At 39.8% G+C, this 67,998-nt stretch overlaps 4 protein-coding genes across 5 annotated transcripts; 2 read left to right on the top strand and 2 right to left on the bottom strand.

Annotated features, from left to right (window-relative positions):
- The first annotated feature begins 14,435 nt into the window (after window positions 1-14,435).
- sh2d4bb (SH2 domain containing 4Bb) lies at window positions 14,436-19,627 on the top strand. The gene is made up of 8 exons (XM_059531543.1): window positions 14,436-14,595; window positions 15,732-15,891; window positions 16,060-16,213; window positions 16,882-17,020; window positions 17,118-17,348; window positions 17,644-17,766; window positions 19,070-19,290; window positions 19,504-19,627. The coding sequence occupies exons 1-8, from the start codon at window positions 14,436-14,438 to the stop codon at window positions 19,594-19,596; spliced, it is 1,281 nt and encodes a 426-aa protein (XP_059387526.1). The 3' UTR covers window positions 19,597-19,627.
- Window positions 19,628-23,822: 4,195 nt separating this feature from the next.
- Window positions 23,823-39,374, bottom strand: LOC132122321 (ribosome biogenesis protein BMS1 homolog). Of its 2 annotated transcripts, XM_059532428.1 has the most exons (22): window positions 39,198-39,374; window positions 38,851-39,041; window positions 38,607-38,686; window positions 38,294-38,482; window positions 38,073-38,215; window positions 37,857-37,978; window positions 37,058-37,251; window positions 36,697-36,836; window positions 35,899-36,419; window positions 35,359-35,460; window positions 34,761-34,912; window positions 34,566-34,647; window positions 34,359-34,438; window positions 34,066-34,269; window positions 33,111-33,299; window positions 32,731-32,911; window positions 32,239-32,297; window positions 31,979-32,101; window positions 31,683-31,830; window positions 25,662-25,837; window positions 25,392-25,553; window positions 23,823-24,624 (listed from the first exon to the last, which is right to left on the bottom strand). In XM_059532428.1, the coding sequence occupies exons 1-22, from the start codon at window positions 39,365-39,367 to the stop codon at window positions 24,397-24,399; spliced, it is 3,636 nt and encodes a 1,211-aa protein (XP_059388411.1). In that variant the 5' UTR covers window positions 39,368-39,374; the 3' UTR covers window positions 23,823-24,396. The 2 variants fall into 2 exon arrangements, with proteins under 2 accessions (XP_059388411.1, XP_059388410.1); XM_059532427.1 differs by lacking the exon at window positions 34,066-34,269.
- A 1,309-nt stretch (window positions 39,375-40,683) lies between these two features.
- On the bottom strand, window positions 40,684-42,792 carry LOC132121790 (double homeobox protein 4-like protein 4). Its single transcript, XM_059531542.1, has 3 exons — window positions 42,210-42,792; window positions 41,852-42,024; window positions 40,684-41,747 (listed from the first exon to the last, which is right to left on the bottom strand). Exons 1-3 carry the CDS (start codon window positions 42,226-42,228, stop codon window positions 41,046-41,048), a joined length of 894 nt encoding a protein of 297 aa, XP_059387525.1. The 5' UTR covers window positions 42,229-42,792; the 3' UTR covers window positions 40,684-41,045.
- Window positions 42,793-44,975: 2,183 nt separating this feature from the next.
- si:ch211-214e3.5 (zinc finger protein 518A) lies at window positions 44,976-52,492 on the top strand. The gene is made up of 2 exons (XM_059532426.1): window positions 44,976-45,313; window positions 47,489-52,492. The coding sequence occupies exon 2, from the start codon at window positions 47,507-47,509 to the stop codon at window positions 51,935-51,937; it is 4,431 nt and encodes a 1,476-aa protein (XP_059388409.1). The 5' UTR covers window positions 44,976-45,313; window positions 47,489-47,506; the 3' UTR covers window positions 51,938-52,492.
- The last annotated feature ends 15,506 nt before the right edge of the window (window positions 52,493-67,998 follow it).

Genomic DNA, 67,998 nt, shown 5'->3' with positions numbered 1-67,998 from the left:
GTCTCATGTACAGCAGGCCAAAAGGTATCACGTTGGACGCAGCTGCCATCAGCCCTAACAATCTCTGGAATTGTTTGACAGTGAGTGACTGGCCTTCTTTGACTCTCTCGACTGATGTGAGGATCGACTCGATCCGAGCAGGAGACAAGCGTGCCTGCATCGTGGTCGAATTCCACACTACGCCTAGATAGGTGGTTCTCTGAACTGGAGAAAGTACACTCTTCTTGGCGTTTAGTCTCAAACCCAGCTCCCCCATGTGTGCGAGAACGACATCTCCATGTCGAGCCGCCATCTGCTCTGATTGAGCTAGGATCAACCAATCATCGATATAGTTTAAAATGCGGATGCCCTGCATACGGAGGGATACCAGAGCCGCATCCATACATTTCGTGAATGTGCGGGGTGAGAGTGCGAGGCCAAAGGGAAGTACTCGATATTGATAAGCTTTGCCCCGAAAGCGAACCTCAGAAACTTCCTGTGTTGTGGAAGGATGGATATGTGGAAGTATGCGTCTTTGAGATCTATTGTGACAAACCAGTCCTCGGATCTGATTTGAGCTACAACCTGGTTGACAGTGAGCATCTTGAACTTCAGTGACATAACTGAGCGGTTCAGGAGACGTAAGTCTAAGATCGGACGCAACCCCCCATCCTTCTTTGGAACTATGAAATACCGGCTGTAAAATCCGGATTCCCTGTCTAGAGGAGGGACCACCTCGATGGCCTCCTTCCTTAATAGGGTATTCACTTCTTGTTCCATAACCAGAGCCTGCTGGGGGCCGACCACAGTCGGTGTAACCCCGTTGAACTTCGGTGGTGGATGACCGAACTGAATGCAATAGCCTCTTTCTATTGTACGCAGGACCCATTGAGATACATTTGGCAGTAGCTTCCACGCTGCTAAATAATCTACTAAGGGAATCAGTCTCTCGAGACTGACCTCTGGTGTAAGAGGCCCCCAAAGGGGCGGCGAGCATCCCAGCTCCGCTACACTCACGGGCGGAAGTAACTGGGGGTGGCGCTCGCTGGAGGCCGCTGCGCCCTGAAGCTCTGGCAGGGTTGGCAGACCGACCTCCTGAGGGTACTGAGGTGAGACGGGCACCATATAATGAGGTCAACCGCGCTCTACCCCAGCAGGGGCTACCCTCTGGATCCTGGCGTCAAGATCTTTTCGTCGAGGACTTCCGGGCTTCGATGACAGATCTTAAATCGGTTTTTGCCCTAGAAGCCCCCGACTCAGAGCGTCGTTGCCCTCGGTTCCGACATTGGGGGAGCACGAGTGGCGACGCTCTGCTTTTGCGCTTCCCGGTGTGAGGAGCCGGTATGTGGCGTGGTCATCTCCCGTCCAGATGCACCACGAGAGCGACGAGGGAGGAGCCTGATAAGCTTGCAGGACTGCCATAGTATGAAGGCACGCCCCAGCCTGACCTGCTGCCACATAACCTTTGCCCACTAGCGATGATGTAACTCGAAGCGGCTTAGTGGGCAATGTCGGAGCCTTTAGAGACGAGGCCGAACCGGGTGACAGATAGCCCGCGAGCGTCTGCTCGACCCGTGGCATCGCTCTATAACCACGCTCTCCCAGCCCCATCACGTTGCCATAATATAGTGAATCAGGGCCAAAGAGGCGGGTCGAATACGGGTGATTCCACGATCTCGATAACTCATCGGAAGGCTCCGACGTGGAGGTGGTTGCTTCGGCCGCAGAAAGCGTTCGTCTAATTTGCTTCTCTGCGGCTCAGTCTGTTTCTCAGCAGGCCAGTCGATTTTTAATTTATCTACTGCACGCGTGACCACCTCCAAAAGCTCCTCATACTGGGGCGACAGGGGTGGCGAATCCCCAGCAACAGTCTCCACATCGACCTCCTCGGAGGACGAGAGGTGAAGAGCTGATCCCTCACCCTGGGGGGAAGAAACCGACGAGCGTGCTTCCGAACCCAGGGTTTGGGCACCGGATCTGGCAGATGAGGAAGGAGATAAGGACTGGCCCGTCTCCATTCCTTCTGACAGATCCACCTGCGAACCCCACGAGTGCAGCAGACGCTCTGCCTTGGCAGAAGCGGGGCCAGCACCGCGAGGAACGCTGGTGAAAGCTCCCTCCTCGAAGAGAGCCCTCCGGGATCGAAGCGTCCGCATTGGCAAACGTTCGCAATGCGGGCAGTCGGCCCCCTCGAGAGTCGACTCAGCGTGCTTCGATCCCAGGCAAGCCACGCACAGCCTGTGTGTATCCCCGCTCGTAATGTAGCGAGGGCAGGGAGGAACACACAATCTGTAACGTGGCTAGGAATCGCCCTTCAAATGTTTGGTCTTTTGCTTTTGCTTAGGCATATTGACCTGTTTTAGCGATCTTTTTAAGCTAAGGGACAGACAACAATAAATAGGACCAACAGGACAGACTTTTGACATGCACACACAGAGCGCTTGCTGACAGATTCGAAGCTGAAGCCAGCTGCACGGCACGTGCTTTTATAGCTTCTTGGTCGCTACGTCACCCCGCCCGTGATGTCACGCCTTTCCGATGGACTGATTGCACACGATATTCAGAGTCTGTCTCGTCAGGGACGTTCCCCAAAAGCGTTTCGACGCAGCTCGAGTTCCTGAAAAGGAACTGTTTTTTTCTTTGTTTAAGTGCTACATCTGGGTCCCCAGTGCATCTACCACCAGTCCAGAAAAAGTGAAAATGAACAACCCAGTAATTTTTTATTTTCTAAGCTTGTGAAAATATGAGTCGCTCAGACTTCACTCTCCCGTGATGTAAAAGGAGATCTTATAATATTACCGCCAAGACAAAAGTTTGAGCAAAGCATGCTAACTGTTATGTCTTTGGCTGCGCTGATAAACACAGAACCCTATTTAAAGTCCCAGTCTCAGAGGAGACACGATAGCAGTGCTTTATTGATTTATTTACTGTATATTACACTGCTGCCACACATATCTGACATAAACATGCAATTTCTTTCCCAGCTGTTTAAAAACAGACACAACCGACTGTTTTTAAACCCATGTGTTTTTAACATAAACTTGTATGTATTTGACAGTTTAAGAGCAATAAGACATAAAAGAGAACTTAATTTAGTACTCACATGCTGTGTGACAGCTGCTTTCTGTGTGCGTGCTCCAGATGTGAACGCCCAGAAAACAGTGTGTTTCTGCTTCCACTCCAAATAGGCATTTTCAAAATGATATTTGTGGGTTATTTTGAGCTGAAACTTCACAAACACATTCTGGGGACACCAGAGACTTATATTAAATATTGTAAAGAGGGGCATAATAGGACTTCTTTAATACATTTTAAAGTGTAATTTATTCCTGTGTTGGCAAAGCTACACACCAGTCTTCAGTAACAAATGATCACTCAGAAATTATTCTAATATGCTCATTTTGCCCTCAAGAAATGTTTTTTATCGATCAACGTTGAAACTGTGTGCTACTTAATATTTTTGTGTAAACTATTTTACTTTTTAAGCATTCTTTTATTCATAGAAAGTTCAAAGCTGCATTTATTTGAAATCGTTTTTTTTTTTTGTTAACAATGTAAACATCTTTACTGTCACTGAATAATTTAATGTGTCCTCACTGAATAAAAGCATTAGTTTGTACCATTCCATTCTGTTCTGTTCCACTTTAAGCCCTTTCACACATACAGACTTTTCCGGAAAATTACCGGTAAATTGCCGTAAAGAGATCATGTGTGAACAGGATCTTTTCAAAAATACCGGTAAATTCGTTCCGGCAATTTACCGGTATGAGAAATTGTAACATTACCAGTAAATTGCCGGAATTCTGCTGTGTGTGAACGCAGAAGGAAAATTACCGGTATGGGCACATACGAGTTTAGAACGCAGTGACGTAAGACGTCTACTCCGGGCCAATCATAACAATGTGACGCATTCACGCACTGTTTAAGAAAATAAAATAAATGTCATCCAACTGAAGCGACAGTGAAATTAAAGCGCTTCTCCTTATCCGGGTGGATGAAGAAATTTGTTGTCATCTGAGAGAAACTGTTAGTGATGCAGTAACGTATGATAAAATAACTGTTAACTGTCTCCGAGAGCAATGCATTCACAAGACAAAGTCAGATCATCAATAAACTGAAAACATTGCGACTTAATATCAAAAAAAATAAATAAATAAATAAACGACCATCACAAACGAAGCAGTAGTGGTATAATTTCTTGTTCCTATTATGACTTTTGTCAATCTATTTGGGGGTCCTGCTACTCCACAAATCCTGCAGCTCTAAACCAGTGGATCTCAACCCGCGGCACGTCATGAAATCACATGCGGCCCACCATGCCGAACACAGTAAAAAAAAATTATAATTGTTGAGTTATGTTCTCATGCTTTATGTTATATTATGTTGCTTACTATTATTTTTTTATTTTATGTTAGATTATGATACTGACTGTTGTATACACAAAAATGTGCAAGAGTTCATTGTGCGCATGTGTGAAAAGGCGGGACTTTTATTTTGACTTGAGTCCACCTTTTCATTGAATCTGTTGCTGCTCCCTCGAGCACTGATGCTATGCCAGTGCATTGAGATGAAAACAGTAAATAAAACAATACCAAGAAGTTATATTTGTAGTAATCTTTAATGGATGGATGACAACAACATATTGCACATAAGCATGATGGAGAGAAACGAAAACTTAACAGGTTATGGGCCCAGGCGCGCCAATGCTAACGTGACAGGAGGAAGATGGCAGAGGCTAGTCTTGGATGGAGACGAAAATAACTTCGAACTATGGGAAGTAAAATTTCTTGGTCATCTGAGATTACTGGGTTTAAAAGAAACAATACTTTCTACCGGGGATATAGACGAGGAAAAGAATGAGGAGTGCTACGCTGAACTAATCCAGTTTCTCGACGATAAAAGCTTGTCACTGGTGATGCGAGAGGCGACTGATGATGGCAGGAAAGCTCTGGAAATACTTCGAAATCACTACGCCAGTCAGGGTAAGCCGAGAATTATCGCCCTATACACTGAACTAACTTCCTTAAAGAAGGAATCTGACGAGACGATAACAGACTACATTATCTGAGCTGAGAAAGCGGTGACTTCCCTAAGGAACGCAAAAGAAGTAATAAGTGACGGACTGATAATAGCTATGATCCTAAAGGGCCTGCCAGATTCCTACAAACCTTTCGCTATCCATACTACACAGAGTAGTGAAGAATTGACTTTCACCCAGTTCAAAAGCAAACTAAGAAGCTATGAAGAGACAGAAAAATTTGATGATAAACCCAAAACTGGCAATGTGATGAAAGTAAACCTAGCATCCGTGACCTGCTATGTATGTGGAAACCGTGGTCATGTTGCACGTGATTGCCGCCAAAAAGGTGTACCTAAGTGGTGCAGCTACCATAGAATTCAACACACAGTGATGAGACATGTCGCCGGAGAAAAGACGGGCACAAAGAGGAAGTGAGAAACATTTCTGAGAGTGAGAAACAAGTCAGTCAAACATTTCTTCCAGATAATATTACAAAAAATGGACTAATGGTAGACTGTGGAGCAACATCCCACATCTTAACAGAGAAGAATGATTTCACAAAATTTGATGAGAGTTTCGAACCCAAAGTCCACACTACATGAAGCTGGAGGATGGAGCCAGGATGAACAACGTTGCATTAAAGCGGGGCGACGCAGAGGTGTTACTGCTGGATGTGGAAGGGAAATGCATCAGGATCACTCTAAGAAGGCCTTGTTCATACCATCAACATTTGAACCACATGAAATCAGCTGGAGTACAGTTTACATACAGATCAGTGGGCATAATTTATTCATTTTGTTAAAATTAACTGCACTTAATTAACGTTAAATTGATGGCCATAACAAACAGCAGAGCAAAGGTGCAGCCCAGATTCAGACAAATAGACAACAATATTAATCTAGTCAAGAGACATACATGTCTGATTATTTTTCTATGGGAAATTTTTATTTTTACTCGGGGGAAGAGTAAAAATCAGCCCTATTTCAGCATGGATGCATGCAGATGAAGAGGTGTGGAAAGCAGCCTAAACATCATCAGCGTTGCATTAAAATACATTTAATCCACAGAACAAATATAACACAAGATCAAAGCTTTCTTAGCTCAAATAAGCACACACTCTCTCATTCTTTCTATGACCGTAAATCAAAGGTTTGGAAATTGAAAGCTGGATTGTGAGGGATGGAGAAAAGGAATGGTGTTTGAGTGACAGCAGTAAAAGGCTGCTGCTGTGCGATGATCCCTTGGCCTGTCCACACTCATGAGACCTGTTTGGCATTTCAGCTGTCTGGGGTGAAGCGTGTATCTGCTGAGAGCATCCCAGGAGAGGTCATTGCAAGGGTTGTGTTTGCATTGTCACACATTAACAGACATACACAGTCACAAACACAAAAATATTTGTCACTCTGTGTCAATGTCAGTGCAGTTAAAAAGTGGCTGGCAGAAGGACACTGGGTCACCCACAGGAGCCAGACAGCAGAAGCCCATCACAAGGTAACACCACAAATCAAAAAGCGGTTTGAGAAAACACTCTGTGTGAATGACAGAAGAAGAGCAAGAGCTTGTCACATCTTAGTGCCTTTGTTCAAGAACTGTGTTTCATCTCCACTGATTCTTTTCAGCTTTTGCTTTTTCGATCTGGGAGTTTCTGTAGTATCCCAGTGAACGCTGTCAGTGCTTGGTCTGTGACAAACGAGTAAAAGCAGTGTTGCAGACTCAACTGAGTAAGCCTGGAAATTGAGAACTCAACTGCTCCATTTAAAAACAACACAATCTCGGTTGTTGTTAGGAAGTCATTGGTCAAATATAGTTAAAACTACAATAGCAACATCGAGGATGCATAAGCCTGTGACTGTGAATGTATATTCTCAACTCACCTGCATATCTAAAGAACGCGTTCCATCAACCATCTGGAAGTCTGTTATTAAATTAAATTCATACTTGGAAAGAATGGGAATTCTGACGCAGCTAAAGACTGCTTTACTCGCGTAACACACTATGGTGCTAGCAGTGTCGTCCGATTCGCAGATGAATTACTCTTTAGATGTGGTTCTTTTCAGTGAATCGAGTCACAGACAAACATTCTGAAACGGCTCACTCACTCAGTCAGTCGCAGAATTTGTCAAGGTCACTGAAAAACTGCCTTTCTAACTCGCCGAACTGCACATCTTTACCTGTACTCATATCCAACTCAAAATGAACCATAAACATTTTATGCTAAATATAAGTTTAGGTCAGCCTAATGAAACTTAAATTGCTGTAAATAAATGTGGTTAAAATACACATTGGTAAAAATTTTATTATAATGTCTCGAAAAAAAAACATTAAAAAACAAACAAAACATAAATACCACATAAAAACCACATAAAAGAAATATACTGTACAACACAATAGGCTACTAATAGGCCTATATATGGCAGGTAGTTAAATGTCGTTGAAAATACACATTTTCTATTTTTATTTATTAATAATAATAATATATCCACACACACACACACACATATATATATAGGATGGCACTTTGAGGCTTTTGCATCTGAACACATCATATATATATGTATATATATATATGAAGAGTTCAGATGCAAAAGCCTCAAAGTGCCATCCAAAATGTTCTTCTAAATTTGGTTATTTTCTCAGACTCCAGTTAATTTACTTTAATGGTAAATAAAAGAAACTATTCATAGCAATTAAAGTGAAATTACTGAACCTACACATGAGCCTGATAAAAATGTAGAAAATTTAAAATGGCACTTAGAGGCTTTTGCATTTGAACTCTTCATATATATATATATATATATATATACAGGGCCATCCTGTCCTGTCCAGGGAGTGGAGCTGGTATATACAAATTCACAAATATAATATATTTTTAAATATTATATTTTCAGATATAAAATATAATCTATTTGAAATATATAAAACATAAATATGAAATATTTTTTAAACAAAATGTCATTTGTTATCTGTTTTTATGTAAACACAAGCAAAATTCATAGACAAATAAAATATGAGTATGTGTACAACCTCGACTGCTGAGACAAAGGGATGTTGAAAAGCTGTCTTCTCTACAACCCATCTCATGGGTCGCAATCAAAATCAGGCAAATCAATAAATAATAAAATACAACTCACAATCATAAATGTGAAGGGAACTATCACAACCTTCCCAGCAGTCACATAAAAATATTTATCAGCGTCAGAGTTTCTCCCTTTGACTATTTGTCTGGTTCTTTGTCTGTTTGCTCTGGTCAGGAGGTGACAGGATCTCATGTTAAATTTATGTTGACAGCACAAGGGACTTTTTTGGTGGAGCTGTCAATCGATTGAAAATTTGATTTGAATTAATGACACATGGTTTTTAGTTAATCAAATTAATTTCATAAATCAGTGATTGCAGAGAAAATCGTCCAAATGAAGGAAATTCAAATACATTAGGCTATACGTGTGACAAATCACTTATAAATAAACATTAGAATAAGTAAACATTTGTATTGTTTCATTATTAAATATCACTGAACATCCACAGAAATACATTTTACAATGAAATTTTTCAATCTATCCAATGTATACTTTCACACAGATAAACTGCACTATTTTTGTATCACATTTGTAAAAAATAACCAAAATGTATGTTAAATTGCTACTTTTTTGGCCTTTGCCCAAATATAGCTTGACAAGCCACAAATAAAACTGCCCATCTATATTCTGGTTTCACCAAGGCACAGCTGGCGCTGATGACAGACTCTGACAGAGGTTTCCTCAAGAGAATGACCTGCAGGAGGCGAAAGGGGACGCGTCCTCTGAGGTGCCGAGGAGAAAAGCAGCAGGGTGTTTCTGCGATGCCAAAAAACTGATTCACACACTGTGAAATGAAGGTTTGGTTTCAGACACTTACTGCCTCCATCATATTATGTAGAAATGAGGTATGTGTGACCTTTTCAGTGTAAATGAGACCCGAATACGGAATTAGAGGCATCAAGCCAAGCACAGTATGACTGCTGCGTATGTGTATATGATTACCTCCTGTGTCTTCTCTCTTTCTGTTTCATCCCCAGGTCAAATTGACATGCCATGTCAGTCTGTCTGTGTCACTATTGTCTCTCATTTTCCTCCACTTTCATTTCCTGAGCCATCTAAGCTGTTCTCATTACTACTCACAGGTAGAGTCTACCGGATGGGGCTCAGGTCGGTTGGACCAAATCTGACTGCTGTAATTATGTTTTGAGAAGAAGGCAAGGACATGGACATTCTACCGACAATGTGTTACGACGCCCCTCTGTGGTTCCACTGAAAAACAGTGGCCTCTAGTGGAAATTGCTGGATACAGCAACCCACAATCCCACAGTTCCTAGCAGTGGCAGACAGCTGTCAATGCAGATCTCAATCTCCTCCTCTCCATCCATCACTTTAAGTGACTATTTTTTTATACTCAGGCCTGCATTAAAAATACTCCATGACAGTAAAGATCAGACAAGTTCAGTGTATGTTGCCGTGCCGCATTAAATAAACACCAAGTATCAATCTGGACGCATGATGCACAGCAGTCAGATGGGAGTATATAATCATTATTTAATGGGCTCGCATGGAAACCAGCTCCTCCCAGTCCTCTACGGTCTATAAGGGCCAATTTGGCTTGACAGGTCATCAGATGAAGATGAAAAGAGCTGCTGTTTTATTAAGCAGCACTGACATAAACATCCAACACACATCTTTGATAATGTTGTATACTGCAGTAGTGATATTAAAAGTCACTGCTTTCCACATAATGGAAGAAAGGCCCTCTCAGGTCACAAGTCCTCACAAGTGGTGAGTTTGAAAGGAAAGTAAACACGCTGAGTGCTGGCTGTGTGGTGCGAAAGGCTAAATGACATAATTAGTCTCAATCTTTGCCCAAATCCGCCCACCATGATTTAGCTGCATTAGTGTAAACACCGAGCTTTGGACAGGCATGACAGGGTTTTGTTTTTGATTAATTTGTATTTGATAACGAGTCTCACTGTTAGACATGATTATTACATCAATGGCATAATTAGCATTTGTGTTGGAGTTCTCCCATGAAACCTGACAGCTTTCAGCAGTTGTGAAAAAATATTACCGCTGTATAGTGTTCTTGAATGTAAAATTTCCCTAAAACGTTTCAGTTTGACTATTACCAAATACATTCATTTGTTCATTTGCTTGCTTTCTCTCTTCCACTCATTCTTTATTCTGTTTCCCTCGCTCTTGTTCCCTGTTGCCTTTGGCTAATAGTGACCAGGATGAATAAGTGACACTAGAATAATAGTCAGGAGAGAGATGAGTAATTACGAGGTCGGGGGGGTTTATGCAGAACATGTAAAGCCCCTTGTAGAAATCAGGTCCAAAGGGCGGCAAGGGACAAGAGGTGAAGAGAGACATGAAGATGAAAATACTGACGTCAGAAAGTCAATTACAATACACAGAGCTAGTGATGGGGAAGCTGCTTTGACAATGTAGCGTGTTGAGCTACAAACTTCTTATTTGTTCAAGCAAATAAACTGCAGGATGTGGCACATAAAGGCCAGGGCCCATCCAGTCAAAGCTTTCAGAATATAGTTGCATTAATTGTGTGAAAATTAAACAAAACTGCAAAATAAAAACATCTGTTATGTATATAGACATATATGATAATCATTTTATTTTGGGCCTGTAACAAATCAGGTTGGCTTTCAAGAGTCACAGTAGCTGTTTCTATAAATGCAGCTTGCAGAACGATTAGCAGTGTTTATTAATGTCATATTTGTATTCATTCTAATGAATCGCATTGTCTTCCTTCTCTCAACTGTTGCTTTCAAAAGTTTGATTCAGTCTAGTTAAATAATTTTATCCTAATAGCCCTCTGTCATCTGAACCTGATTCATTAATAGTCAGTGTTGGGGAGTAACTAGTTACATGTAACGGCGTTACGTAATTTAATTACAAAATAAATGTAACAGTAATCAGTTACAGTTACTAAGAAAAAATGAGTAATTAAATTACAGTTACTTATGAAAATTGTAACGATTACAAAGAGGATTACATTTGAATATTTACACACATCCACATACAGCTTATACTTTCCCAAATTGCACTAAGACATATGGCCCATAATCTCCGAGACGCGGAAAACACATTCGTAGAATCGAGTAATAAAAAATGGAATTCAGCCTATAACGCGGACGCAGTATGCCACATTTTGGACGAATAAATCAAAAGCAGGTCAGTACACTTGAATCAAAACCCGATATGGACTGATGTCTGTGAATATTAAGCCGCAAAAAGACTGAATATGAATCCTGCACATTCTGCGTGTCTGTGGAAATCAGGCGCTGACTGGACATCGGGAGAACCGGGACTATTCCCGGTGGCCTGGCAGACGATTTGGCCTTCTACTTTAATATTGTTATTGTGTAATTGCAGGGCGAATATACTAAAGCGATTATTTCCGAATCCGCCATTCGATAATTAAATTTCTAATAAATCATGAATCGGTTAGTCGTGACTGGCAATGGTTGGGCTCGCGCGCTCTCGCGCCTCCGCCGAACGATTTGGATCAGACTCCGAGTAATCAATGCGAGAGAGAGAGACCGGAGTGAACTGTGTAAGCGCACAGCTGGAGCAGAGAAGCGACTCTTCTGTTCAGGGTTTCAGGTGCAGGTCAGTTTCATCTGTAAATATGCTAATGTAGTTTTGTCTTTGTTTACTTAGTCAAGCAGCAGCAGCACATTGCTCGCAATCACTCAAAATACTGTATAAACGACGTCATTATTATCTTTTGTAATGTTACAGTAGTAAGTTAGCAGACAAATCATCATATTTTATCATAGGTTTAGGGGGAGCTAGTGGATACAAATACACAACCCTTAGGAAAATTAATATAGCCTATGGTATGGCACTAACCATGGTTTAATTATGGAATTTGTAGTAAAAATAAATACAAGTGGTAATTAATTAGCCAAAAAAACAAAATTGCACTTACAAAACATGGTAAAAGTCAAATAAAAATCTTCAGTATTAAAGTCATATGAGAGAGATGGATGGATAATGGAAGTGAAGGTGCAGTTCAGGAAAGAACTCTTGATTACGTTGCAAGTCCCCAACCTAAGGATTCAAATCTTTTTCATGTCAGGTCCAAAAAAAAAAATAGGGTTGTCCATGTTTCAGAATGGGTTGTGGGTGTATGAGTGTGAGATTTCCCAGCCTATTTTTTTCCCAGTCCGCCCCTCATGGAAATTAATCTCTAGAACAGTCACTTCATTTTTACTTATTTTGAGAAACTATCATCATATCATATACAAAGAGACAGCAGTGTTTCAAAAAGACACCAATGTTTCAGGAGTTTAGTACACAAAATAGGACACATGCTTATTAGATAACCGTATTTGAGTTGATGTATATGCTTTTATTTTTTTATTAACTATTTTTCCCCAAACCATTGTTAGATGCAGTTAGATGCCTGTAGTTATGCAAAGATTTGGTTTCAAAAACAGTATCTATAAACTATTTCTTTTGATTTTAAATCTGCTTTGAACTGCAGATCAATCTCTAAGTAAAAGGCAGTACTAAAGTTTGATTGTGTGGTGGAGGTGTTCAAATTTGATCATCTTAATTCAGGTGATGAAGGATGGTGAAAGTCTGACAGCATTGAGCACTACTGTTAAGGTTAAACCTGCATGGTGTAAAATGGTTGAAGATGATTAACAGTTGCAAATTAACATTCATTAGAAATTTATAAAAGTAATCAAAATGTACTCAAAAGTAATTAGTTACATTACTTTATTAAAGTAATTAAAAAAGTTACACTACTATTACATTTTAAATAGGGTAACTTGTAATCTGTAACCTATTACATTTCCAAAGTAACCTTCCCAACACTGTTAATAGTTCATCCTAAACCAAACTCATGTAGCTCTGTAAATCTTGAATCATTCTAGTGAACTTGAATCAAAAAGTTCTGCAGCAAAGACACTTAATAAAATGAGATTAAACAAAAAGAATTTTTGTGATTTAATCAGCGTAATTATTGCAGGTTTGCTTTTCACTTTTAATCATTTTGAGTAATATTGGGTCTGTTTTTGTGCAGGTGAGATTAGAATTACCAATAATGTGGTATTTTACTTGAAAAAGTAATCTGATTATGTAACTTGTTACCCCCTTTGATTTCAGGGATATATGTTTTTGTTTGTTTTAGTTTAAATGTATCTTTCAAAGTTTACTATTTCAGACTTTACACTCCCAAATTTTAAGTTTTATTCAATGTTTGACTTGCTGATTTGTAATTATTTGTGAAATATACTAGCAATTTCTGGGGGGGGGGTCTGCATCAATGTTATTCAGTATATTTCACACTGAGAGGGGCAATATCTTTTTAAATATACAACAATCAAACAACAAAACGATCAGATGCAATCAGAGCAGTATTTATCTGGCACAAAAATAATAACGTTTTCAATTATGCTGACATCATTAAACAGCATGTGAACAAATAAATATATATTAAATGTAACCAATAAAACTAGACAATGGGACCTCATAAATTAAGCTTCAAACAAATAATTATACAGCGAACCAAAGTCCCTGGCCATTATTGTCTTTTCAAGGACTACCTGGTGTCCAGGGTTAAAAGAGGGGGGTGTGGGTGGGTTAACACCATCTGCTAATGCAGAGCTATGGCAATATGAGTCGCAGATGTAAGATTACACCATGAAAAGGTAGGGAGAAAGGGACAGGTCAGATAACATGCCCACATACGCTCACACACACATCTTATCCCAAATGTTCAAGTTGCATCCGTAATAACATATAAATTCTTCTTTCGTAATAATATGTCTGTTTCATTATTTGACCTCACTGAGTAATTGCTTGCATATTGTTGATATCAATCTGCCATTTAAATTTTGTGGCATAAAGGTATAGCCTAGAGAAAACTCAATTCATTTCAAAATCATATCTGTAGATGTATTTTGACCTGCAAAGGAGCTGAACAAAATCATTTCGAGCTGTCACACACAGGTAGCAGTGTCAGACACACCTGGTCTGTAGGGTCACTGCAGGAGACAGATAGAGGGGGGAGAGGGTGAAATTAAACTCCATAAAGGATCTAAACGCAAGAACAAAACACCATTGCAGCATACGAGAAGAGGAGAGATAGAGACCATACTTGGGTCAAGATTAAAGGAAGGGATGCAGTTCTGATCAACACTTGTTGAACAGAGAGGTATGAAATAGGGGGTGATAGGAAGTAGAGGGCTCTCAGTTGTTATGACACCCTGAAAAAGAGCTTCAATCAGTTGTGCATTACATTGAATAGACCTTGGTCCTTCCTCAGGCAGAGAAGATTGATCCTGAGAGACAGGCAGACACCTTGGCTTGCAGTCTGTGGTGACTACAGACAAAGGTCAAAGGAGTCGAAAGAGACATATACCTGGCAGCCTGTCAGGATGATGCAGCGGATTCTTCAGGATATGTATATAGAGCCTGACCTGTTGGCTGAACTCAACGAAGAGCAGAAACAGATCCTCTTCTACAAGATTCGGGAGGAGCAGGTGCGACGCTGGAATGAGAGAGAGAGGAGAGATCCAAGTCATGATGTGAAAAAAAGTGAGTCCTTGGACCTTTTTTTGATAAAGTCTACAAATAAAAAATGAGTGTTTTAATAAACCGTTGTTACAAGGAATATTTTGACATTTAAGGCACTCTCAAAAATGTATGTCTCGTGTTAGATAACAAATTACCAAACCAAGTGGCATTTAAAATAAAAAGTGGCAAGAAAAATAACACTTTTCAAAAGCAATATTAGTCCTTAGAAAAGCTTTAGTACTGTACAGTTTTTAAATATCATTTATTTGGTCATTTGTTTATCACTTGTAATGCAAAAGTATATATAAATTTTGTATATAATAATGCTCTTTGGTCTTCATATATACACTAACATTCAAAAGTTTGCGGTCAGTAATGTCCACCAAGCATGCATTTAATGCGCCCTTGCTACATAAAAGTATTAATTTATTTTGATCATCGTGAGAAATATTCTGAGTTAGTATTTTAAAGGTTCAAATTATTTTGCCCTTATAAAGTCATTATAATTTTTTTCTAAATGACATAGAAAACCATTTCTTCATAGATTGTGTTGTGAGTTTAAGTGTGTAATTTTGTTCCATTAGCCTCATGCACCAAATGAAAAATGCAGAAATATATGTATTTTTAAAACTTACGAACTCCCTCAGACTCCACAGAACCAATATTGCTTCTAGGTCTGGTTCGAATGCTGAAAGACGGCATTGTCCTGAAAGCACCACAGAGCCACAATACTTTCTGGGTAAATCTGTCTAAGAATGGTGCATGGTGTCTCTGCATACTAACGAGGTATAGGAGAAATTATTTCAGTAAAGTACATCTATAAAACTACACACTTCAACTTTTAGGCAGTGGTGCAAATAAGCAAATTGGGTTTACATCATATTGCAAGTGCAATCTCCCTGCATCAAAGGACGTCACTGATTGTGTCTGTGAGCTGACAGGTAATGTCCCCTTGTTTTCAAAAGTGCTTACATTATCTTGTTCGGTTGTCATGTTCCCGCAGTGTACAAAGGATCCCAGTAGGATAATCTCCTCTAGCTTTGTCGCAGCGTCTGTGTTATTTTGTCTTTTTCTTATCTGAATACGGTCTGATGGGTCTGGAAAGTGGAGGAAATCTTATATTTTTTTCATATTTGTCGTTTGCTATCTCATCCCAGGCGACCGCAGAGGCATTCAGTGGCTTCTGGGCTCAGATGGAGATGTGTGGGTATGGGTAATGGGGGAGGCCCCGGGGGACAAGCCCTTTGAAGACATTGTGGAAAAACTGATGGAGGAGAGAGCCAGGAAGCAGGCCCAGCGAGAAGCACAGGAACTCCGGTGAGAGAACCTTGGGACAGGGTCAAGGGAAGGGAGCAGTGGGATATTTGTGGTGGGTGAAGATTGACAGATGTGATTCAACTTAAAAATGAGAGGGGGGCGGGTAATAATAACAGAAGTACAGAGGGATGGAAAGTGCATTACTCAACTCCTGCTGAATTTCCTGAGGCGTGTGAAGGAGGCAGAGATTGAAAAGAAGTTTCGAGATGCCATGGCGAAGGAAAAGGCTCGCTTCGTGGCAGAAAAATGGAAGGAGGAGACAGATGACAGAAAGGCAGCCAAGCAGGAAGAAGAGGAAGATCGCATTAGAGAGGAACTGAAGGTGGGTTTGGCTGGAATATGTTCCTTTGAGTAAAAACAAAAACACAGAATATGTTATGCGTCTTTTGAAAGCATGACAGTTCTAAACAAAACATTAAATACAGTGTCATGCCTCGTGTTCCCTCAGATATTTAAGCCAGGTGGATTTTAAAAAGTACACTAGTCCTCATTAAAAAAATGTATACTGTTTGGTCATATTAACACATCTTACACAAACATATATTTATATTTACAAAATAATTTTTTTGCGCGACTGCTACTCGCTGTTACTACTACTAAAGCATAATAAATAATAATCGTGATCTCAATTGTGACAAGAGATCCAATAGTTAAGGGTCCTTGCATTTATTCTTCAACCAGGCCTTTAATCATTGTCTCATAATAGAGTTTGAGGTTAATTAGGCTTAATTACTATGTGTTCCATGTTCAGAGAATGAATTATTAAAAAGTTGGCAACCTCTCAGAATGTAGATGGTGATCTCTGAGACACGAGGCCAACATTTGTACGCCTGATATATAAGAGTTGAAAGCACTGATGTTTGGGTTAATGACATCGTCGACCAAATTAATCATTTATATTCACCAAGAATTAGACAACATAAGAAAGTCGAGGTGAAACTTCTATGCCTTTGTGTTAGCTATGGCTGATTCTTTCTCCTTTTTTCACAGAAATGTGAGGAGGTAGAGAGACAGAGAGGCGAGGAAGAAATCCGCCAAACGGAAGAGAGGAGAGCAAAGGAGCTGTACATCTCTCTGAAGCAGGAGGAAAAGAGGAGCGAGAGAGATGACAAAGAATGGCAGGAACAATGTGAGAGAACAAACGGAATGGGAAAGAAAATGGGTAGTGTGGCTGCTCTAATACAAAGTAGCTTATTTCTATTCAAATTCCTCTCCGCCTCCCACAGTGCGACGCTCCAAGGCAGCAGATGAGGAGATGAAGTGCAAGGCACGGCGGGCTAGAGATGAATACAAGCGGCAGTCTCTGCGAGCTATCGAGAAGGGCCTGGTGGCTGGACTTAGCGGTCTGTTCCATAAGACACACCTGAACGGATCGGGTCACAACCGACGGCACGGCACGGCCACTGAACATCCATCCCCTCCAGCTGAGGCCAGCCATTCATCTGGAGCTAGTTCTGGTCAACTTACCTCAGGCCATTACCGGCGCAGACAACACCGACGTTACTGCAGTCCAGTCACACCGTCGCTCACGGAATGGTAAATCAATAATTAAATCAATAACAAATGATCTGGACCATATCCCATTTATTTTTTGCTAGTGTGATATTGTTTTTAGGGATCAAGAAGTTAATATAGAGGAAATTACATTTTTGACAAAACATACCGCTCACATACAGAAAGTGAAACAAATAATGAAAGATTAGCATGCTAACTGCACATCACAATACTGTCTTCCATTGCATTTCAGCCCAGTCTGGATTCGTCCTCCCAGGCCGAACTCTCGTGAATCCATCATCCGCTGGTTTAAAGAGGAGCAGAGACCGAGACGAGCGGGATATGAGCGAAGTAGCAACACCATCGCACCCTGGTTCCACGGTAAACATGGCTAGAACGTTCCCTTCCCTGAGGTCCTAATACAAGCATATTGTTTTAACCCTTTGACATCCACACATGACATAGATTGCATCATGGTAGGGTGATTTCATGAGATTGCAAACTAACATTAAAATTAACACACTAAACTATGAAAGCAAAGGACACCACATGGAGGTTGACATTTTGCTGAGTAAAATGATGCAACACATAAACATTGATAGTTTCAGAAAAATAACTGGCAAATAAATGTTGGATAACAGCAAAAAGTATGACAAATTCTTAAAAAATATTACAATATCTAAGTTTGGGGTCAGTAAGAAATGAGTACTTCTATTCCATAAGCACACATTAAATTGATCAAAAATGACAGAAAGACATTTCTTAACATTCAGTTCATCAAAGAATCCTGAAAAGGGTCATGATTTCCATAAACATATTAAGCAGCACAACTGTTGTCAACACTTTTGATAAGAAATGTTTCTTGAACACCAAATCGGCATATTAGAATGATTTCTAAAGGATCACATGACACTGAAGACTGGAGTAACGACTGCTGAAAATAAAGCTGTGCCATCAAAGGAATGAATAACTTATTAAAATATACTAATATATATATATATCCATTGAAAGCAAGAAAAAGACTGAAAAAGATTGCAAAAGATTGCAAAGACACATCATGAAAACTGTCCGTTAACCATTGACTGCACTTCAAAAGGTCAGTGGCAAATGGGGTCAGTTGAAGTTGGAGTTGAAATTGTTTGAACCTCAAGTAACACATTACAGCGCTTGACCGGTGCTAGGGTTCCGCTGAAGCTATCCAAAGTGTTCAATGCACAGGGGCAACGTTGACAGGAGTCACGTAAAAAGGTCTCTGATGTATTTTTTAGAAATGGACTCAAAAGTCACAGTTTAGTGGGAACGGGCAGTAGTTTAGTGGTTGCAGTGAAGGAAAAACATCGATTTAATCGATAAAATAATAATGAAAGAGACAGAGAGAGGAAAAGAGATGCAGACAGAAAAACTCAATAATTCACTGCTTGTGCCAGGATGATTGGAGCCACAGTGTGTGGCCTCTGATTGGACAATGATAAGATTAACGACCATCTGAGTGATGCCATTCAACCAGGAAACAAGAGAGTTCTGCCAGCGTCACTTTAAGATCAGAGCACAACACCTGCACTTCCAACCGCACTCTCACTCAATCTCTCTCCATATCTGCCTTTTCCTGTCTGTTACTTTGCCTCGTCCCATCTCCGGCTCTCCATCTGTCTTTCTCACTGTCACTCGTCTCCTGCCTCTGCAGGAATAATATCACGGCAGGATTCAGAGGCTTTGCTAGTGAATGCAGCAGAGGGCTGTTTCTTGGTCAGAGTGAGCGAGCGGATCTGGGGCTACACGTTGTCCTGCCGCACCACCTCGGGCTTCAAGCACTTCCTCATCGACGCATCGGGTGACTATTACAGCTTTCTAGGTGTAGACCAGAACCGTCACGCCACCTTAGCTGACCTCATAGACTTCCATAAGGTAAGCTGGAACTACAGAATAGTACTATTGTTGTAGTGTGACTGACAAACATGCTCATGAGGCGATTGCAGACCCCATGGGGCATGAGAAACATAGATGTGGCGAGCACACCTGTCCTTCCATCTGTGCGTTTGATGCAGAGGATTGATAGCGATGCTCGGTTGCCCCAGAACTGATGTTGGTTTTGTTGGCTGATGGTCTGTTTTCCTGCAGGAGGAAGTGATCACGACGTCTGGAGGAGAACTACTCCAGGATCCCTGCAGGCCGAGAAGCTCCCCAGCTGACTATGGAGGGCTTTTTCAGTGATGGTTTCTATGGTTGTGAATCTCAATTTGGCTGCTGTATCTCTTGCCTTCACATCCTTTCAACAGCATGGCACAGCTTTTATTTATAGTTTGCCAAGTGTCTTCTGTCAAATGTTAATAAATACTCTTTAATTTAATTTGCTTATTCGGTTCACATGGAAGCGATAGAAAAGGTGAGGTCACATTACACTTTAAGCATACAGAACTAAATAGACCAATTTGGAGTAGATGTCACAGTTACGTCACTTACAGCTGTGCACGCATTGTGGTGGCAGAAAAACACTGGTAACAAGTTGAGCGAAATGAGTAAAATCCATAGAATAAGAGAAAAATATATTTTTGTGCCTTTGGATGCCAGAATCGGAAAGCAAATAATTTTTATAGAGTACCGTCTTCAAAGATGCCATTTGAAGCTAAACACACACGTTTAAATGGACTGATTATGGGTGAAAAGTGTAATGATTACTCTGCTTTTATAGGATAAATTTGATTTAAACAGTAGGTCTACATAATATTTACATATGCAGTTCATTGGGGACTGTTCATATTGTATTAGCCTTACAGTTACAGCGTGAAATATTATTTAAACCTATTACCATTAACATTTTACATAACATTTACCTTTTAACTCACAATACTTACTTTTTTTCAAGTTTATATCTCCTAGTTCAGACAGAAGTCAGGGATATCATTCATGAAAAGAGGAAAAGAGAGAAAGAGGAGTTGATTTTCCTTAACAGAATTGAGAAATTGTGCAAATAAAGTTAGAATTTTGAAATATAAACTCAAATTTACCTTTTTTTTATTATTTTATTCATTCTTCTTCCATAGACTGCTACTTGACAATTCCCATTTTCTGCCACCAGATAGGCTCCGCCCACAAACATTTCTTGAATTGGTCTATTAGACTCCAGTGGGAGAATACAGGCAACAGGATATGATGTCACAACCCAGGTCTCCTATTTTGAATCAATAATAACTTAAGAGAAATCTTAACATTTTAAAATATACCAACACTACAAATCTTGCACCTTTCCACTTTGATCCTGCTGGAAAATCAAGCTGGTAGTGTTTTGGAACATGCGATCAGGTCTCAAGTAGTTAATCTCAGACCAGCCGCATCAGAATGTCAGAATCAGAGTACAAACATCTGCTAAAACATCACAATAATCCACAAGTAATCCACATGACTCCAGTCTATCAATTAACACTTTTTAAAGTGAAAAGCTGTCCTTAATACATTAAGGGCAAAGGCTACTGGCCAAAACATTATCAATAATAATGCTTTCTCCAATGAAAGCATCCATCTCCTGTTTTCCACTCACATCAAAATCCATCGGGTCAATCTGTGCATATTTCACTCCTGATTCAGATGAGATTACTTTTTCACTGGAGAAAGCAATATTATGGATAGAGGACTTGTATTTTAGCTAAAAAAATCTTAACAATGAAGTGTATTCACTTGACTTTGTGGATTACTGTGATGTTTTTATAAGCTGTTTGGACTCTCATTTGATGGCACCCATTCACTGCAAAGTCATTTTTGCATGAACTACTCTTTTAATAAGTTTTTTTCCAGGGTCAAAGGTCAGAATTCTAAGTTCACCAAATGCAAACATTGGTATGCAACTAAAAATGAAACATCTGTGCATATTCAAGCATAGTGTGACCATCCCAACCCCGTAATGTGTCAGACCCTAGTCTTTCTGCCAATTTTCCAGTGTCCCTCTATGATTCCATGTCCCAAGTCCCTGAGTACAAACAGCAACTTCTCTGACTTCCCGCACACACACACACAGAGGCATAAAAGGGATCAGGTTACTGTGAAGCGCATGGCTGACCTTGCTAATCTGCACATTGTTCAAGAGGAAGGAGCTTGTTTCAGCTATAGAAGGATCAACAAAGACCTGACAAACACAGCGTTCATTGGAGTAGAGGTGCAGGGTGACACAGAGAAACTCTGATGAAAGACTATGGGAAAGGGGGGAAAAAAAACTTAGGAAAGGCAGTTTCAGTTTACCAATATATTTCTAGTCAAGCAGGTGTTTTTCTAATCGCCATCAGTGATTGATAAGACTTTTGGAGAATGGAAAATTAGATACTTATTCATAAACAGTACCAGGCAGCTGATGACAGTCAGAAAAAAGTAACAAAGCCAATATCCCAGACACAAAGGGTTCCTGTCAAACGCCAGCCAATGTAACATGATGCCAACATGCATTAAACTGACCCAATGATCTTCACAGCACCTGCTTTACTCAAACATGTCCAAGAATATTAAAAATTATATACCCATTCAAATGCATCATGATAATATAAAAACAATACAATAAAAACTTATGAAGTTACAACATTTTCAGCGCATGTTGCTAAAAATATATGAATGTGCATTACAAAGCTATACATGAGGGTTAGAATCAACCACCTTCTGCCATAACTTGACTTGCTGTGCTACTACATCCACATTGTTTTGGGCAAAAACCTTGTTTTCTTCTGCCATGATTTGAAGATCTGTTGAGTCCACTCTTTTGTAGGAGTGGCAAATTGCTCAGGTACCCTTACAATATGAAGCTTGACTTTGATTAGTAACTGACTCAGCAGTTTGCAATCAAATTCAAAATGATGGTGAGAGAAAATGGGCGTCCTTGGAAAAAATGGGTACATCCAGAATCAACAAAAGAGACTTAATTTAAGCTATTTAAGTTAATTTAATTGGCCTGGAGAGTTTTCAGACCCAGTACTATCAGCTCGTCTTACAACAGTATTGGTTACCATACAATCCCAGCCAGAAGCAATGGAACGACAACAACTAATAGCCCCTAAAAACATATAAATGAAATGGACCAGGGTGAATACAAAGTGATGTTTACAAGTTTTGTACAATCAATTGAACCAATGATTACTATGGAATTACATTTGTTTCAATAATAATGAACAAAACTTTATAAAACTGAAGGTAACTTTTTCAGAAACTATCAAAAATATGCCATTACAAAAGAAGAAAAACACAATTAAAATGAAAAAAATGCACTCAGTCGTACAAATTTAAGAGGCTCTTCAAATATGCTTCATTCTTTGTTAATGTTTTTCAAAGATTTGTTTTCGCTAATCATGGATTCTGAATTCATTGCCACAGATTTCGCTTACGTTTCGCAGTTTTTCGTTTGGTGTTTTGACACAAAGTTCTCGTGGGGGCGGGCTTAGCAGTGATCTACTCTGATTGGATAGTGAGCTTTTGATGGACAGGTGCTCTCTGACCGGGAAGTACAGACGCCACTCAGTGGCGTGCATATTGGAAAGCTCTCCCCAAGCAAAACCATGCTTTATTTTCTGTCTGTGAAACATTCTGTGCTTATTATTACATTCTGATATAGACATGTTTTCCACTATTTTTCCCAGTGTATTCTGTGCAGCTGTTCACAGAGACTGCCATTATTTCAATTAGGCCTAATTCTTCAATGACAGTCTATTATTACGAAATAGCCTATTTAAGATATAACCGTCCTAAAGTCGATATGCCAAAGGTCTGGCAGGTTTGTGTGACTACCTGCCAGCTGGTTCAAGCAGAAGACATTTAAAGAACAAAACACTGCTGTTAATTGCTAAGGTTTGGAGACTGGTGCACGACAGACATATATTAGTCCTCAGAGACTGTTGGCTGTGTAGAACATTCTCAGTGATGTTTACTTCCTCTAAAGACACCAAAACACCTCACATGCTTAATCACCCCCATCAATAAATCGCTATCACACATATGGAGACCGTCCCCGCACTATTGAACATCTGTCCATACAACCCCTGATGCTGACATATTGCGGTGCAATTGCTATTCATAGATTTTTCATCAACCTGCCATTCTGCTTTGTGAGAAAAACAACAATGTATATTCTGGAAAGTGCTCAGCAGCAGGCAACGGATTATATCTGACTCAATAGCCCACAACAGCATAGAAATTCACTCCAACTCGGTAATAAGCCCTAAAAAACAGGGTTGTCGCTTAAAATAACAGGGCCCAGGACAAAACGTACATGCCAATAACTAGGCTATTCCAGAGAACGCTAGTGGACACCTACAGCCCCTGCTCAAGAATTCATTACAAACTCATGCCACTGAAATGTTGACAAGCATCCCACCCTTTTATCTGACAACAAATGTCATTTCCTTTGCATTTTTCCAGTCACACAATCATTTTTATATAAAAAAGCAGAATAAAACAAGTATAAGCAGTTTCAGTAAGAAATAGCTGTATATATTTTCTGATGCATTATGGATCTGTTTGGTTGGATTTTACAAAAAGGTACAATTTATTTACACTAGTGAATGCAACGGTAAATAAATTAACAATGAACAATAATTTTAAAGCATTCATTAACATAGGTTAATTTAATAGATTTTATTAATGAACATGAATTAACAATGAAAAATGTTTTTTAATGTATTAATCCAGCTTTTAAAATGTTCAGTTAGTTCATTATACCGAATACATTTATATGAACAAATTGAACCTTATTGTAAAGCATTGCCATATTTTTTTTATAGAAAATCCTTTCAGATTCACTAAAAGTTAACCAGGCGCTTTTATTGTTCTTGTTTCTAAGGAGATTGTATCTTTTAAAGACTTCAGCAAAACCCATCGGGTCTTCTGCAGTGTCATCATCTCGACTCTTGAGCCTGCTCAGTAACAGCAGCCGGTGTGGGAATCGAATTATGGTGCATTTCAAACAGTCTAACCAAGAGCGTAAAAGACCCTGATCCGATGGGCCTGGAGTCACAGTCTAACAGAATCAGGTGTGAGGTAGACTCAATTGTCCTTGGATGCTCCCTTCAGGCTGGATTTGAGTTTCTTCTTCTCTTTCTGTCCCATTGCACGGTAAGTCTTCTTTCGCTCTTCTTTCAGCCTCTTCTGCCTTTCTGCCTCCTGTTTCTCTCTCTGCTTTAGGAATTCTTTGTGCTTGGCGTGCTGTTCTGCTTTCGCCTTCTTGTTCTTGTATGCATAGACTGAGCTCAGAGCATCAAGCAACGCTGCCACCTGGTGGAAAAAGTGGAGAGGTCATATTTATAAGCTGAGACATGAGCCCTAGAGGTTGAAACCAGACAACAAAAGTACACTTGGACCTTGACACGATTAGAAAACAAAATATAAAAGTTTTTTGAAAAAACGTCTTCAAGAAACCTACCTGCAAAGCTACTTTGCGCAAGTGCACCTAGAGCACCTATTTCTTTTTGGGTGAACTATTTCTTTGCTGGTTAACAGGACAGGATCCTCACAAAAAGACCCAGATCCAATAGAGTGAGAACGACCAAATAATTGAATTTAACCTCTGAGCAACTTGTCCATGTAATTACTGTTTTGTAACTGAATAAAGCCTTTTAGTTGTAAGAATTAATGCACAAACCTCTAAAGGAATTATTTAAAAAAGTCTTGCTGATTAAATGACGATTCTGATTAAAAACTCTTTATTACTTTCTCGTGTCAATGCCTAGCACATCTTGGAACAAGGAGTAGGAGAAATTGATTAAAAATGTAACCCCCTGTGTCATCTTTCAGACAGGAGGATTTCAAAAGGGGATTGGTAAAGAAATTGGCCAGCAAGCAGTCTTGGTTTTTGCCAGGGACATGGATTAAATAAATATGATATTTCACAGCTAACACTCTGGAGGCTTCCTTGGTGGATTAACTCTAGGCTAATAGTGGATATTAAAACCGTCTTTGTGTAATGATAGTAAAAAAGCTCACTGGAGTTACAAAGCCATGACATATGTAAAACCGAGATGGACAAGTCCAACAGCGCGCACCTTTTTCTCGTGGGGCTCTCGTACGACAGCCGGTCTCTGCAGGTCCCGCGGGGTTTTGCCTTTGGCCTGCATCTGTTTGGGTTTGTTCTTGAAGGGGAGGGCCTTTTGCAGCTCTTTGGGGATGTGGAGGGAATTGAAGTGTCGAACTTGCCTCACAACCGGCTGTAGGGATTCAAAGACAGAGTGGATAAAGAAGAGGACAACAGCGAATAATAATAATAATAATAATAAGTCACACTTGTGACTCAGCTTTTCTGTAAGAGGGCTTACCTTGTACAGTGAGTCCTGGTTGGGTTTGTTGTGGATACCCAGGTCGTGTTTAAGCTGTCCGAGGGTCCTCATGCCTGCCCATGTGTCCTTCTGTCCAACCGGCATCAGCAGAGACGTCACTGGATTATACAGCTGAGGAACCGAGACCGGATACCAGGAGCGCAGGAACACAATATCTACACATATCCAAATAAAAAAATATTGTCTTTGTGATTTGAATCTCAAATGTGATAAAGATTTAACCTCTTAAATTGGTGAGGCAATTAGTTATAAGAATCAAAAACCATATACAGTCATTGGATTTCTTGTCCATTATTTCCTCATTTCTGTTTATAAAAAAAACAGTCAATTTTTTATGTTATAGACCATACACGGGCAATATACGGCCCGGGGGCCGGATCCGGCCCGCATATTGCTTCAATCCGGCCCCCGCGATGCGCTTGATGCACTCGCAATTTGGACATTCATTATTTATATGAAAACCCCAAATCGCACGAAAATCACACACAAAACACATAATCGTACAAATACTTAAATCGTGCATTTATTAGCTTCTTGTTTCAGTGAAGAAATGTCACTTTAGCTTAGTTATCACCAGGGTTCTAAATTAACACCCGCCAACCCGCCAAATGCGGGTTAAAATTAATTTTGGCGGGTGTTAATTAAAACTTACTAGCCAGTTTGGCTGGTGATCCATGGCATGAGGCTCTGTTCTCGGTCATTTATCCCCCTGGCAGCACGTCCTACATTTCCCATGAACACTGTGCTGTAATGCTACGTGATGACGTTTCATGTGCCCATTGGCTGCACGCAGTTTGCAGTTAAACCAGCGCGAAAAAACATGGAAACGAATAGAGCGTCCATCAGAAAACACAAGGAAGAAGAACGAATGGAGCCAGAGCAGGGAACATAGACTGAAAGAGGAGGGAGTTAGCTATTAAAGAAAATAATTAAGATTAAACTAAATGCGGCGGTGGTTGGGACAGATTTCTGGTGGCGAAAAGAGGAACGAGGCAGGGGATGAGGATATTACGGAGCCCCGCACGTCACCTGTAGGAGAAAAAACAATCAATCCGTGGCGACGGTTTTACAATCCGTCCCCTCAGTTTATAAACCGTACTCACGAATTCATAAACTGTTCCTTCGGTTTAACAAACCGTGCCCACGATTTCCAATCCGTGCGCTCAGATTTTGTAAACCGCACCCTCGGTTTTTTAATCTGTACCAACGAATTCACAACCTGCGCGCACACTTTCGCAATCCGTTCCCATGGATTTTTAAACCGTACTCACAGATTCATGCAGCAAGCTCCTCGTGTTAACATACAGTTTTAATCAATATTATTATGTGGAATGGGTCTACAGCAAAGTGTCTTAAGTGATTTTCTATCAAGTGTAGTACGAGGTGGAATACAAAGATTTAATAAGAAAGATGTGCATCAAAATCTTGTTAAATTTGTTATAATCTTATAATAGCACTTGATTATTATTGTACAATAAACATGCCATTGTGACTGACTCTGGAGTAATTATTTTTCCTCTTTTGTAAGTTGTTTTGGATAAAATATTCTTATGCATAACCTGTATAATAATATATAATAATGATAAAAATAAAAATAAAGTTATTTTTATAATTTTAATTTCGTAGGCTAAATAAATGATTAAAAGACAGTAAAATGTTTGTCATAAAATAATTAATGAATTGCTTTATTTCTAAATAACCTTTGACAGTTTTGGAAATGCTTGTGTACAATTCTTTCTTAACATGAAGACTTATTTTTGTGATTTTATTATACTAAGCTCCATCCACCCCACCCCACCTGCCGGAGTTAGATGCATGCTTCACTGTTAATGTTATTATTAAATAATTAGGCCAAAAATAACATTGCATTCAGTTAGAGAGAAAAGGAATGAAAATATTAACGGCATATTATTTGTTTTGTATAGCTTTTTACCCTTATTTTCTTATTTTTAGCGTTTATTTTTTTGGCCATAAAACACAGGCGGCTGTGTCTTATCCTATTGGTGACTAATGTAAAATAAACGCTAAAAAGAAGACTATTTTGTGAATGCTGATCGTGGTCTCGTTGGATACTATGAAAAATAATTTTTAATAAACAGAAATGAATCTGCCGGTGGGGGCGGCGCCACAAATGCGTGCCAGTTTACAAATCCGTGGGAATGGATTGCGAAAGCGTGCGCACGGATTATGAATTCGTGAGTACGGATTCAAAAACCGAGGGTACGGTTTACAAAATCTGAGCGCACGGATTGGGAATCCGTGGGCACGGTTTGTTAGTCCGTGGGCACGATTTGTTAAACCGAGGGAACAGTTTATGAATTCGTGAGTACGGTTTATAAACTGAGGGGACGGATTGCAAAACCGTCGCCACGGATTGATTTTTTTCTCCTACAGGTGACCTGCGGGGCTCCGTATTACGGACAGAGAAACAAAGAAAAGAAAATTTAATGCCAAATGGCTGACGGGTTATGAATGGCTTGTGTTTGATCACAAGAATGTCGTAATGCTTTGTCAGGATTGCCGCATGTAAGTTAAGCGAAAGAAAAAACAAAACAAGCAATTTCGTGGTGGGAACTAATAATTTTAAATTTGAGTCAGTGTATATTTTGTTGTATTGGGGTGGTGCTAGTGCAGTGGATAAGACACATGTCTTTGGTGTGAGAGACCCGGGTTCGAATCCACTGTGAGACACCAATGTGTCCCTGAGCAAGACACTTAACCCCTAGTTGCTCCAGAGGTGTGCGACCTCTGACATATGTGGCAATTGTAAGTCGCTTTGGATAAAAGCGTCAGCTAAGTGAATAAATGTAAATGTAAATATAAATGTATGCATTGTACTTTATATGTGTTTTTGCCAACAATGTTAATAAAATGATCAAATGCATTCAGTGGCACTCATAATTTGTTATTTTTACCGATAAAAAAAAAAAGGCTAGTGGAAATTTTGATTGGCTGGTAACTATAGAAAGTTACCAGCCACATTGGCTGGTGATCAAAAAAGTTAATTTAGAACCCTGGTTATCACGCATGATGAACTACGTGACGTGAGATGATTGACAGGTCTGACGCAAATCAGGAAGAGGAGACACATCTATAGCTGCGTTCGCTGTTTGAGCTCTTCAGATCGCATAATTCAGTGAAAAATGAATAAAAATGTTTTTCTGTATGACGAAATATTTTACTAACATGATAACTAATCATTATTTCTTCAAATATGCCCACCATTGGACTAATAGGCCTGGCGGATGATGTATTTTTTATGTATTTGAACACAAATAAACCGGAGAAGACGAGAATAAATGTTGTCTGAGTATAATGATTTCTATTCAAAATAACGATCGTTACAGATTAATTATTTTGCCCTCCTGGCATAAATTAAGAAATTAATGTCACTGCAAACCAGTTTAATCATAAACAGTGGTCAAATATCGAAGCTGGAGTCTTAAACCTTTCTGAATTTTCTAAAATGATGCTCAGATTGTCCAGAAGTAATAGTGTGATATTTTGACGAGTAATGAATTTTGAACAACAATAATCTGTGATCTTTGACGTGAAAGGGGTTAAAAACAATCCAACAGATGTCGCTGTGTGAAATTACAATTTGCGCCTTTACTTCTCTTCTTCACTCCTCAAAGTAACAAATTCTAAACGGCCGGCGGCATAAAAAAAATGTCAAAATGAGTGCAGTAAAAAAGAGAAAAGTTGACTCTCAATGTCGAGCATTCAATAAAGAATGGACGTCAAAATATTTCGTCACGAACGTCGGCTCAAAGGTGTTCTATTCAAATTGTGTTCTATTTTATAAAATATTTTAACAAAATATGTGAAAGTAATTACAAAAAAAATAATAATCACAACTGAAAACTGAATATGTTTTTCATTCAGAAAAAAAGTGATGAAGGTCTCCCTCTGATATATAGCCTCAATTAAATTTGATAATTCCAAGACAAATTGCCTGAAGTCTGTGTGTAACTGCATACATTTGCAGTTTTGTTAATAGTTTTCTATCTTGAAAAGCTACAGCTGGTATGAATGACAGTTGAACAATATGCAGGGTAGTGTAGGAAATGAATCCTTGAAAGTAAATCCAGTTAATGTAACCTTAGAGTAGCCTAGGTCAGACAGGCCTAGCAAAAATAAGTATCAGGCCTTGAAATAGGCTGTCAAAGTAACTGTAGAGTAGCCTTATACATATTTGCATTGCATTAATTTGTACCATTTAATCATGTAACTATGTTTAATTGCAATTGTCCAAAGTGTGGCCCTCCGTTTACATTGCCAAAGTAACTGTGGCCCTCAGACTAAAACTGTTGCCCACCCCTGTTATAGACACTACTTGGTAAAACGTTTGGGGTTAGTAATTTATTTTTATTTTATTTTTAAGAAATTAACACTTATGGAGGAAGGATGCATTAATTTGATCAAAAGTGACAAAGGCTTTTGTAATGAGACAAAACAACAACTGTTCAACTGGAGTCATGGATGCTGAAAATTCAATTGAATAAATGTAATTTTAAAATATAGTAAAACTGAAAACCATTATATTATAATGTTGTAATATTTCAAATTATTATTGTAATATTACAAGTTTAAAGTATTTTTTATTTAATAAATGTAGTCTTGCTGATCAAAATGTTTTTAAAAAATTCATATAGACTTTTGAACGAGAGTATATAGAAAGGTATATTATACTATTTAAGTACCATGCTAAATTATTATTATAACTACTGATAATAAAATAATAATAAACTGTTGTTATTATAGAAAAACTGCTGTTATGATTGTAACAAGTATTATCAGTAGTAGTAGCAAACATAAGAAAAATTATACAGTAAAGACCAAAAGTTTGGACACACCTTCTCATTCAAAGAGTTTTCTTTATTTTCATGACTATGAAAATTGTAGAGTCACACTGAAGGCATCAAGGGCTATTTGACCAAGAAGGAGAGTGATGGGGTGCTGCGCCAGATGACCTGCCCTCCACAGTCACCGGACCTGAACCCAATCGAGATGGTTTAGGGGTGAGCTGGACCGCAGACAGAAGGCAAAAGGGCCAACAAGTGCTAAGCATCTCTCGGGGAACTCCTTCAAGACTGTTGGAAGACCATTTCAGGTGACTACCTCTTGAAGCTCATCAAGAGAATGCCAAGAGTGTGCAAAGCAGTAATCAAAGCTAAAGGTGGCTACTTTGAAGAACCTAGAATATGACATATTTTCAATTGTTTCACACTTTTTTGTTATGTATATAATTCCATATATAATTCCACATGTGTTAATTCATAGTTTTGATGCCTTCAGTGTGACTCTACAATTTTCATAGTCATGAAAATAAAGAAAACTCTTTGAATGAGAAGGTGTGTCCAAACTTTTGGTCTGTACTGTATATCCTTAGTTGGAAACTGAGGAAAATCACCTGTATTGTGCTCCTCACTGCAAATGTTTTATCTGTATATATGGATTTGTATATGTAATTTTGTATATGTTTGAAATTATGCAAAATGTCTTTTGTTTGTGTTTGGATTAAGCTATATGTAGCACAATACAGAAAGCTTCACTTTGAAACATATAGTGCAAGCATACTGACCTGTCACATTTTGATTAAATTACAGCCTTCTGCAGTTTAACAACCGCACAAGGCCATAACATGATTCCCATTTATTATTCTGATTAATTTTGCAGCCCTAATAAAAACAATGATCATCTAACAAAAGACGCAGTAGACCTAATAAGCCTTGAATACGCAAACTGCCTCACTGCAGGATTTTCCACATGCCCGTCTCTCCAGAGAGGAGTATACTAATCAGTAATAATACCCCTCCATTTTAACAAGGTGCCTGTTTATGTACAACCGAGATTCTTGGGAGTCATTACATTTGCAGACTTTTCTGATAAATAAAGCACACTGAACTCCCCAAGCACAGCTCATTATACAAAAATTCACATAAATAAACACTGCAGCAACAAAAAACATTTATAAATAGAAAAACAAGTCTGACTCACCACTCATCAGTAGTCTGTCCTCAAACGTGGCTCTGAAGGCGCCCGACGGGGTGCGCAAGGCTTTCTTGATCTGCCCTTTAATGCCACTGACTGTGCGGATGGACGCTCCCTCAAACTTTGCAACCTCTAAGACGGTGTTAAACATTCCCTTAGAGATGGAAAGAGAGAGAAAGTTATAACCGAAGATGAGAGGGTCCAATTATTCAGAGTGAGCATGAGGTGTACATTTCTTTAGTTCCCTGGTGTGCTGAGCTGCTACGCTATTGAGAAACTCCTGACTCTGCAGGACTCCCTACCTGGATAAAGCAGGTGTTCTTAAAGATTTTATAAGGGTATCCAATCAATTTGAGCTTCTTCACAATTGTAACTGATTTGTCCAGGTCCAGAACCACTCCTGTGGCAGCGATGCGGAAATTGGCCTGAGGGGAAATAAGATAGGATGAGTCCAAGAAAAAAAGAGAAGCCTTTCATCTGGTTGTGGATGCTGGACTGGGGTCTCGGACTGAAGCTGTGACCCAGGCTGCTCCTGCACTCTCATCATCTGCTGGTGTCTCACCTTAACACCTCCGACCGTCTGCACAGCCAGGAAGCCTGTACCCTGGGGTGTTATAGGCCCTGTACAAGAGTAGAAAGAAAGAGTGGGATGTGCATGAGATGGCAAGGAGGAGAAGCGAGAAACAGAGTTGAGCCTCGCAACTAATAAATGGACAGTCAGCGAGATTGTAACAAAGTGCTGTTAAATAATACAGCATGGAGGTGCCCTAGGAAAAAAAAAAACTAGTTTTCTTGTTGATACACAAAATTCAGATTGAACCACTGATAGCAGATGGACTATTTTGACGATGTCTTTCATACTTTTCTGGGCCCTGACAGTGTTAGTTACTTGGCAGTTAATGGGACAATCACAAACCTCCCGGTTTTAATCCAAAATATAATTGTTTTCTGAAGACGAAGAAAGCTTTTACGGGTTTGGAACGGCACTGAGGTAAGTGAATAATTCCCAAAATGTTAACTTTAAATAGAGAGGTGTGTGCGGTTCATCTCTCACCCCAGATGGTGGCACCGCAGTGCATGTGTTCAGGTGTGTATTTGAGCAGGCGGTGACGTCCGTTATGGTCCTCGATGTAGTAGAGGGGCATGGTCTGAAAGCGCCTCCAGCCCAAAGACAGGATGAGAGGATCACGGGTTTTCAAGATACGACTGTGCCAGCGGTGTTTCTTCAGACGCATCTGTGCGGAGGAGATAAAGAATGAACTTGAATGTTTTTCCCCAGTCCAGCCTTCTAATGACATTTAAGCTTGGAGTTAAAGCAAGTGCCCTTCACTTTATTCACAAGGATATCAGCTACACAAGTTGTTGTAAAATATGCGATTAAGAAGTTGTGATATATGCACTATGAGAAAGTAAAATAAAACCCTTCAGACTTGCCTGCAAGTAGCCAACATTGCCCTCACTGGGGCCCAATCCACCAAGGATGATGGGATAGTGGGGGTCAAAGTTGGTGACGAACTCACAAGGTAAAGCAGGGATCTCCACACGAACATACATGCCTGGCCTGAAGCCCTCGTACTGAACACGGACTTCATCATCCACGTCTTCGAACTCTTGTCTGTTCAACTACACAGAAACAAATCAGTAAAAATGAATAAAATAAATATAATCTGTAAAGTGTAATATGTATGCACCTAGGGTCTGAGAGTAATGCAATATCAATATCAATATCAATTCTTTGTATGTATGTGCATGTATGTATGTACATGTGGAAGAATTGACAATAAAGCAGACTTTGACTTGGCTTTGACTTTAATTTTGTTTAAAATTTAAATTTTGTTATTATATTTGACCCTCATGTCATTCCAAACCTGTATGGCCTGCTGTCTTCTGTTACATGAGTAAAAGAAGATATTTTGAAAGACATTTCAGCTGTTTTTCCCCATACAAAGGATTGTTAAAAAAAGCCTTCATATGGACAAAACAATGGTACATTTTGCAAAATATTGTCTTTTGTATTCCAGAGGAACAAAGAAATGCATACAAGTTTGTAAAATTGTTTGTAAGTGAATCCTGTGGCTAAGTGGTAGAGCATTGCATTAGCAGCACAAAAGGTTGTGGGTTCAATTCCCAGGGAACACATGTTAGGTAAAAAATGTTAACCAGAAATGTACTGTAAGTCGCTTTGGATAAAAGCGTCCGCTAAATGCATAAATTTGATTTGATTTAACATTGTTTAAATCCAATAAGACAAATGAAAACAATAAGTGAATCTAAAATAGAAATGCTTCAGGCTGATTTAGGTTATAAAAGGAACAAAAAAAAAAAAAAAAAAACTTTTCTTGCTCTTCTCTATAAGGAGGCTGATCGTGTCTCAACTTTGACCTCTGACCTCAGCCTGTTTCTGCATCTCTTCCTTCAGGTCATCAAAGTATGTGGCGTCACCATCATCATATTGTGCATCGAACCTCTCCTTCAGCCTCCTCTTCTTCTCCAAACGTTTGTTCTTTTGAACTTCATCATCGTCAAGTTTCACTTGGGGAGCCTCCTCCTCTTCCTCATCATCATCGCCATTTATATCGTCATCATTCCCTCCCTGTGTTTAAATAACAAATAAGCAATAAATAAAAAGCACCAAAGAATGTGTCAGATGTAAAGCTTTAAAAACGAGTTAGATTCTTATACCTCAGCTTTGTCTTTATTCCCAGTCTTTGCTTTGTGAACTTCTCCTGTTTCCAAATCTTCAAAATCTCCATAGAGCTCGTCTAGATAGTAAAACAAAAGGGAGGAAATACATTATAATATAGTGTCAAAGTACCACAATTTCAGCGGTCAATATCCAGCCAGTGAAATTTCATGTCTTGATACCAAGTCTGTATTTAGTTTTCTTACCATCTTCCTTAAGCAGTGTTGCAGCATCTTTATCCTCCTCCCATTTTCCAGTCACAAAACAGTCCCTGATAGAGTCTAGCATCTGAAAATACACAGTTCTTATGAAAATGCAAAGGACAACAAATGGCATATTCGCATACATTATGCAAATAAATCTACATGTATATGCAAGTGTGTTTTTATACTGCATCTCACCTCCTCCTGATCCCAGTCATGGTTGCTGTCTGGGTGAAAGCGAGAGCAGTCCATTGCATCTGCTTGTACTTTCTTACTTTTCTGTGGTCGATTGACTTTAAATAAACCGCCCAACTCTTCTTCATCATTAGAATCCTCTTCTTCCTCCGCCACTGACAAACACACATATAGCAGATTCATTATAGCCCAGAGATTTATGTGCATTATGTAAATTAATGCTGATCCTTATGTTGTGCCTTATCCCCCCCACACCCATGAATGCATTTAATATGTCAGTTCTTATATATAGCATCAACCTTTCCTTCCCTGTGTAAATAATAAATAAGTATTAAATAAAAAATGTAGTTAATAAATAAAAGATGGCTTCAGATTCAGAAAAGAGTTGATATGCAGCACACAGGTCAGGTAAAGGCCATGCAATTTTACAGTGTATTTAACCCTTTTTTGCAGTTTAACAGACATCGCTATGAGTATCCATTATATGGATAGGGCTGACTATTTGTTTTCACTAAAGCAATAACAGGTTGGAATGACATGATGGGGAGTAAACAATCTCAAGATTTTAATTTTGTAGTGAACTAGAAGTTCAAAAACTTACCTGTGCCGTACACTAGTTTGCGCAGGTTTGGCGCCGCAAGCTGATGTCTTAAATACGTCTCTGATGCTTTTTGGGCTAAATCCTCCTTCCACCTTAGTGCTCCTTCAACATAAACATCCACAGAAAAAACATTTTCCACTTATTCAGAAGGGGCTTTCAGAGCAGTAAAATTCACTAATAATAATAATAATTATAAAATAGCACAAAGGAGAGCCTGTGGAAAATCAGTATGAATAAACATAGCTTAGGGGATCATTTAAGGAAAGTAACACAACGAATGATTTTTTTTATAATTGCCAAAACTGGATTAAATTAAATTACAAAAAAAAATTCAAAACAAATAATAAAATCTGATAATGTTGGGAGTATTTTTAGAGAATGTAACAGTTTACAGTTTCTGGTTTAAAACATTTTTTAATTTGATAATTGATTATTTTTTTAATTAACCTGAAATTATTAATAAAATCATACACTAAATTATGTCTGTTTTAAACTTCTTGTTATCTGAGCTGAACATTCAGAAATTGCAAATCGAGGTACCTGTAGTTTCATAAGCCATCTCTGCATCCTCTGTGTCTATCTTTTCTTCCTCTGAATGCTTGAAGGACATCCCATCTGGGTCTTCGTCCATATCAGAATCTTCTTCTTCATCATCATCATCATCTTCCTCTGAGCAGAGACCAGAGTCTGGACCAAAGCTTCTTTTTGCAGGTTCCCTTTCCTCATTTTCTTCATCCTCCTCCTCCTCTTCACTCTGTTCCAGCTCATCATTACTATCAGCAAATGCAGGCATCTCTATGGATTCCTCAGTCTTCTGTTTCTTCACAGGAGGTGCTGCAATCTCAACTGCTTTTTCATCTACCTTTTTTAGTGTTGTCAGCTCCTCTTCATCTTCATCTTCTTCCTCCTCTTCTTCCTCCTCCTCCTCCTCCTCATCATCATCTTCTTCTTCATCATTCTCTTCTTCCTCATCATCATCATCTTCATCAGCAAAAACAGCTCTCCTCCTCTCTCTCTGTGCTTTCTCATCCCATTCTCGGCTTTCCATAGGGTTCTGTTTCCTGACAATTCAGAGAACGTCAAACAGGTGCATAGGGGAAAAAAAAAGTTAACAGTTTAGTATAGGGACCAATTCTCACTATTAACTAGTTGCTAATTAGCATGTTTATTATAAAGCACTTACTCTGCATGATTATATTCTACATCCCTTATCTTTCACTTTAGCTAAACTTAACAACTAATTATTAATAAGCAACAAATTAGGAGTTTATTGAGGCAAAAGTCATAGTTAATAGCGAGAAACTGGACCTTAAAAAAAAAAAAAAAAAAAAAACTTACTCATTTTCCTGCACCTCCTCTGGTGTCAGTGCAGCAGTTCCTGTGAACAGTGAGACTTTGCTGGCAGCCATTTTTGCATCCAAAGTGGCTTGTGTGCCAATAAGAGACTGAACGAGTTCAGTGGTGGGCCGCACCTCCTCCTGGGACAGACATTTCTCACACCATTAAAACACTTAACATCCATCAGATCACAAATAGTCTTTAAACCTCAAGGTCATATTCATTGATGGAACAAAATTGAGTGTAAAAAGTGTTATTACTTGGAGTAATATGCTGTAAACTGCAGACATCATTGCGTCTGGTATTAAATCTACTGTAGGTAATGCGGTCATGGTGGGACGTGCTGCGACTGAAATCTGACCTGCTGCCGGCTGGCATGTCCACTGGGCATATCGATGTAGACTGCGTCCTTATCATACACCAATCCCCCTACGCCAGCCAGGGGGGCGTACAATAACCGCTCCTTTACATTCAACGCTCTCTTCTTAATCACCTCCGGTAGAGGGCAGGGGTCCGGGAGAAAGCTAACATCCGCCACAGAGAAGTCACCCACACCTATAAAGGGAATTACATCACAATTATAAGAAGTTCTAGAGCATTTTATCATCCAGTTAACACAGCAAAATAAATACAATAATGTTCAAATGTTTTTGAAGTCTCATATGCTCACCAAAGCTGCATTTAGTAATAAGTAATATTGTGAAATTAATATTACAATTTAAACCATTTTCTATTTTAACGTATGTTAAAACGGAATTTATTCATGTGATGGAATAGTTGAAAATTGGTCTCCATAGTCAACTGACAACAAAGGCTAAGTATTTATTTAAACTTTCTGGTGCAAATTCATCAGTCAAAACCAGATACCAACATGGACAGGTTATGGGATGTGCTCTAATCCTTAAAAATCATGAAACATCGAAATCGATTCGAAAAACAAACACAGCAGATTACATTTAAATTTAGGTTCTCTTGCAGCAATTACTGTTTGCACTTGTTTGGTGAAGCAAATTATTAGCTGACAAGATTATAAAAAATTGTCCAAATGCAGTTTTGTAAAACTGGAAATATTGGGTTGCCACATGCATGATGTAAAACCTGCCAGTAAAAAAAGCCCTGAATATCTATGAAGAATCTGGCAAACATAAATTATACTTTACCAGGAATGTGGACCTGGCATTTATTCTTCAAGAATGTCCCACGTAGGTAGCCGTACAGGGAGACGGTTCGGTCACATTTGGGATCTAACCTAATAGCCTCCGGGTCAGTAAGATCTTCCATACTGTCCAGGAAAAAAGAAAAAGAATTTTGGCCATAAAAGACTACATACAACATAAGAAAAATCATAAATAAAAGAAACACTTGAGTTGACTCACCGGTCAGCCACCACATATGGGTGAGAGGTCCGCCAAACAAGAGGTCTGAACTTCATGACTGAGATGAACCGCCCAAGATTCTTAACTTCCTGTGTCTGGTACTCTCCATACACCATTCCAGACAGGTAAAAGAGCTTGGCACCCTGTAAGACTTTTATGTTAAGACACTAGACAGTCCTCTTTAGTGATGATGTCAGTTATTTATCAGGTTGTTGACGTACCTGGTAAACTTCAGTCCAGAAGCGGTGTTTGAGGCGTTTCTTAGTTTTGCTGAGTGTCTTGTTGTTCTTAAAAGTGTCCAGATGTGTGAGGACCCCCATGACTCGAGGGAAGCCATGAACCTGGCAAATGTTCAGGAACTCGAAGGTCTCCATTTCAAAGCCAAAACTTGCATCTATCAGCATCAGAACCTAATAAAGTCAAAATATCAGTACTGGCTTACCTTGAAAACATTAGATTTTTTGCACAGCCCTATGAACTGCTGCATGAGTTTAATCCTGGCCGGTTTTGCAGATGATGCAGGCCTGCACTCACCAAATCAGCAACCTTTGCCAAATCAATCATGCTGTTGATGTCATTGTTGCACTCAATCAAGGTCAGGCGGCGTTTCTTTCCTACAAACATTAACAAGAAAAAAAGTCACCTCACAGCATTCGATTCTATATACATAAGTATATAATCAGATTGAATCTTTTTAAATATGTGACACCCAAGTAATAACAGGTGTAAATGGGAACTATGAGTCATAAATATTGAATTATGTAATTACAAAACTAACCAGAAACTATGGTCACAGGTCCACAGATGTCAGAAAGCTTCTGTCGTGTATAGTTTTTGATCAAGCATCGAATGAGGGTGCTTTTGCCCACTTTTGGAGGTCCCATCACCACTACAACAACAGGTGGAGGCTCCAGAGGGGTCCGATCTACCAGAGGAATGTGATGTTTCTTTGTTTTGATATCCTGAGCCCTACAAAACAATATTAAAAGAGATTAAAAAGCAATTCTCCTGACAAGAGTGCAAAGTGAAAGAGCATGACAACAGAGATAAACACATGACTTCTTGTGTTAAATGAATTTAAGGAAAACAGAGGGTAATGTTAAATGAAGCTGTCTGAGCACTGACCTATGGAAGGTTTTTGCCATGCGCACAGCTGACTGGACGCTAAACGCTCGTGGGTTCCTCTTGCGCTCATCCTGCCCTTGTTCAGAGCCCTGCTCCTTCTTTCTGTTCTTCTTCTGTGCTTTGGGACCACTGTGCTTGTGCTGGTGTCGCTTTTGTTCTTTCTTCTCCATCTTTGCTTTTCTGGGTTCAAGTATTAAAACAGACCATCAACAATAATCTTTGACTTCACAGAGTGATGTAGGTGTCTCCTATTCAGTTATTGAACAGACTCAACCCTGATTGAGTAGAAAACCAGACAAGAACTGCAAAGTGAGAGCTAACTTTACTGTTTTTACACTGTAACGTTATATCCTTTGGAATCAAAGTCTGAAACAATAGCCACTGGACATTCAGGATCAGAATGACATTACTTCTTAAGCATTCCAATAACACAACAGTGTTTATGTTAAACTAACTGAACTGAATAAATCACAAGTTTGTATCATGTGTATCTACAGTCCAACTCACTGGTAACATTTAAACGTCTATTAGTTATATGGAAACATGCATGAACAACAAACAAAATACTTACAACGTACAACAATTAAACTTAATGGTTGTTTAGTATAATATCATCCGTTACGCGTTGGAATAATTCAAGAATAAATACGTATTTACCTTTAAATGAGTCGCTGTGCATTTTAGGCATGAAAATGGAGGCTCACCTTTTGTGGTTGCAGTTGCACAAGATGTTAATTCATGTTATCATTTCACAGGTGTACAACGTGACTCTATCCACTGTTTACACGTGTGTTACAATTCCGGTTAAGGGCGGAAGTGGTTACGTTCGACAAAGTGTGTCAAACAGGACCCGAGAATGAACGATCCGTGTCGCACGTTCCGCATACATGAGCATAATCTGTTTTCAAACCCGGATTATGATACTATGATACTATTATGATTATTTTATCTTGCTAGTAAAACCGAATGATAAAGCAAGTTGTTTAGCAACAGAAAACCAATCATAAACTTGTTAAATATGCATGCGTTCTTTGAGGTAAAATGGCAATGTCTGGCAGGAAATGCTTTAAATCATGGAGTCTTGAATAATTTTAATCATAGAATGACCTTTTTTAATGAATTGATCTTCTGAGCGAATCAAAGACTCGCTTGTGTATTTTTATTTTATTAATTTTTTTACCCACAGAGAGAGAATAAGTGAATAAATCATAAAACTTGCAATTTTATTTTATTGATGACAATGATTTTTGGTGTAGAGAGTCACTGATTAGAATCAAAATCCTCACTATAAACTGTTAAGGGCATAGTATATGTTATATGTCTGGGAATGTTTGGCAACTGTTAATGTTAATCAACTCTAGAGTTGACTTTCAACTCTCAATGCCTCCGATTTAATTCTTATTTCATGTAATATCTGAAAATAATAAATATATAAATACAATTAAATTAAAGCAATTCAGAGGACACAAATTCAGACATTTGAACATTTTATTTTAAATACATATGTATTATTTTACAAAGTGACAGGTTGTGTGAGCATAATTTAATGTAGAATAAATATCCCAACTGCACTGTTATACCTTAAAAGAGCAAGAAATTAATAAATAAGTTCTGAAGTACTTTCTGGTGCAACCATAGACTACTGTTTCCAATCTACTTTTTGGTAGAAAATGTAAATAAATAAAGTCCGTCATATAAATAAAAAGTCTGATGTGGACATCTGATATTGCTCTGTAACCAGCACTTGCACAATACCATGCTTCCTATATAATACAGTCCAAACAAAATAATTCTACTCTTCAAGTTAAACCCAGTCTTTGTCTCCTCAGGTTATGGATGTTTGCAAGATTACTGTAGATCCATCTGGCCATTGAAGTTCCACCAGGCTGGCTCCATTTCCCCAAGGACATCCTCCAGATACTGAGAGGACAGATCTGGAAGTGGGGCCACAGGCTGCTCCTCAGCGATCCTGTCCAATGGGCTTCCACAGTCAGTGTAAGGCACAGAGGGAGAGCAGTTTTCCAGTCCCATGTCCCAAAATGCAGAATCAGAAGAGGCAGGAGAGGTGGCAAGTGACTCCAGGCCACTAACACATCCAACTCTGGCACTCCCATGAGGGTAAGGAGGTGGTGGGTAGAGGAAGAAATGGCTCTCATCCTTGTAGGAATTCCCAAAACTCTGCGCTGGTAGATTCCATGTAGACTCAGGAGAGGACTGTGTGCTTCCTCCAGAGCTCCAGCTGTCTGCAGCTTGCAGATCAGAGGGAAGGGAGGGAGAACAAGAGCTGGTTCCCATCAGCCTGTTTTGCCGTGGCTTAATAGCAGGTGTGCTGTAGGCGGTTGGAGGAAAGGTAAAGTGCTGTGGAGATGTTTGAGCCATCTGAATGTTGAAGGACGCCTCTTGAATGCCTCTATGGTGGCCACTGGCCCCAACACTAGCCATGTGAGGTGGTAGAAGAGGGCTGGGCAGAGGAGAGGTACTATCCAGCTGTGGTGAGGTCCAAGTGTCTCTGTTCTTTAGGGTTCTGGCCCTCTTGTTCTGGAACCACACCTGGAAAAACAAAACAAAGTTATGTTAGCATGTTAATGGATTAACATCTTTATACTTTAAAATGTATATGAAAACAGATGTTTTCTATATTGATGCTGACATACCTGAATACGTGACTCTGGAAGGCCTGTTGCTTGAGATAGACTTTCCCTGACACTAATACCAGGGTAAGGATCCACGCTGAAAGCCATTTTTAGAAGTTCTAAATGCTCTTTGTTAAAACTGGTTCGCTTCCTGCGGCCTGCAATCTTACTGGCCTGTGAGCTTCCATCTTGAGCTGTAAGAGTAAAAAATAAAAGTCATTAATTTTCTTGACATTTTGGCAAATCATCAAGAGGATATAAGAAATATAAATATTTCAGAAAAGAAATTCTTAAAATATCTTTAAAATATTTAAAATAATATTTCAAAAAAGTTACTTAAAATAAATACTTAAAAAAATAAATAAAAAGGAATTCTTACCAATGCAGTCAGTCCACATGTCTTTGAAGGATTTTTGATTTAAGAATGTAAGGATGAGTAGGTCAAGCTGAATGCTTTGTTACTGCTCCTTGTGGTACAACTAAAGGTTGCCAATATTTATACCTGCCCACCTGATGGTCCAGAAAGGGGCTGTCCTAACACTTATACACTTAAAAGGTTAAGTGGGCTCTGTGATCTCTAATGGGCAAGTCACACCTCCATTTCTGCCACACCTTAATTTACACTTCATTCATCCATCCATCATCTTTTTTTGTTCATCACAAACACTTGATCAATTTGCAAACATGTCAAGACAATTTGTAAGACTGTTTATAGAAATACTGCTTATGTTTTAACTAGCCTATTACGGCGTACTAATTTTGAAAAGAAATACTTTTGCAGGTACATGACCATATCTTTATTAGGATTTTACATAGCCTACATTTATGCATGTATGTATGTATTTATTTAAAGTAATTGAAAGTCTATAAATACATTTTACATTCAGTTTGCAAAGTTTATGGTGAATTTTATTTAATTTAAAATATAAAAAATGTAATTATATTTAAACAATAATAAAATATGTACATAATAGCATTTTTTTAATTCTCTCTACCAATATTATTTGTATGTATTACTATCAATAACAATATACATTATAATTATATATATTTAACGGATATACATTTAAAGAAAAATAAATATACAAATAGTATGTATTTTTTATTTTATGTGTATATACTAATTTCAAGTATAGAAGTTTTGTATAACCACAATGTCGTTTTAATAAAAAAAAGTTAAAACTGTTTTTCAAAAGAGGAATTGTTACTATACTTAATATTGGTATAGATATTTATGATCATGCCACACTGTTTCTCATCACAGTTTGTATTAAATGATGTGAACTTAAAAGTATCTAGTTTCGGACTAAACACTGTTTTGTGTTGGAACAGTCTCTCAACAATAAAAAGGTACGTATACTGTATATTCTTAATATCATACAAGAAGTAGAAAGATTTAAGTTTCAGCATTTTGTGATAATCAAATTAAAAGATTACCTTTGTCGTAGGTGTGAATAGGTTTGATGAATATGTTTACACCTCTTTGATTAATATGCCCTAATCTGTTTATACAATTGCTTCTTTGAAGCCAACTCCAACACATTCACGGCTGTAAATACTCTTGATCAATATGAATAGGCTCCAGTCACAGATGCCTATAGGTCTATATAATTTTTACCCTGACAATTATAATAATAATAATGTGATTACATCTCCCGCACCATATTTCCAAGTTATTAGAACATGAAAACACTTTTAAAAAGCAGCACTGGAATGCTCTTATTTAAACAATGAAGACAACAATAAATCTTAGCTCTTCTATTAAATATTTTAAATTATGGCTAATGTACAGATAAACCTGCTGCTCTAAGGTCAGCGTCAGTATTGTTGGTACAGTTTGGGCTAAACTAATATCTGCATTTCTTACCTGATACTACAATAATTAAGTATATTTCGTATTTTTTATTTAATTGTATTGTAATTTTTACATGTACCTGGTTAAAACGTTTGTTATGCTGCAAGATCACCTTGTCCTAAGGCCTGGTGAATTTCTAATCTTGGTCATCCTTCCTCATTCAGGATTTTAGCATAATAATGGCCTACAATGACAAACAATAGTAATATCTCAAATGTGAAATTTGAAGTCAGTGGGCTCTATGATCTCCAATGGGCAAGTCACACATGCCACACCTTAATTTGCACTTCATTCATCCTCTTTTGTTGTTCATAACAATCACTTGATCAATTTGCAAACACGTCCAGAAAGTTCGCAAGACTGTTGACAGTAATATGTTTGGAGGTATTTTCCCATATTTTTCAGTATATTACATACCTTTTAATTGTCTTATTTTTAAATAAATCACTCTGATTATACAGTTCATGATAACCTTTATTGAATTTATAATATAAAAAATACAACAATGCAGTTACATTACAGTTATAGTAAGGAGATATTTCAGAAATATTTCAGAAATCTCAAAATAGCATTTTAAATATTTAAGGCAGTTTTGCCCTTTTCGGTGACCACCTAGTCTGGTGGAGTTCTGACCTTGGTCATCATTTATTCTAGACCTGAAGTTACCAAATTTGAATTTTGAAGTTGTATGTTGAAATGCAAGGACAAAGTTTGTCTGATTTGTGAACTTATATCATTGTGATTATTTATACTTACATAAAAAGTATACATATAGCTGAACAAAATATAAAAGTATTATGAATAGATATATTTGCATTAACATTCATTGTTGTAGCCCATTTCATTTATTTATTTTGGAAATAATTAGCATTTGTTGTGAGGATTTGTTACTTAAATCTTTCAGAGAACCATCATGGAAAAGTATCAAGTCCAAGCTGCAATAAGGAAAATGTTTGTCAGATTTTCATTGCACATTAATGTTTGTTTGTATAAAGTGTTATGTTTGTGTGTAAATAAGTCATGGCAAATGTACTGCTTTAACATTTATTGTAAAAAATATGTTTCTTTACTAACTTATTTGTTCTGGAAATTAGTTTTGTGCATGTGTTACATAAATCTGCTAGAAGAGTATCATTGTCATCATCATGACCACCATCATAATAGTACAAAAATCAATGCATCTGCATCAGGTCAGTGCGCTTGTATTTACAAACCAGTAAACATTAGTTTAACTATCCATGGAGAGTAATGATATTGTAGGTCAAGATGGCGCACCATGATCTAGAGTGAGTCATGGCGTCCCTAGAGTCCACAAAACAACAGTATGCATGGCCACTTTTAAAAATGGGTTTAACTGCTTCTAATACAGAGCAAGAACTGCATGGATTTTGATTTAAACAAGGCGTTCTATTCATGAATTAATCAAAGGAGTATTTTATTCCATTTAAATAATTTGTTTCGAGGTTTAAAGCGAAATATTTGTTGGTAAAGACGACCTAATGAGTCTTTCAGGTAATCCATATTCATCCGCTCTGAGTTCCTGCCTCACGCGCAGTGAAGGGAGCGGAACCCGGATGGAACTGTCATGGCTGCCGTCACCGACCTGCCAGTCTAAAGAGAAAAAAGAGGTAAATTTCTCCAAACTGCGCTTATTTAAAACAGCAGTATTAATTTAGACATAATGTCATTAATTCAACTATAACTGCTACTTTTTTGAGTAGTGTGCTCCTGCGTTGACTTCTTTAGTTTTTTTAATCGTTTGAATACATCCAGCGTGGGTGGGGGCGACTTGCTTTATTTTTGTTGATGTGGATAAATAACATGGCTTATGAGTGATTGACTTTGAGTGGCATTTGCAGACGTGTTCCCTATGAGAGTAGCGGGATAGTCGGTGTGCATCCAGAATGCACGGCCATAATTATCGCGTTGAGTCGATTGACAAGGCACTTCCTTTAGTTGAATGTGTATTATGTGCGTCCGCGTTGCACAAAGTTGGTGAATGTCAACTTCATTTAAATAACGGACTTTTATCATTCGCAGATGGACGACTTAGTTGTTGAGTGTTGCTAGTTTGTTTGATGTTTTAAAAAGTTTGTACCTCTGTAGAGTGATTGTAAAGTAATGAAATCTTGGCCAAAAGTTTAGCTAATATAGCAGTTGAGGAAAATGAGTAACATTAACGTTAGAGATAAATCATCGTTGTCCGTGACGAGATGTGCTTGAGTTTAAGGTCATCCTGAAGTTCACAATTCATATATGATATGATGTGCATGCATCACTTCACTATGTATATTCAAACTGGTTTAATTTTCCCAGTTTATGATTAATGCTGGTTTTCTTATTTGCAAGTGAAATTTACTGTCAAAAGGCACCAAGCAGAATTTGGGCTTGCCAAATGACACATTTTGCTGCTTTGCAACACATTTTATAGATGTATAAAATATAGTATAATATAGATATGATGCTGGTCACAGTTCATCATACTTCTTGTTTGGTTAATGAGACCTAATAGAAAATAACAGAGAATATATATATATACTTTTTTTTTTTTTTGAGATGTAAAAAAAAAAATCATTTGAAATCTAAAGTGATACTTTTAATCAGTAAGTTGTTATTTTTAAATACTGAATGTTATTAAAATTTTAAACAGTTTCTGGGCTTCCCTGCTCTCCACATATTTGACTAATGGCATGTTTATAGGTTTATAAGTGAAATCTTAAACTACATTAATAATAGACCCTTTGAATATATATATATATATATATATATATATATATATATATATATATATATATATATATATATATATATAAAATATTATTATTATTATTTTTTATTTTTTATTTTTTTTTTTCATACCGAGTTTGAATTTCTAATAATGAGATACTAGGCATTTTCCCCACAGTAAACATTTCAGTTATTAAACAATATTAGAGATGTTGTTAGGTGACCCACATACATCTGTGACATGGCATCATCATTACATTGCATCCATTTATCATCTTGGAATTTTGCATTTCTAATTTTGTGTAAAAATAATAATAAATTCCTAACATTTGGCAGTTCTATTATGAATAAAGACACAGATATGTAAAAAATTAGCATAGTTGGAATTTCTTCTTCTGGTTCATTCTTTACACTGGAGTGCAATATTCTTCTCTGTAAACGGTGTACAACTCATTTTGGAAAATGTAGGAAATCATCCATGTATTTTATGTTTGCAGAACATTGGCATAATAAACACTGTATAAAAGTTTTAAACTGCAGCAGTGTGATTAGTATGCAGTTCTGAACATCTCTGAAAACATCAAATTTTTGGAAATCTGCAGAATGCTCCACAGATTTTCACAGAATGTGTAGAATATTCAGAAACATCTGACTGCAGAATATAAAAAAACTGATGTATAAATCCATATGGACTCATAACAATTGCATTTTACATAGGAATGCTTTTATCATTAAAAGCTTTTTATACTTCTTATCCTGCAGTATACAATTTAAAAGCTTCTTAGACTGTAGTTGTTCAGGACGTAAGGAATTGAGGTGAATGGTGTTGAAATATTTATGTCCTTCTTTCTTGATGTTAAGACAACAAGCTTTAAAAAGCAAAAAGATGTAGTCTGACATTTTAAACAAATACTAGTATTGCAAAGCTTATACACTCAACATGCTGCATTAAATAAAAGCATACCAGCTTTTACTAAAGGGGTAATTTTTCTTAACTGCTGTTAACATTTAATTGGGCTGTAGAATTATTACTATTTTACAATATAACAATGCTTGCTTGTTTTTTAATATTGCAGGAGCCTTTATTCTAAAGCATGGAGGTTGACCTGATGACATCAGATGATCCCCCTGAAAGCCATGACCTGAGCCAGGATGATGACCCCTCACTGGATCACACTTTGCCTCTCGAATTGGCACATCAGCTTCCAGAGACAACCTCTTGCAATGAACATTGTGACCAAGAAACACCCCCTGAGGAGTCAGCCACTGATAATCTTCACACAGACGGCAAAGCTTCTGGAAAGACTCCATGTAAGATGCAGCAGGGTGCAATCTTCTCTGGAAAAATACTGAGTTTTTGTTGCTCTGAATGCAAAGACGACACCACTTACAGCCCAAATGACTTGCTGAAACATTTTCAAGGAACACACAAGGGGACTCTTCCAACTTATCCTTGTGATCTGTGCTTGTTTGTCACCAATGAATTCTCATCTCTTCAGCGACATCGCATCGGACATCGAAACACTTTGGTCGCGTGTGAGATTTGCAACGATGGGGTGCAGTATTCGCTTCTTTTGCTCACCAGGCACTTTACCAACTGCCACAGCCATAATGGACAGTTTCTCTGTAAAAAGTGTGAGTTCTCCACCCGTGATGCAGGAACCTTTGTTCAACACATACATCATCACAATGAACGTAATCACAAATGTGTGAAATGTCCACATGGCAGCCCCACGCAAGGGGAGCATCAGAGGCATAACATGGTGCATTCTGGGACTTTTCCTTTCTCTTGTCAGATTTGTGGCTATAGTGCAGCTCGCAGAGATTATCTGAGCAAACATCTTACTATGGCACACGGTGAGGAAATGAACAAGTGGAGAACAAATGAGGACAGTTCTGCAGTTAATTCCCCTGGATTAAAACGGTTGTTTAAAAAGTCTCCTCCAGTTGGAGGATCCAGAGAATCGCAGTCGATGTCAAAACGTAACTCAGTCGCCGGTGTAGGTCTGCTTGATCATAATGGCAGGTTGTTTAATCCTGAAAAAACCTTGGAGGAGACCCAGCAGTTCCTTGAAAGAGCTGTTGGGGTTAAAAAGGAGAGTGTTAAATGGACAAAGTCTGCACTAAAAAGTGAGCCGCAAACTTTGCACCTCATTCCATCAACAACGCCACAACCAAAGTTACAAGAGCATGAGATTAGTCCAGGAAGTCCAGGAGTTCTGAATTCAACCAACAGCAATGGACTGACTGTCCTTATGGTGAAAAATAAAATTTCTATTCCACCGAACTGCACCACTAAAGTCATGGGTTTCAAGATGGTAGATGGTAAAAAACATTTAGTTCTAAAAGTCATACCGACAAAACAAGAGGACTCCACTGCAAATGAAGGGTCTGATTCACATATTGGTGACGATGAAGGTAAAATAACCAGCAGCCCCTGCTCTTCATCCTCACCAAGCATAGGAACTCTCCTTAGTTTAGAGTCTGGTGAATCAAATGAGATATCTTCAATTAAAGAAGAGTCACAGGAAGTTGAAAATCACATTGGCAACCATCTCCCCCTGATAAATGAGCACAAAGTTAACTTTGATAGTCCGATTAAAGCTAAAGCAGAGCAGGTTAATAAAAAGGATACTGAAGTCTCACATAGTGTTAAAGTACTGTCTACGGCATCAAAAGATGCTGCACTTTTCCTGTGTCAGAGCCGTCATTCCAATGGAAGGTCATCGCCTCATCTGCATGAGGTGTCTTTCCTTTGTCCGAGTGAGAAATGCTCCACTGATGATATCCAGACAGCCAGCACACTTCCTGTTTCAACTAAAGAGCTTTCTTCCACTGATTCTGATTTGCTGATGGCTCAAGTAGATTCATCTAAATACAAGGCTAAAGTGTTAGCTTCAGTTATAGATGAACCCTCAGGATCACAGTCATCTGCTGATAAAAGCACATGTCCTGATGCAATTTCTGATTTAGAATCAAACCCTGCAATGTCTGTAGAAGGCAAGTCCACAAACAGTGATATCCTGAAATCTAAACTTCCATCAAAAACGACTAAAGATGAAACATTTTCGGTGATAACAGAAGAATCTCTTATCCAGGAACCATGCGAGAATAGCACTGAACCAAACTCCCCTATTAAAAAACCTGTGGAAAAGAGTATACTTGATTTAGTGGCTAAAGAAGAGCAGGATTCTGATTCTGACCAAGTTAAGACCTCTACTACAAAAGTTGGAGAGAGCTTTCAGTTTTACCCAAATGCTCATTCTGAGTCTCCAGCCTCAGACAGTATTGTTGTAAAGTCCTCTGAAGTAACTAAAAACAAAACCACAGAGGCAAACGCACAAAGTGAAACTAGTAAAAGTGCATCAACTGAAGCCAAAGATAGTAACACAGAAGTTGAAAATAACTTTCTCAATTCCCCAAGTCAAGAGGTCTTTAGTTTCCACAATTATTCTAAAGACACTTCTGGAAGCTCTCCTGATTCATTGCTGCCTGAGGAAGACTCACCGCAGGGCTTGGAGGAAGAAGAATGTGAGGAGGATTTTGGTGATTGGAGCTTAACTCTTCCACCATCGCCGCCTCTTCTGACTGAAGAAGATAGCAAGGGAGGGGCAAATGAGAGTGATCTGGTCTCTGAAAGTGGAGAGAAAGCATTAGAGAGAGTGTCAGATAGTGATATTGAGGTCGATGAGTGCATAGCTACTGTCGATGATTCACTCATTCCTGTGCTTCCAGAAAAAGAAGCAGCAGCTTGTTCATCAGTACCAGAGGAGAAACAGGAAGATGTCACCTTTGCAAGCGAAAACACAGCAGCAAGTGTGAATAGTGCGGCTGTTTTGGGCAAGATACTTGAAAAGCACTCAGACGCCATAATCAGCCAGCAGCTTGAGAAAGAAAGAATGAGGTCTTCGGCGACGGTACAAGAAACTGTTAGGCCGACCAAAACCACACTTCGGATCTTGCAGACACCTGAAGGAAAACAGCAGATGTTCCTTCAAACTACAGACACTCCATATGCTGTGCCAGTTCAGCTGAAAAGTGGAGCTGGGTTCAAGCTAATTACTAAGTCCTGTTCTCCCCAAATTAATGTGTCTTATGTGAAACCTGGGATTGAGATGGCCAGCAAGACTACAGGGTTAGCTCTTACTTTAAATGGAGGCAGAATTGGCATGTCTGCACAGAGTTCAAATCTTGAAACAAAAGGTCAAGTGTCTGCCCAGATGGCACCAAGTGGCATTGGAAACCGCTACTTCGTCAATGCTTCTGCTCTTAAAACATCTCTTCTCTTATCAGGTGCTGTCAAGTCCTCATCTGGAGAACAGGCAACCAACGTGCCACAGACTTGTTATTTGGTTCAAAGACCACTCCCTGTTACGCCAGTTAGTAGTGAGTCAAGTGGTTCGAGTTCAAAGACTGTGCTTGCAACCCGTCCTGTATTGGCCATGCCTGTGAATGCTGCAGATAAAACCAGTCCTTTGCAGGCTGGGAGACAAGCTTACTTGGTTAGATACATTTCTCCTGCCAAGTCAGGTATACTTTTGAACAATTCAGATGGGAAAACTTTGAACGAGCCTGGCAAAAACAGGGTTTTCCTTAAGATCGTTCGTGGTCCCAACGGCACCAGATTTCTCTCCACCGCTCCATACACCACAGCCAAAAAATCTGTATACCTTGCCACAAGCTCTCTGCAGTCGCCTTATTTGTTTATGTCCTCAAATGAATCTTTAACCAATATGTCAGCAGGACTTAAAACCTCTACTAATTCACAAGGTCTCATTCATAAATTCATCCCTGCATCCCAGCTTAAACATATTATACCCCAGTCCGATGTTCAGATCAAAAACAGGGCTGGTCAAGATGTAGCATTACAGAAATCGCCCCTTGTTCCCTGTTCCATCCGTCCACGTAGCCAAAGGAAACGGAGGCGAAGGGCTTTGTTTGAGGAAATGCTGGAGAGCTCCTCCAAAATGAGGAGAATCTCCAGCAAGTCGTCGGTCGAGAAAGACGCTACCTCAATTTGGGAGCCTGTTGCGAAAGATGTGGTGAGAACGCTGAGGCTCTGTCCCTTTAGTCCACTTCAAGAAATCAAATCTCCCCGGCGAAACCAGCCTGTGGTTGTGCTGAACCATCCAGATGCAGACATTCCTGAAGTTGCTAGCATCATGAGGTCCGTGAACCGATACAAAGGTGAAGTTCTCAAGGTGGCACTGTCCCAATATACAGTTAAAGCCCTGTCGGAGTCTCCAAGAACGCTTGCAAAGCAGAATGCTTCCAATGGCAGTGGGGATGAAAGATCAAGGCCAGTAGGTGGTGCTGTTCAAGAGAGATTCATACTGAAACTGAAGTTAAAAAAGACTAGCAGAAATAAATATGAGGTGGTGAGGTCCTCATCTGCTGGTTCAGAGCAGCAGTCAAATTTTTGTTGCTGGTTTTGCGGCCGAGTTTTCAACAACCAGGAGGACTGGATCGGCCATGGTCAACGTCATCTAATGGAGGCAACAAGAGACTGGAATAAGCTGTTCTAATGCAACTACAAAACCCCTGGATTGGGCCAAATGCCATCCTTCATTGTAAAAAAAAAAAAAAAAACTTTTGTAATATTTTCTTTTTTTTCTGTAATAGTACAGTAAGATACAGTTAACCTGTTGATGTTATTTTTCCATAGATTTTTTTCTTCAAAAGCTTTTAAAGAGTATAGTGTAATAGAGAAGAGTTTGTTACCTGGAACAAGTTTGTATGTAAATAATTTTCACCCTTGTATATTTAAATGAAAACCCTTGATTATGTATAGAGCGGAACTGTGAAAACTGGACACACTGTATGTTTATGGTGCAAGCAGAAATATCACTGGTATAAGATGGTGCTGTCTCTTATAGACCTCTTTTAATGTTGACAATTGAACTGAATTCTCAGGTAATTCCATCATTTCTGAATGAATGAGTGAATGGTCCAGTTTTTTAAAAAAAAGTAATCTGTGTTTGATTGTAGATTTTTATGTACCATTTAAGTATAGTTTAAGTTGGCTACATTGTCACACTGAACCAATTCTAATTTCCAATGAATGTCCTTTGCGGGCCTTAGATATTGTGAAAATGTGCAAAGAAATTTAATTTGATATGCAAATTTTAAAGCGATCGTTCACCCAAAAATAAAATTTGTTGTTTTCTCACTCTCATTGTCGTTCCAAATCTGCACAATTTTTCGCCAGTTTTATCCGTGCAGTTAAAGTCAATAGAGTCTAAAACATCAGACCCCACTGAATTTAATTCTACGTACATTTTTAAAAAGATCTTCATCAAGGTTTGATGTGACATGAGGGTGAGTAAATGAAGGTTGAATTTGATTTTAAGGGTGAACTATCCATTTAAATATTATTTAGGAATTGTGACACACATGATATTGCCTAAAACATGCCCAACTGGTTCCTGTGGAAACCATCCTGTTAAAATGTTGTGTACTTTGAGGTGGTTTGCCATTAATATGCAGTATTTGTTCTCATGTTGTATCTTTGGGTCAGTTTCGTGTTTTGCTGGTACCATGCATCTCCCTTCATTATGTCAATTCAAACCTCGTGTCATTTCTGTAGCAATAATGGACTTTATAATAATGTAGTTGGAATTTTTCTCTGTAAAGATATTCTGAACCTACATCTGTCAGGCTTTGGTGCTTTTTGTTGTCCTTTTCCTTATTTGAAATGAAGTAATGCACCTGTAAATGTACTATTATGCTTTACTAAAAGAGATAAAACAGGATGTATTGAGATGCAAGCCAACAAACCTCAAATAGCCAACCAAACACTAACTGTATTTTAGTTTTCTGTGATACTTGAGTGCCTCATTCTGCCTCAAAGTTTTCACAAAAGGGTCTGTTTTTTCCATGGTAAAGTCCAGATTTGTAAGATTCTTGTGTGCTTAGCAGAGTTCAAAGATTGAAAGTTGTGACCATTTATCCATCGCTACATTGTTTTTTGATTTCAACTGATTTATAAACCACAAAATTAGGAGTTGGGCCTTCCTTTAATTATTTTCTTTTTTCTCAAACACTGTATTCTTATTGATAGCCCTAATATCAAGTCTTTACAATATGTGTTTATGTTCCATAGAAACAATTGGTTGACAGTTTAAAACTTAACAAAACACAGCTGAGATGTCATTTGAGTTATAAAATTTAACATGTCCTTTGCATTAAAAGCATGGTTTACTAGAAGTTGTTTAAAATGCAACACTGTCCAGAGCTGATGGTGTTTTTAAATCTTTGTGAGTCTGCCATTTTGTTTTGTTTGTTTTAAAATATATATATATAATTTCTTGTTAAATATAGATAAACACCCCACAAGTGCCCCGATCTGCCACATAGTCCCTGAGATTTCTCTAATTGTTAGGATGGGTGTCTTCATTTGTCTGTAAATTTATTGGTCTTTGTCCATTGTGCTTGAAAGAAGCTTTGATGGCAGAGGTAATAATCCATCCTTGATTTAAGTAGCTAGTGTTCAGTGTTTTATAGTTGTCCGAATAAATCTGTGGATTTTCTGAAGCTTTACTTTCCCATGTTCAGTCAGTAAACTTTGTTTCTTTGTTGGCCTATAAGGGTTTTTTATTTTATTTTAATATTCACTCAGTATGTTTGTCACCCTCTTTGTGACATGACAATCACTGTTATACATGTGAAGTGTTTATGCAAACCGTAACAGCTGACTAATATTCAGCTCAAATGGCCCAGCTTGAAATAAGTAATGTCATGCCATGAATGAGCAAAAATATAGTCTTCACTCAGAACCGAAATAATGTTTGTCCTCAAGCCAAAACGTCCTTCCTCCTTGTTGTAATGCCCATGTCTAACAGGTTTTATTGGGATCTGAGAGACAAGTTTATTTTTTTTTATGCTAAGTGCCTAAAAAGTGATGCACCAGGTTGACACTATATTGTACTGTATTTGTACATCCTTGCAGTTCCTTCTTTAATAAATGTAAATACCTTTGAAGAAGATGGTTATTTTTTATGACCGCAAAAATGCTTGACACTTTTATTGCATTTGGGATTTGCACTATATATATATATATATATATATATATATAGTGATTTGGCAGGCAAATGTTAGAAGGGAGCACTCACCTCTAGATGGCAGTATTGCATTAGGTTAGTAAAATAGCAGTCTTTATAATGTCATGCAGAGGGTTTTACTGGCACATTGGCGTAATATTGACTTAATTAGTATTCAACAGTATGATGCAAACACGGGGGCATTTTTCATCTAGCAAGAAGTGTATTATCAACATTTTTGTGGGGTCAGCTACACTTCTAAGGAATTCACAATAGAGCAGATATATGTTTATCAATGAACCCTTTCAGAAAACTTTATGCCAGCCTCTGAGCTACTGTATGGTAATACAATTCATACATCTCTTACAAAATCAATCCCAGCAGCTATTAACTGCAAAGTTATCTTTTATTGCATCATTTAGTGTTGAAGATTCACTTTAACATTCTCATATTTGTTAGCCAAAGTTTAGTAACACTAAACTAAAAAAATAAAAATTGTATGTCAGTTTGTTGAAAAATATCAAACCATTGTTTTGGCCAACATGTAATAATACTTATTATTATTATTATTATTATTATTATTAATGAAAAAAATGCAATATTTTCCTTTGGTACTGCCTGGATTTATGCATGTATAAAGTTTTTTTTTTTTTCAATGAACCTGAATAAAATATACATATCGAATGGCATTGATAAAAATAAGTGTACAAGTTTTTAAGCAAGGCATGTATCAGTTAAATATATATAATGATAGTAGAAAAAGTGAGAATAAGAAGGGGTCTCCTCATTTCTCTTCTAATAAAATAGGGTTTTTTATTATTCCAAAAATTTTCTGGCCATTTTCATTTTCATATATTCCAATGAAACTGGTCTATTTTGTTAAGAGTTATGCTAGTGTGGATGTTATGTATCAAATGAGACAAGATAATCTATAGTTTAACAGTACATGACACTCAAAATGAATGTATTTATTATCCTATTTTAGATGCTGTCCCATACACGCTCTAATTTACCAGACCTTGGTTCAGCTTTCACCTTCATTCTCATGAAGGCTCTGTCATGATAATGAGGGCAAAATCTCTACCCAGGCTATGATTTGCCGTGAGTCATTATCCTTTGTCACTATGAGGGTATTTGTGATGCATAAATGGGGCATTGATGTAGGGGAGCTTACAGCCTCATGAGTGGATCGCATAACACTCACACTCAAACAGATCCCAGATTTGTGACTGACTGATTAGTTTGGGATCAACTGATTGATAGAAAATCCGTGGACCCTCACTGAACAGGAAAGTGAGAGATAGCTCCGCCTGCTTTCACAGAATTTAAATAGGTCAGGCTTGTACCAGAGCTGTCTGCAGACTGCCTCTGACTTCCTGTCATCGAAGTGGTTCAGGCCATGAAGTGGCCTGCGGGAAGGAGGGATGGCAGCCCATTCCATGAGAAATGAAGCATTAACACGCAAAGATGAGAAATCGAAGGAAAAAGAAGAAGACGGCACAGATAAAGCTATTGTTAAACAGTCACCATTTTTTTATACATTGTTTATATATATATATATATATATATATATATATATATATTATGTTTAGATTATGTTTGAAATCAAATTTATTATTACATTATTATTAAATACCAGAAACAAGTCACTCTGGGTTTTCTGCCCAAACTTGCCTGGGGGTAAATTTTCAATTAAAAATGTACTTGTCTTTCTCTCTCTCTCTATGTATGTATACCCAACACATATATAGATATATCTTTCCCGACGTTTGACATCATATGGCCAAGATTTGCTGAAAAAAGAACCATCCTTGAATTTTAAGCAAAGGAAGCTATTATAAGACACCTGTCCACGTATCCAGCTAACCACGCTGTTCTATTCCTGTCCTGTGCCTTTCTCTGTCTATGGATCTATTTATCTTCCTTCCTCTTCGGTACCTCATTTTCACTGCTTTCTCCACCTCCCACGCTCTCGGATAGTATGTCATCTGATTTAAGTTGTTGTGCGTTCTGTCCATTACGACTCAAACCATACCAGAACATCAGGGAGTAAGCGTACGCCTGCTTCTATATAAGGCACAAAATAAAGTCACACCATCCTGTGAAACTAAATAAGTAATATAATGTTTGGCAGTGTTCATTTCATGAATGGCTCTGGGGTAGAAACTGTTTTCGAGTCTGTTTGTCCGTGATGTGATAGACCTGAAATGTCTACCAGAGGGCAGCCGGTCAAACATCTGATGTTCAGGGTGGGATGGGTCTTTCAGTATGTTGGCTGTTCTACTGAAGCATTGAGAGCCAATGGGATTTGAGTTTGGGCTTTGCATTTAAGTTTTCATCAGGTCTTTTAAATTGGGATAGTTAAAGGAATAGTTCACTCGAAAATGTAAAAATGTATATTACCCTATGACTTACCCTCAAGCCGGTGTATATAAGTTTCTTCTTTCAGATAAATACAATCAGGGTTTAAAAAGGGCTAAACTCTTCCTGGCTTTATAATGGCAGTAGTGGTCAAGCTTTTGAAGCAAAATAAAGTGCAGATATCTATCAAAAAAAGTGCTCCACATGGCTCTGGGGATTAAAAAATGCCTTCTGAAGTGAATCAATGCATTTGTGTAAGAAAAGTCTTCCATATTTAAAACTTCATAAACTGTAATCTCTATAGCTTCTACTAACTGTCATATTCATGTTAACGAGAGAGTGGCATCAGCAGATGACTTTGGCCATAGGCGAAGCATAAACTCCAGTGAGAAGTGACAAACGCAGAATCACAGAGGAGAGAGCAAAAACACAGGTCATAAGAAAGGCCCCATTAGAAGTACAAAACATGAATTTGTAAAGAAAAACTTTGGAGGATTTCGATACTAACCAATAAGAGACTGGTTTTCCTTTGCTTGAAACAAAACTTTGTTCTCGAGAGACTAGTATATTCTCAATGGAGCTTATGCTATGTCTATGTCCTGCGTCAATCTGAAGGCTTTTATTGACCCATACCCCCCACAATTTAATTAACCAGTTAACCATGCACTTCAGTTTTCAGGTTAACTTCCTTGCTCCACAACAGTATGTTTTAATTAGAATCATTAAATTATTGGCACAATGCACATATTTCATCCTTGTTATAGATACAAAGTACTTTCATTAACAAAATTAACCCTTGCAAAGATTTAGTAAAAAATGCAGGCTTATCAAACCCATCAGCTGACACGAAAACTATCTGATCTGAACCAGTCAAGTCTGTAATCTGAGTGTTAAAATCCAACAGCAGATGGAAGTGAGGAGTAGCGTCCCTGCAGTTACCTATCGAGGGAACTTTGAACTGCGTCCTATAGGGGGCACTATGGGGTCTGAAGCATACATTCAAATTCAGAACAATGACACATTGGCTGGCAACAGCCTATGACGTGACTACCGGTGCGACCACAGTATAAAGAGGCACTGGAAGAACACGTCACTCTCTTCTTCATCTTCAGTGACTATTTTGTTTCAAGTGGGCATTCTGGTGGTAAGAACAATATTTTTCTTCATTTGTCATGGCATGCACTAGCAAGATTAAGAGGTGTGTGGATCTGTGTCCTTTCTATTTGGCACCTGATGACCCAGATGATCTTTGCATTGTTTGTTTGGGGCGAAGAGAACACACACAATGTCCTTGAGGGAGCGATCGGTGTCCACTGTGAGCATTTTTCCATGAAAAAACTTAGCTCTGATCTTGTCTCCCTTTTCGAAAAAGGAAGGGCAGCTGTCTGCTCCCCATGGTTCAGGATCCGCCGCTACTCACCTCCCTCTGGGAGTTCAACATCTGCCCTCATCTTCCCCTTCTTAATTCCTTTGTAACCACCATTAACTCTTCCTAAAGGTTAGATGGGAACCTCCTGAACTGACCTTATGTGCGGGAATCATTGTGGGTGAGTACGATCCATTTCAAATTGGTTCACTGGTGTTTGTGTGAATCCTTCTGCTAGGCTTTTTTTCAGTGTTTCTGGGACCTGTCTGTTGTGTTTCTGCTGGACTCAGAACCCTTGCTATTGACTCATTATGGTGATGGCCTCACTCAGCAATACTGGATCCAGACTGGATACCCCTGTTAGAGCTGTAATCGGGCCTTAAAAGTTAGGCCCAACAGGACCCGAGCCCGACAGGTTTCGGCCTGAGCCTGACAAGTACATTTTGATTGACAGCTTTGTAAAAGCCCGAACCCGTTTACAGCCCGACATATTCAAATGTGCGCAAACACACAGCTCTTTTGCCTTTTGTCAAGAATGAGTCATTCATACATGTTTTAACATAATTTATTCATAACTAACGTAGACTAGACCACATGGAAGTTGGAATAAAGAAATAAAATAAGTCCTCTGTGACATCGTAACATCTCAGCATTCTAGACATAGGCTCATTTAACCTATAAACAGACCAACACACCAATAAAAACTAGTTATTTTTAACAAATTAAATTAAGATAAATTTTCAATTAAGATGGGTATTTGGCAATAACGAAATTAAGATAAAGGCTCCACCGGATTTGCTTCGCACTAGCAGATGATATTTAATAAAAGAATAATGCCAACATTAGCGTAAATACTCTGTCCACATTATGCATTTAAGACTCAATGAATATTTAGTTATCATTTGAAAAACCTTTACTCACAGAGATTAGGCTAGGTCTACATGTTTTTGTGGAGGAAAATTATTGAATCCACTGTAGATGTCTTCAGCACGTTTCTGCGCTCACTGATGGTGCGTAATTATTCAATCATTATTCTCATTATAAACATGGTCAAAACTTTTCCACACCTCAGACTTTGCTTTAGTTGCTGGTGCAGGCAAAACGTAATCACCAGAGGCAAGCCTCCGTTACACCTACTCAGCATTCATTTTCACATCTTTCTCGCGCTAATCGAAACACATCACATGACCGGTCGTTTACCCCACAAACCAGAGCGCAATCCTGAGCCCGGCCCGAGCCCGATATAAATTAAGCCCGAACCCGCCCGAACCCGTTGGGTCCCATCGGGTCCATCGCCCTTCCGAGCGTCCAAGTTACCTCCCCTCTGGAGGAGTTGAATTCCCAACTCCATGGGCTGTTCTCGTGGTGGGCTTTTACCAGTGCTCCCCTCATTCCTGAGGGTCGCCTATGAGCATGTTACCCTTCTCTGAGAATTCTGAGTTCTACTCTCACTTTGAGAGCTGTGTTCTCCACTTCCCAGAGCTCCTTGAACCAGCAACATCAGGCTACTAGGCCCCTTCTTATGCCTCCCTGATATGCTGAATTTCTGGTTAAGCTTGCAGTATGTTTACCCTTCACGATTATCTACAAGCACGCTGTAGGGTGAGCATCTGTATCCTCCTCTCGGCTGAGAGCTGGGTGTTATGCTCCTTCAGCTAGGTAACTTACTGCTAACCAGACCATTTTTGTGACCATGATGATGAGTTGATGACTCTTCATATGACGGATTATTCTATGGGATGTGCCATTTCCATCTATGTGCACTCTGTGTGTGCTAGGGTCTGCTCCCTCAGAGTGCCACTGTCACATATGGTTTCTAGGCCTGTCTAGTAAACAGCCTTCATGACCCCTTAGATATTTTAGTATCCCTAAAATCCATGTTATGGTAAATGCGCATGCTAAGTCTCTGTGCACTTTCTAAAATCCACACTGTGGTAAGGATGCACATCAGGCATTTTGCATTCTTTCTAAAATCCTGTAAGGTAAGGGTTACGTGCTGCAGCTTTGGGCCCTTTCTTTGAGTTGGTGAGGGTGTAGCTACCAAGGGTCTGTTTAGACAGTTCCTTCAGTGAGCTTATGCAGATCAAATGGTAGCCCCTGGGTGACAGACCAAGACCTACTTACTTCAAGGCATTTGGACATATCCCCTTAAAAAAACGTATCCGTATTTTCTTTTTACAGGTGTTTCTCCATATTTTTTAAATTACGCTTTGCATTGTGGGTACAAGAAGCTCAGTCGACAATCGGCACGAAACCAGTGCTTGAGCAGGCGCCATTATTCACAGAGAAAGTCTCGGTCAAAATCTCATTTTAAAGTCGGATTTAGGATTTTGAGAATGGTTCTTACTCTTCCTTTGTAAATTATGTTTTGTTAAATGTAACAAACTGTAACGTTAACTTAGTTGCTGCCTGGCTTGTTTGGCAAATGGATGTCGGAGCCGTGGCATTCAACATTTTCAGCATAACGTTACCGTCTCATCTTACACTTCTAACGTTATACAGCGTGGATGTACGTGTTACAGTACTCACTTTCAGTTTTATAAATAAAGGTTTATTAACTTTTTATTGTTGTTAATGCAGTGTATGGTTTTTTGTTAATGAGCATCTCGTAAAGCATCCGGCATATTAACGTTACTGAGGTGATATTGAGCAGCTGTGATAATGTTAAATCTGAAGTGCGGTAACTTACAACTGTGTTAAGAGCGCTTTATGCCTTCAACAGGAGCTGGCAGAGTAATGGGCAAGAAAAGAAGACACCATTAACGTTACGACTTTATGTTTTAAAAGAGATTATACGACCAGGAGAAGATCTGACATCATGGAGTTCTTCAAGGATAACACACATTTTCTGCCGAACGAGGTAACGTTAAGCCTGGTTCACACGGGACGATTTTACAATTGTCGGCCGATTTTCCAAACCTGAGAGACCCCACACACGGCGATAAAAAATCACGGGTCTAACAGTTTTTGCCGTACAGTGTGTGGTGTGCAGCCACACGGCAAAATCAACACATCACACACGAACCGATTTGACTGCGGAGCATTCCCAGGTCAGACGGGAAATCTCGCAAAATCCCTCGAGATCAAACGTGACTTCAGAGTAAACAAGCATGGCGGACGAAGAGGATGCAGTGGCCATAGTGTGTGCTTTGTTTGTAACGGAAAAAAAACATAAGAAAAACAAGAAAAGGTGATGGTGAAAGAAGTGGAGACAAAGTCCTCCATCTCCGACGTCCACTGGACTTTCTGGTGCGCCATGCCGCCGGCTGTTTTGATTTTGTTTCCCGGTACTTCCTCGCCTCCTCATCACCTCGCTTTCTGATTGGCTACACGCCACAGTCCACAGGCTGCGTGATCGTTTGTCCTCGGGGGACACCACACACGAGAAGAAATCGGGCCAAATAAATCCAACATGTTTGATATCCCCGATTTGAGATCGGAGCGGTCCCGACGTCCTTCAGGGCAGAGGAGAGCAATTTTAACACACCACACACGGCAGGAATATCTGATCAGATTATTTTACGATAATCGGAGCATCCTTAAGATTGTCGGAAGGTGTCAATCGGGGCCTAATTATCCTGCCGTGTGAACCAGGCTTTAGGTTTAGACATTTTATCGGCTTGTCTATGTTAAACACACACACACTCGATAAGTTAATTCTGTAACTTTACTGGCACACTGTCCGTGAACTTACACTGTCCGTGAACGCACACGTCGTGCACGCGCAGAGAATGCCGCTTCATAGAGCGCGCCAGGAGCGCATCGAGTTCTCTCTCACTTACACAGACAAAAGCACGCAAAATTGTCAAAATGAGAAGTTTTGGCGAGTGAGAGTCTTAAATAAGTCTTGACTGATGTAAAGAGTTGGGTCTGTGTCAGATGTCCATCAATGTGAGTCATGTTTTAAAGGGACAGTAGTTCATGACATTCATGGTATTTCTTTTCGTTTCCTTTTCTAATCACAGGTCATAATTGCTGCTGTACTTTGCATCCCAAGCACCCCCTGCATTCTTATCTTGGGTTTGTATTCTGTTTTATTTATTAAGTTTTTATTTATGCAAGCATATGGGTAGCAAAATTCAATTAGAAATGTAATATGCAAAATGGCAATGCAATATGTAAAACGGCAATGTGTTTCTGTATTTTAATGTACATTTTCCCATACAAATGTTTAATATTTAGTGCAAAATGAAAAATCTATTATATAGTTTACATTTGCCATTTCCTACACTAGTTTTAATATGCAAAATAAAAACATATTTTAATGCTTTATAAGTTGCAAAATTTAAATGAACATATATTACACAAATTGATTAGAAATGGTTAATATGTCCAAGCAAAAACTGTAGTAAAATTATCATTTAAATGCAGTTCCCTGTCAAGGGAACTTCGAACTGCGTCCTCTGAGGGGACACTATGGGGAACACCTAGTCGTGACCCGTGTCTGAAGCATACTTTAAAAAAAAGGCCAACGTGTTGGCCGGCGACAGCCTCTGACGTCACTACCAGCGCGACTATAAATACGCGCCTGTAGGACCCGTCACTTATCTTCTTCGTCTTCATTGACTGTTTTGTTTGAAGCGTGCATCTGAGAAACGACCAAAACGGTAAGAGCGATCTATTATTATTATCATCATGGCTTCCACTAGCAAGGCGTTTAGAAAGTGTGTGCATCCGTGTTAGCGTTATCTGACACCCGATGACACACACACTCTTTGCGTCTCTTGTTTGGGCGAAGAGCACGCGCGCGATGTCCTTGAGGGGGCGATCTGCGTGCACTGCGAGCGTTTTTCTGTGAGAAAGCTCCGCTCTCGTTTGTCTCTCTTTTCGAGGAAAGAGGGACAGCCATCTGGATCCCGCGGCTCAGGACCCGCCGTTGCCGAGACACGGAGGAGAATGAGCTCGTGGGGATCACAGGTGGATCTCACTGAGGAGTGTAGAGAGGGACTTTCCCTTTCACACTCTCCGGCGGCGAACGAGAGTGAACTTCGGGAGGAAGATGCGTTATCATTAACCCATTCTGACACTGAAGTTAGTGCTCTGCTGGGTTCTACCCAGAAAGAGCAGGAGATGTCTGAGAGTGGCGAAAAAGCTGAGGCTGAGCCTTCTCAATCCTCCTGCCCTACGTATGAGGAGCTGTTAGAGGTTATGGATCGCGCCACGGCAAAATTAGACTTGCCATGGAAGCGTGCCAGAAAGGTAACGTCCACCGGTTTCAGCATACGAGCTATGCTAATATCGAGGGCATGCACGAAAACGGCTATGAGAGGATGCCCCCCGTAGAAGAGACGCTGGCAAGCTATCTCTCTGTGGGGGAAACGCCCTCTCTTAAATCTGCCTCTTTGCCATCTAAGCCCCTCCAGGATACATCCCGCTTAAATGGCAGGTCATACGCGGCAGCAGGTCAGGCTGTGGCTTCGTTGCACACGATGGCGGTGCTTCAGGCCTACCAGGCTGACCTGCTGAAGGACCTGGATACAGGCGAGGGCCTTTCACCTGACCAGGTAGCCGAGCTGCGCCGCACCACAGACCTCTCTCTCCGGGCTACCAAGCAGGCCGCCTCCGCCATGGGCAGGTCTATGGCGGCCATGGTGGTAACGGAGAGACATCTGTGGGTGAACCTGGCAGACATTTGGAGGGAAGAAATGGGGTTTCTTCTCGATGCTCCGGTCTCGCCTTCTGAGCTTTTCGGTACCTCCGTCCAGATGGTGGTCGAAAAGTTCAGGGAGGCAAGGGCGCGCTCAGCTGCTTTTAAATCCTTCATTCCACGAAGGTCCAGGTCTGAGCCCGAACAACAAAGGGGTCCTGGCCCATCTCGATCTGAGGATCGTAGACGGGCGCAGAAGGGTAGTGTCGCGGCTCGCGCTCCTCCCCCACCTAAGGGCAGGGGCAAGAGGAACCGCGGGTCACGGAGAGGTAAGCAGGGTCTGAGAGGACGTGATTCAGACGAGGCAGCGTCCTCGCCCGGATCAGAGCGATAGAAAGACCTAGTAGCTCTGGATGTTTTTAACCTATGTTTTAACTTCTGTTTTTATCCTCCCCTGCCTAATTCCCGTGTAGCCACCATCTCTCCACCTGATCGAGGTTAGGTGGACAGTCTCTCACAGAACAGTCTCCTTTCCTGGACCTATGATGTTTTGGTTGGTTCTATGTTCATAGTAACCGCCTTACTGACGGTCCGGACCAGAAGGGGGCGCCCCGCAAGCGGGACTCCAGTACAGGAGGGTGGGTGAGTACGTAACCCTTGCTTTACCTGTTTATGGATGTTATGTTGCTGGTGGTTATATGTCTACTAACAAACTCTGTGAGTTTCCTTTACAGTGCTCTGGAAATAGCTAGGTGGCCAAGATCACAGGCTTTCGGTAGGCGGCCGCACCGCGTGGGTTCCGCCCCCCCGGGACGCGACACCCACCGCGGAGTGAGACCCACGCGTGGGAGGCAAGCACTCTGCGGTTGTCCATCCCACACCCCCTCCGGAGGAGCCTGGCTGATCATCAGAATTGGCACAGCACTGCAGGGTATTCCATAGATGTCCGGCCAGGTCACCCTGAGGGGCCGCTTGGCGCATCCAGGGAGGTGGTGGTTACGGAGTCCTCTGTATGTACTGCCTCAGGTGATGCTCCCCTCGCTTGAGGGTTGGAGCTCACCTCTCCTGTGCGTTCCAGCGCCTCTGCGATGCTTGGGAACCTTTCTGTACACACGCTAAGCCTGTGTACTTTCTCAAAACCACATGGTGGTCAGTGTGCACGTGAACACTTTGCACACTGTCTGAAATCCACGTAAGTGGTAAGTGTGCACGCAAGACTTTGCGCACTTTCTAAAATCCTGTACGGTAGGGGTTATGTGCTCCGCTTCGTTCCCTTTCTTAAGGTGATTAGCCCTGGGTTCCATGGGCTTCATTCAACTGGTGTGTATTTGTTATACACCGCAAGCATCGCTTCCCTCAACATGCGGGGCTGGGTGGACTCCCACATATTGTGGTTATCAGGTAGTAGGCTTCATCAGGCCTTTCTGATTGTGAGCTCCCACATACTGTGGTTGCCAGGTAGTAGGCCTCACCAGGCCTCCCTGGAGATTTAGCTCCCACATACTGTGCGTTTCCACTAAATAGCATATTGTGGTTTTCAGATAGTAGGCTTCACCAGGTCTCTCTGAAGGCGAGCTCCCACATACTGTGGTTGCCAGTAAGTAGGCCTCACCAGGCCTCCCTGGAGATTTAGCTCCCACATACTGTGCATTTCCATTAAATAGCATATTGTGGTTTTCAGATAGTAGGCTTCACCAGGTCTCTCTGAAGGCGAGCTCCCACATATTGTGGTTGCCAGGTAGTAGGCCTCACCAGGCCTCCCTGGAGATTTAGCTCCCACATACTGCGTTTCCACTAAAAAGCGAGCTCCCACGGTTTGTGGTTGTCAGGTAGTAGGCCTCACCAGGCCTCCCTGGAGTCGAGTTCCATATTACTTTCAGTTTCCACTTGAGGTGGTTATCTGGTAACAGCTAGTAGGCCTCTCTAGGCCTCTCTGTAGGTGAACTCCCACATATTGTGGTTATCAGGTAGCAGGCTTCACAGGTCTCTCTGAATGTGAGCTCCCACATACTGTGGTTGTCAGGTAACATTTCAGTACACACGCTAAGCCTGTGTACTTTCTCAAAACCACATGGTGGTCAGTGTGCACGTTAACGCTTTGCGCACTGTCTGAAATCCACGTAAAGTGGTAAGTGTGCATGCAAGACTCTGCGCACTTTCTGAAATCCACGTAAAGTGGTAAGTGTGCACGCAAGATTCTGCGCACTTTCTAAAATCCTGTACGGTAAGGGTTACGCGCTCCGCTTCGTTCCCTTTCTTGAGATGATTAGCCCCGGTGTTCCTTGGGCTTCATCCAACCGGTGTGTACTTATTGTACACCTCAAGCCCCCTCAACATGGGGGGCTGTGTGGGCAATTCTCGCGGTAGTTTAGCAGCGCTCCTCTTTTCTTAAAGGGTCACCTATGAGCATGCTGTTCGGAGCTCGGAGTCCTCCTCTCTTGGGAGACTGATTCTCGGTTCTTTCAGAGCGGTCCAGTACTACATACTGTTTTGAGACGCACTGTGAGAGCAGACATCCTGCTGAGGCAGGGGCTGAGGCTCGGGGAATGGCGCCTTCGCACCAAGGTGTTGAAGCAGAGTTGGAGAGGTTGGCCAGACTTGGGTGGATCGGTTTTGCGGCTCAAGAGAGCATCGGACTATCCCCTCTGGCTTCCTCTGACTCATCCAGCTCCATTGGGGGCTGGACGCCATGGTACAGGCGTGGCCGAGGCTTCATCTGTACATTCCGTCCTCCAATTGCTCTGCTCCCGGGCCATTCCATCTACGAGCTGCTCTATCAGAGTTCCACGAGAGCCCCTCCTTAGAACAGTATTTGTAAATCCATGTTATGGTAAGTGTGCACATGAAGTCTTTGCACACTTTCTGAAATCCACACTGTGGTAAGTTTGCACGCTAGTACTCTGCGTTCTTTCTAAAATCCTATATGGCAAGGGCTTCGCGCGGCTGCTTCGTGCCCTTTCTTGAGTCGGTTAAAGCCCCGTTCATCTTGGGCACCACTCCACCTAGGTATCCTCTGATACCTATCTAGAACAGGGCACCGCTACTAGAGTACTGTTGGGACAGCTCTTTCGACAAGTTTTTGCGAAAGCTAGCAGTAGCCCCTGTGTGACAGGCAAAGACTTGGTAGAGGAAAGTGCCAGGCTCTTAGCCGTATCCCTTTAAAGGAATCTTTTGTGATTCCAAGCCTTCAGCTCTACCCCGGGCCAGGGCCCTACAGGTAAGTTGGGTATGTAGCTTAGGCCTTTGGCCGTAAGGGATAATGTCATAGACAGCCGTCGAACCGTCCCAGGGGCGACTCCCGGTGAAGCGGTAGAGTTGGTACTTAGTGTTTGCCATGATTCTGGTCTGCACTCCCCTCCCTACCCACTGGCGTGGGTATACTGTTCCCCATAGTGTCCCCTCAGAGGATGCAGTTCGAAGTACCCTTGACAGGGAACGTCTCAGGTTACGAATGTAACCATGGTTCCCTGAGAGGGAACGAGACACTGCGTCCTCTAGCTCCCTGCCATGCTTCGGACGCAAGCTTCACAAAGAAGATAAGTGACGGGTCCTACAGGCACGTATTTATAGTCACGCTGGTAGTGACGTCAGAGGCTGTCGCCGGCCAACACGTTGGCGTTTTTCAAAGTATTCAAAGCGTCAGACACGGGTCACGACGAGGTGTTCCCCATAGTGTCCCCTCAGAGGACGCAGTGTCTCATTCCCTTTCAGGGAACCATGGTTACATTCGTAACCTGAGACGTTTTTCCTAAATAAATTTTGACTTGGGAGTAGGACACGTGGGATTGCATTTTCATCATAATACAGCATGGTAATTGTAGCAAAATACAGTGAGAATTTCAGAATGCATTCTGAGGCAAAGGTGCTGCAAAGTGGTGTTTTACATTTCTATTATTCTTAGTGCATTGAAGAAGTGGATTGACACTTACAATACAAGATGTTTCAATTGCATTTTCACTTAATACCTTGCGATGAATAAAAAGTCAATGTGGATTTGAAATGCATTTGAAAATGCAACACGCCCCTGGCTTTTCAATCGTTAGGCTACATCAAGGTGGGGCTCGGCAACAGGACATACAATACTGTAAGTCAATATTCAGTCAACCAAATGCTTTCCTCACTGACTTAAACTAAATTCATCGCAGGGTATTAAATGAAAATGCTATTGAAACGTCTTATATGTAAGAGTCAATGCATTTAAGAAAAATAAAGATTTAAATTACCATTTTGCTG

Source organism: Carassius carassius, chromosome 40 (assembly GCF_963082965.1).
Source record: "Carassius carassius chromosome 40, fCarCar2.1, whole genome shotgun sequence".
NCBI classification, from domain to species: Eukaryota; Metazoa; Chordata; class Actinopteri; order Cypriniformes; family Cyprinidae; genus Carassius; species Carassius carassius.
The sequence above is the reverse complement of the archived record's forward strand: the minus strand, read 5'-3'. Positions and strand labels throughout refer to the sequence as shown.

Excerpts from the sequence above, each read along its gene's own strand:
- si:ch211-214e3.5 (XM_059532426.1), top strand. The coding sequence starts at position 47,507 with ATGGAGGTTGACCTGATGACATCAGATGATCCCCCTGAAAGCCATGAC.
- sh2d4bb (XM_059531543.1), top strand. The coding sequence starts at position 14,436 with ATGATGCAGCGGATTCTTCAGGATATGTATATAGAGCCTGACCTGTTG. Across the intron at positions 14,596-15,731 it reads AAGTCATGATGTGAAAAAAA|GCGACCGCAGAGGCATTCAG; the intron begins GTGAGTCCTTGG and ends ATCTCATCCCAG. Across the intron at positions 16,214-16,881 it reads GCATTAGAGAGGAACTGAAG|AAATGTGAGGAGGTAGAGAG; the intron begins GTGGGTTTGGCT and ends CTTTTTTCACAG.
- LOC132122321 (XM_059532428.1), bottom strand. The coding sequence starts at position 39,367 with ATGGAGAAGAAAGAACAAAAGCGACACCAGCACAAGCACAGTGGTCCC. Across the intron at positions 37,252-37,856 it reads ATGCCAGGTCCACATTCCTG|GTGTGGGTGACTTCTCTGTG; the intron begins GTAAAGTATAAT and ends TTCCCTTTATAG. Across the intron at positions 25,838-31,682 it reads GGACAGACTACTGATGAGTG|ATATTGTGTTCCTGCGCTCC; the intron begins GTGAGTCAGACT and ends GGATATGTGTAG.
- LOC132121790 (XM_059531542.1), bottom strand. Across the intron at positions 41,748-41,851 it reads TTCCAGAGTCACGTATTCAG|GTGTGGTTCCAGAACAAGAG; the intron begins GTATGTCAGCAT and ends TTGTTTTTCCAG.